Source organism: Rutidosis leptorrhynchoides, chromosome 5 (assembly GCF_046630445.1).
Source record: "Rutidosis leptorrhynchoides isolate AG116_Rl617_1_P2 chromosome 5, CSIRO_AGI_Rlap_v1, whole genome shotgun sequence".
Taxonomy (NCBI): Eukaryota; Viridiplantae; Streptophyta; class Magnoliopsida; order Asterales; family Asteraceae; genus Rutidosis; species Rutidosis leptorrhynchoides.
This window is the reverse complement of record NC_092337.1, coordinates 45,216,543-45,288,631: the sequence shown is the minus strand read 5'-3', so window position 1 is coordinate 45,288,631 and position 72,089 is coordinate 45,216,543. Positions and strand designations below refer to the sequence as shown.

General features: G+C 33.2%; 3 protein-coding genes across 4 annotated transcripts; 2 read left to right on the top strand and 1 right to left on the bottom strand.

Annotated features, from left to right (window-relative positions):
• Positions 1-58,559: 58,559 nt before the first annotated feature.
• Positions 58,560-63,846, top strand: LOC139847550 (probable boron transporter 2). The gene is made up of 12 exons (XM_071837230.1): positions 58,560-58,665; positions 58,750-58,832; positions 58,926-59,118; positions 59,386-59,524; positions 59,984-60,149; positions 60,231-60,397; positions 60,711-60,884; positions 60,982-61,077; positions 61,937-62,074; positions 62,156-62,475; positions 62,791-63,061; positions 63,403-63,846. Exons 1-12 carry the CDS (start codon positions 58,562-58,564, stop codon positions 63,709-63,711), a joined length of 2,160 nt encoding a protein of 719 aa, XP_071693331.1. The 5' UTR covers positions 58,560-58,561; the 3' UTR covers positions 63,712-63,846.
• A 2,314-nt stretch (positions 63,847-66,160) lies between these two features.
• On the top strand, positions 66,161-68,170 carry LOC139848578 (transcription factor MYB98-like). Its single transcript, XM_071838304.1, has 3 exons — positions 66,161-66,672; positions 67,074-67,200; positions 67,574-68,170. Exons 1-3 carry the CDS (start codon positions 66,161-66,163, stop codon positions 68,168-68,170), a joined length of 1,236 nt encoding a protein of 411 aa, XP_071694405.1.
• A 99-nt stretch (positions 68,171-68,269) lies between these two features.
• Positions 68,270-71,606, bottom strand: LOC139846949 (phosphoenolpyruvate/phosphate translocator 1, chloroplastic-like). Of its 2 annotated transcripts, none has more exons than XM_071836531.1 (9): positions 71,135-71,606; positions 69,984-70,106; positions 69,754-69,906; positions 69,570-69,655; positions 69,369-69,453; positions 69,147-69,272; positions 68,993-69,064; positions 68,773-68,902; positions 68,270-68,594 (listed from the first exon to the last, which is right to left on the bottom strand). In XM_071836531.1, exons 1-9 carry the CDS (start codon positions 71,528-71,530, stop codon positions 68,524-68,526), a joined length of 1,242 nt encoding a protein of 413 aa, XP_071692632.1. In that variant the 5' UTR covers positions 71,531-71,606; the 3' UTR covers positions 68,270-68,523. The 2 variants fall into 2 exon arrangements, with proteins under 2 accessions (XP_071692632.1, XP_071692633.1); XM_071836532.1 differs by having other exon boundaries at positions 69,369-69,438.
• Positions 71,607-72,089: the final 483 nt, after the last annotated feature.

Below are 72,089 nucleotides of genomic sequence, written 5' to 3'. Positions count from 1 at the left end.
AGTTGACTAGGTCAACTAGTCCACCCCAATCACCACCATTCAATCACCTCCATCTCTCTCTCTTTCTCTCTAGCAAGAACACACACACAAACACCCAATTCAATCATTCATCATCTAAATTCGATCTAGGAGGCTTACAACAAAACAAATTACATATTTGGAATCCTCTCTTCATCCTCTACAATTTGATACCAACTTCATCTCGTTTGGGTAACATTTCTAAAACTCTAGATTTCTCTAAATTCGTGTTTTTGACTTGAAATGGTGTTAGTTAGTGTCTATGGCTCGTGTATAACATGAATATATGTTTTGTTTGCTCGATTCGTTGTTTTGAGTAACTAGTTTGAACATTTGAAATGGGTGTGCTAAATCTTTGATTTTGGATGAGTTAATGTTGTTAAATTGTTAAAGTTCATGTTTTAATTGTGTTACTAGTATCACTAGCTTCGTTTTGATGCGTAGGTTGATTAAGGAAACTTCAAAAACATGAATATTGATTTTTGCGGATTTTGGTTAGGGTTTGATAGACTTAAAACGAGCTTTTGATGTTTCGAATGCCATGAAATGTTATTAGTAAGTGTTTAGTTGTAATGTATGCTTCATTACCTTCAAAACGGCATATCGTATGTGTAAATTGGATTCCCGAATCATAAAATACGTTTTACGAACTTGAAACTTTGAAAATAAACCTTTCTTGATCAATTGACGAGTTTTCGGTTATTGTAAATGATGTTTTTGTTTGATGATATGTGGTTAGTTGTATTGCTCGTCAAAATACCTTTCCGAGAATATAAGATACATGTTTTGGTTGTTTGCGGATCATAAATGGTGAATGTTTGATGTTTGGTTCGTGCATACTTTGAAAAACTGACCAGAAAAGTGTCTGCCCAGATGGTGGCGCGGCGCGCCCCATCCCCGCGCGGCGCGCGGATTGGCCTGGCCAGATTCTGCCTTGTTTGGCGCATTTCACGCGAAATGTTTGACTAGCTACCGACCTCCGATTCACATGAAACTTGTTTTAATATACTTGTATATGAATATTTAGCATAGAAAAATAGTTCGGGACCCGACCCGAACGCGTTGACTTTTTCGTTGACTTTGACCAAGTTTGACTTTTAGTCAAACTTAACCAAACTTTTATACAATCACTCTAGCATGCTTTTATACTTGTTTCTTGTATGAAACTTGACAACGTGATTCACATGCTATACTTTTCGAGTCGTAACGAGCCATAGGACTAATTGAACACATTTCACCCGACCTTGTATCGTAACCGGTTAATTGACACAACTTACTTGTTTAGGTCAAGGCTAAGCAACTTTCATGCATACGTTACTTTGTGAAGTACATTTATACTCGTGCACTCGAGGTGAGATCATAGTCCCACCTTTTCAACAACTTTTTATACTTTTAAATTGTGGGCTGAGAAACATATACTTTGTTACATTTTGTACTACTTACTTTTATACTTTGAACACAAGTACAAGGAAAACAAACATTCCACAGCGAGTTAGAACAAAAATCCTCAATTCGATTATCATTAGTTACACTTGCAGGGTGTAAGCGAGAACTTATATTGTGTGGCCATACGGGTTTGACAAACCCTCATTACGGACGGTTCGCTACCGTCTACGGATGAAATATATTTTCGAGAAACAGTGTATGTTCTAACACTATTGTGATGGGGTTCTATGGAAGGAAACGTTAAGTCTTGATAATTGGGTGCTCGCGAACAATACTTTTGGAATGCAAACGATTTTGATAATCAACTATGGGAATACTAAATCTTGTGGTTCAAAAATAACGTTTACAAATACATCTATGATTTCACCAACGTTTTTCGTTGACAGTTTTCTATATGTTTCTCAGGTTCATACTCGGCTACTTGATACATGCTTCCGCACACTTTGATTTCTTGCTTGAGGTCAAGCATACATGCATACGCTAGTGATAGCACTTTTGGATTAAACCTTAAAGCATACATACTTACGCTATTTATAGCAACTGTGATTTTCAACTTATATTATGTCGCAAGTTATTTCATTTATACTTTACAATTTTTGTAATCTTAAACTTGTTGTCGAACGGTTTTGTAAACTAAACTTGCAAGTCTTGTACCTTTCAAATGAATGCGACATAATTTTGGTCAAACGAGTCTCATATAGGGACTACGACCACGCAACGGGACCTAAGTTAACGGCGCCGTCAATAACGGTTTTGGTCGGGACGTTACAAGTGGTATCAGAGCGTTGGTTGTAGGGAACTAGGATGTGCATTAGTGTGTCTAACAGAGTCGTTAGGACGCATTAGTGAGTCTAGACTACAACCGGATAGTTAGCATTTGCATTCTGACATACATTGCTATAGATAGCACTTACTTGACTACTTGTGCATTATACTTGAATCATTCTTAGGCAAACTTTTTAATGGTACCCAACCTTCATCATATGAACTCGTATTCCGCCACTTTTTGGTAACACACGTAAATTCATGATTCGTACACGTATGGATGACGACGACTTCATTAGTCACACTTGTTTGGGAACTCTGTCTCCCGGATTGTTATTTGCCACCGTTTCAACTTACTATCGGTTTCCCACTGGTGTTTCTTACTATCTACTTTTTGGTGTTACTACCATCACTACTCTAGGTGAGTATCGTCATCAACATTTATCGCTATGGTTGCGTATTACTTGTTATCATGACTCGTTACTCTTTTCATACCTGAATACCTTATTGTCTGACTCGAACCACATTGACGTGAACAATCATTTATACACTTCCCTCGGGGAACGCTTCTTTATAGTTGCACTAATTCTTTCGATTCAATACGAGTCACGCTAGAGACGTCGTTACACTTTGTTTATTTTAAACTTCACGATTACACGAACTTGAATCTATAGAGTGATGTGGGAATGGAGGTATGAGTTAGCGTAATATAACGACACTCGATCAACGTGGTTATATTACGGTAAGACATACCAAAGTTCTAGTGACGCGTGATGGTGGTTAGACTCGATCAACCTAAACACCACCATGTGCCATGTACATGACTTCATCCTTTCATGTTTGGACATCTGAAAACTCCGAAAGTACTGACAACAACCATACCGGGGACACACCTTCGAATATTGTCGAACCATATTTATGTTTCCGAATGAATGACGAATTCTTTCAACTTCAAACATACGTTATACATGAATACTATCTCGTCCTCGCACAGTCTTATTGATTAACTACAATTTACTCGTTATGCTCACACCGAGGTGGAAACTTCTCTCGTATTACACTCGTACTTCCGTATAAGGAAATCATTATTCTAAATTCTCAATGGAGAGAGACTCTTCACGTTATACTAGTATTCGCCGCGAGGGTGGATAGTCCTAACAATCGTTTTCAAAACCCGATAAGAACTTGCCCCGACGAACGTATTTGGAAACCGATAAATCTTCCGCGACGCGAATTTTCTTGAGAAACTTGTCCTAACAAACTTGTTCAAATATACCTTACGGAATGTACCTTGTTTCGGATCGAGATCCTCGTTTCATTTCTAGACTTCGGAGTGCCTCACAAAAAGCCTCGGGACCACGTTTAAACATGGGTACCGCGTATCATCCACAAACCGACGGACCAAGCAAACATATGATTCAAACCTTGGAAACCGTAATACGAATTTGTATTACCAACTTCAAATTTACTTGATAAAAGTATTTTCCTTTAACCGAATCCTCGTACTACAATGATTTTCATTCGAGTTTTAACGTCACTCCTTTTGAAACCACATGTGACCGGAAACGTCATTCTCCTTTGTCGAACCAAGTAAACGATGATCAATTCACCGGGGCCGAGGTTATTCATGAGCAACCGAGAAAATTTATTCATATTCAGGTAAAACCCTACGCGACTCGTAATCACCAAGAGCTACGCCGATGTTAGACGTAAACATTTCAAATTCCACGTGGGAAACCACGTCACGTTAAGAGTCGCACCTTGGGAAGGTGCAATCCGTTTCGGGAAAACGTAGGAAGCTAAATCCGCGATATTTTGATCCTTTAAATTCTTGGGGTGTTTTGGACCCGTCGCTAGCCGTTTAGACTTTTCCGACTCATTTTGGGTCTCCGTTATCCTACATTCGATGTATCAACTCAAGGACGTGTTTTGCGAAACGAGAACTTGTTATCTTCTTTGATGAACTCACTATCGACGATAAACCTCACTTCCTAGGAGGACCGGAAACCATAAAATCATGGAACCAAACCTTAAAACAACATACGACCCCGACCTTCAGGTTCGTTGAAATACCCTAGAACGTACTTCTCCCTCACTCGTAGAATTGGCAACACAAGATCTCGAGGAAGATTCAACAACTACTACTTCCAACTAAATTTCGGGACGAAATTTCTTTTAAGGTGTAGGTAATGTAACATCCCGCCTTTTTCCGTTAAATTTATTTTTAACACCGTCTTTTTTTTTTAATAATACCTTTCGTTATTTAAATTCGTAGTTTCCGTTGACTAACGTTCATAATAATTCCGTCATTTAATTATAACATCTCTCGTTAACTTGCGTTTTAAAAATATTCGATCGGTTAAATCCCGCACCCGCTTCTAAACTCGAGGGACTAAAATTGACACGGGGCAAACTAGTTGACTAGGTCAACTAGTCCACCCCAATCACCACCATTCAATCACCTCCATCTCTCTCTCTTTCTCTCTAGCAAGAACACACACACAAACACCCAATTCAATCATTCATCATCTAAATTCGATCTAGGAGGCTTACAACAAAACAAATTACATATTTGGAATCCTCTCTTCATCCTCTACAATTTGATACCAACTTCATCTCGTTTGGGTAACATTTCTAAAACTCTAGATTTCTCTAAATTCGTGTTTTTGACTTGAAATGGTGTTAGTTAGTGTCTATGGCTCGTGTATAACATGAATATATGTTTTGTTTGCTCGATTCGTTGTTTTGAGTAACTAGTTTGAACATTTGAAATGGGTGTGCTAAATCTTTGATTTTGGATGAGTTAATGTTGTTAAATTGTTAAAGTTCATGTTTTAATTGTGTTACTAGTATCACTAGCTTCGTTTTGATGCGTAGGTTGATTAAGGAAACTTCAAAAACATGAATATTGATTTTTGCGGATTTTGGTTAGGGTTTGATAGACTTAAAACGAGCTTTTGATGTTTCGAATGCCATGAAATGTTATTAGTAAGTGTTTAGTTGTAATGTATGCTTCATTACCTTCAAAACGGCATATCGTATGTGTAAATTGGATTCCCGAATCATAAAATACGTTTTACGAACTTGAAACTTTGAAAATAAACCTTTCTTGATCAATTGACGAGTTTTCGGTTATTGTAAATGATGTTTTTGTTTGATGATATGTGGTTAGTTGTATTGCTCGTCAAAATACCTTTCCGAGAATATAAGATACATGTTTTGGTTGTTTGCGGATCATAAATGGTGAATGTTTGATGTTTGGTTCGTGCATACTTTGAAAAACTGACCAGAAAAGTGTCTGCCCAGATGGTGGCGCGGCGCGCCCCATCCCCGCGCGGCGCGCGGATTGGCCTGGCCAGATTCTGCCTTGTTTGGCGCATTTCACGCGAAATGTTTGACTAGCTACCGACCTCCGATTCACATGAAACTTGTTTTAATATACTTGTATATGAATATTTAGCATAGAAAAATAGTTCGGGACCCGACCCGAACGCGTTGACTTTTTCGTTGACTTTGACCAAGTTTGACTTTTAGTCAAACTTAACCAAACTTTTATACAATCACTCTAGCATGCTTTTATACTTGTTTCTTGTATGAAACTTGACAACGTGATTCACATGCTATACTTTTCGAGTCGTAACGAGCCATAGGACTAATTGAACACATTTCACCCGACCTTGTATCGTAACCGGTTAATTGACACAACTTACTTGTTTAGGTCAAGGCTAAGCAACTTTCATGCATACGTTACTTTGTGAAGTACATTTATACTCGTGCACTCGAGGTGAGATCATAGTCCCACCTTTTCAACAACTTTTTATACTTTTAAATTGTGGGCTGAGAAACATATACTTTGTTACATTTTGTACTACTTACTTTTATACTTTGAACACAAGTACAAGGAAAACAAACATTCCACAGCGAGTTAGAACAAAAATCCTCAATTCGATTATCATTAGTTACACTTGCAGGGTGTAAGCGAGAACTTATATTGTGTGGCCATACGGGTTTGACAAACCCTCATTACGGACGGTTCGCTACCGTCTACGGATGAAATATATTTTCGAGAAACAGTGTATGTTCTAACACTATTGTGATGGGGTTCTATGGAAGGAAACGTTAAGTCTTGATAATTGGGTGCTCGCGAACAATACTTTTGGAATGCAAACGATTTTGATAATCAACTATGGGAATACTAAATCTTGTGGTTCAAAAATAACGTTTACAAATACATCTATGATTTCACCAACGTTTTTCGTTGACAGTTTTCTATATGTTTCTCAGGTTCATACTCGGCTACTTGATACATGCTTCCGCACACTTTGATTTCTTGCTTGAGGTCAAGCATACATGCATACGCTAGTGATAGCACTTTTGGATTAAACCTTAAAGCATACATACTTACGCTATTTATAGCAACTGTGATTTTCAACTTATATTATGTCGCAAGTTATTTCATTTATACTTTACAATTTTTGTAATCTTAAACTTGTTGTCGAACGGTTTTGTAAACTAAACTTGCAAGTCTTGTACCTTTCAAATGAATGCGACATAATTTTGGTCAAACGAGTCTCATATAGGGACTACGACCACGCAACGGGACCTAAGTTAACGGCGCCGTCAATAACGGTTTTGGTCGGGACGTTACAAAGTTAACGTCGGTTACCAGGTGTTCAATCCATAAGAATGATATTTTTGTCTCTATGCATGGGACGCTTATTTATGAGAACTGGAAATGAAAACCTTGTGGTCTATTAAAATGATGGAAATAATTATTTATGTTAAACTAATGAACTCACCAACCTTTTGGATGACACTTTAAAGCATGTTTATTCTCAGGTACGAAAGAAATCTTCCGCTGTGCATTTGCTCATATTTGAGATATTACTTGGAGTCATTCATGACATATTTCAAAAGACGCTGCATTCGAGTCGTCGAGTTCATCAAGATTATTATTAGGTCAATTATAGTTGGATGTATTATGAAATGGCATGCATGTCGTCAACTTTTGATGTAAAGAAAGTTTGTCTTTCGAAAAACGAATGCAATGTTTGTAAAATGTATCATATAGAGGTCATGAACCTCGCGATGAAATCAACTATTGTGAATCGTTTATAATCGATATGGACTTCGTCCAGATGGATTAGGACGGGTTATTAAATATTTGTTGCTGTTTTTAAAAGTTGGTTTAGGCCTTCCCCCGCTAGGATAAAGAGGAACGGAGAGTGGGTCTCCTCGCCTTACGCCTCTTTTGGGAAAGAATTGCTCGGTGGGTGATCCATTTATCAAAACCGAGATCGAGGTAGAATTTAAACACGAGAGGATCCAGTTAGCCCATTTGTTCCAAAGCCCATAAATTTCATGATAGACCCAAGAAAATCCCAATCTAGACAATCAAAGGTTTTTTCAAAGTCAACTTTAAAAATAAAACTTTTTTAGTTTCTAGATTTGAGATCGTCTATGTTTTCAAGTGCAATTAATATGCCATCTAAAATATATCTATTAGAAATAAAGGCACTTTGCTCATCACCTATCAGTCTCGGTATTATCTTTCTGATTCTGTTTGCAAGGATTTTTGAAAGGATTTTGTAATAACTCCCGATGAGACTAATAGGCCTATAATTAGAAAAGTTTAGAGGATCCTTGACCTTTAGAATGAGAGTGATGAAGGAGGCATTACAGCCGTTGGAGATGTGACCTGATTCCCAAAACCAATTGATTGCATGTAAGAGATCATCCCTGATTATATCCCAGAATTTTGAATAGAACAAAATATTGAAACCATCCGGGCCTGGTGCTTTGTTTTTGCCGCATCCTTTGATAGCATCAATAACTTCTGATTCTGTGAATTTGGATTCTAAAGCTTCCACCATGTGTGGTTCAAGTGATGCTCCTTCCCAGTGATTAAGCATCCATGATTCAGTTGTGCTTCTCTTGAAAAGTCCCTGAAAAAAATTAAAAGCTTCAGATTTAATAAAAGAAGGGTTAGTGGTCCAAACTCCACCGACATTGACACCAAGAATATTATTTTTCTGGTTCCTCCGACGAATGTAGGAATGGAAGAATTTGCTGTTTTCATCCCCTTCTAGGGCCCATTTAAATCTTGCCTTTTGCCTAAGCATCTCGATTTGTGTTTTCTATTTTTGCAACATACACTCACGATCTTTTAACCAATTCTCATGTTATTCTTCACTTAGATCTATATTCTCAGCTTTTCTTTCCCAATCATTCACGGTGTTAGTTAACTCCTCTATTTCTGCTTTAAGTTTGCCTTCTGAGGTCGAATACCATTTTCTAAGTTCTTGTTTGACATTTTTCAATTTATCTTGAAAAATACAATCAGGCCTATTACTGTTAACCTTCAAGTTCCAGGCTGATTTGATGATGTCATACGAATGTTTCAGCCATTCATCAAAGACTTTAACTGGTTTAGGGCCAAAATTAACGTTCCCGTCTTTTAGAATTAATGGGCAATGATCAGTATGCTTGTAACACCCCGTTTTCCCCGTATATATGTTCTATAGATGTATCGCGTATGTACGACTAGTGTATGAAGAGTTTGAGACACGTTCGCTGTTGAAGTTCAAGTACGCAAGAAATGGTCAGAAACCCGTAGTGGGTCACGGCGCGACCTGGGGAGCCGCTGCGCTGCGTTTCATGTAAATCAGGATTAGATGGCATGAAAAATTGATCCCAGACTCAGTGTATTCTCGCGGCGCGAGGAAGGAGGGTCGCGACGCGACCATGCTGGCAAGCTGATTCCGGATTTCGCAATTTTAAGGGTGTTTAGGGGCATTTTGGTCTTTTTACGTGTGTGCCAGATTGGGATCTTAAATCCCATCCACTCATCTCATTTTATTCATTTCTTTTTCCTTTTCTTTCTCATTTTCCTCTCAAACTTCAAAACCCCATTTGATTCAAAGGGATTTTTGGAAAGGAAGATTCGTGATTCGATCGAAAGCGTAAGAGGCAACTTTTTTCTCCTCGTTCTTAGCTACAAGGTGATACTAGCGGTAAGCTCTAACTCCGAATTTTATTTTCGTGTTCATCATTCAAATTTAGGGCTTTTGATTGTATGTTCATAATGAAACCCCATTAGTTGTTAATTGAAGATTAACACCAAGATTCGGGTTTATTGTTGATGTTGGCAGGTTTTGGGTTTGGTGAGCAAGTGTAAGCTTGTAAGACTTGCAAATGAGTGTAATCACTAGTATTTAGTGATTATTGAGGTGTTGGAAGCCTCTAGGGTTCATGTGGTTGACTAATTTTGAATAGAGTCAAAATTAGGGTTTGGTGATGATTGTGACCCTCGATTTAATAAGGTTTATAAACTTAAAATGAAGTAAGTTGAAGTATAAACCCGAGTTAAATTATGTTTTGGTGTCAAAACTTGTAAATGGTGAGATTTTGGCTATTAAGGGTCAAAACGAGTTTTGGGATGTAAGCGAGTTAAAATGCGTTCGATTGCTAAAGTTGGTACTTTTAGGTATTTCGGGAATGCGTGAATTGGTCTTGTTGGTTTCAGACCTTCGTGTAGCGTTAAAGTGTAAAGGGGCATGAATTGCACTTGTTGTTCATTTGGGCAGGTCAAGAGTCCAAATGAGTTTGTATTGATGTTTATGAGATAAATGGAATGGGTACGTTCCATTGGCGGGTTGCGGGATTGGATTGCACTTCATCGAGGCGTTTAAGGTGAGTGTAAATTTACTATGCACATGTGTATGTGTAAAATGGGTGCGTGTGTGTAGAGTGACCCTTGCTTAGGTTTACTCTATGTTAGTGTGGGTGAATGGACTCCTCTTGTGCTTTGGGTCCATGTGATACGCTTATGCGTTTTGGGTTTTACCCTTGGTGTGGTGATTTGGGCTAGCATTTTGGATAACCCTTTTGGCGATGGGTTGCTAGCATTTGTTGTTGAGGAAATGAATCTCGGTTAGCGCGGATTCATGATGACTCGGGTAGTTCGGTCATCTTGGTGATGAGGTGGTGAATTTCGGGTTGTGCAAATTCACTAAGGCTCGGGTAGTTCGGCCAACCTCGGTTGTTGAAGTGGTGAAGGAGGTGAATCTCGGGTAGTGCGAATTCACTAAGGTCCCGGTAGTTCGGCCAACCTTCATGTGGTTTGGGTTAAGGGGTTAACCTTATTTGTTGTTGTTGATTATATTTATTGTATACGTGTATATACTTATCGTTGTGTTGTAGCATCTTGTGGCATTAGCTTGGTGATTACGTAGCGTGTAGCTACTTTGTGTATGTGCTCTTTTGTAGTTTGTTTACCATGCGGAGCCGGTATGTGTTTATCTTGATGCTTGGTGATGCGTAGCCATTTTATGCATATGTGTGTGTATAGTATCTTTACATTCACTAAGCATTAGCTTACCCTCTCGTTGTTGCTATTTTTTATAGTTTCACATGATGGCGGCTCGGGTAAGCATGAGGATTAGAGATCTTGGCTAGGTTGCTCTAGAAGATCTCTTTCTTAGACTCGATTAGGATTGGGTAGCATAGTCCCAATCACCATGCTCGATTTTGTTGGAAATTAAAATAGTCGGGTTGTGTTCGCCCTTTCAAATATTTAAACTATGTATTAAATGTTTTAAAAGTTTATTGGACTTATTATTTGTGTTAAAGATGTTTCGGAAACATAATTGGGACCAAAATATTAATGTATTAAAGAAAAAAATTTACGGGCCGGTTTAAATACGGGTTAGGTTGTTACAAGTGGTATTAGAGCATGGTTTAAGGGATTTAGGCAACTTGAGATAGGTGCCTAGACTTAGACTTTTGTGTGTGCTTATTTATTGCGAGACTTGTAGGTGAACGGGTCGGACGGGGACTTGGTTAGTGCCTTAGCGTGTAGGTGAACTAACTAGGATTGTGACTCGTGTTGTGACGTTATTTTCTCGCGTGTGTTTATATCGTGTAGAATTTTCATTGTGTTGGTTTATATCATCGAGCGAGGCGGTCATTGTACTAATAAGTTGATACGGCGTGTGTGCGTAATAAGGACTTGCAAACCTTATTACGGGTGCAAATCGTGTCTAGCAAGTGATGTACCACGAGTGTTTAGCAAGATGGGGCGGTGTTGTGCGTGTTGTTTTATACGTTCGTGGACTAATCGTTTTGCATTCTTTAGAATGACGACGCGAAACAAGATCGAGATGAATAACGATGCGTTTAACACTAGAGTTGCGGCTTGCGGAGCAAATGGGTGCGTTTCGAGAAGAAATGGATAGGAAGTATTCCGAATTTCAAAGTAGGGCTGAAATGGAGCGTTGTCATAAGAGCTTCATGAGGACTAAACCCCCGATGTATGATGGGAAACCGGATCCTTTGGTAAGCACAACTTGAATCTCGGATGTCGAAGGGTGTTTTCGTACTATTGATTGCCCTCCCGATAAGAGGACAAGACTCGCTACTAGCTTGTTGCGGGGTAGGGCGAAGGATTGGTTGGATGGTAAGATTGATCTTGTCGGTAGTGAACCGTTTATGGCGTTATCGTGGGACGAATTTAAGAAGGAATTCTTCGAGGAATTCCGGACTGGAGCCGATTTGATGGAATTGCGTGATGAGTTACGAAATTTGCGACAAGGATCTATGGACTTGAATACTCTCAAGACGACCTTTATGGCGAAGGCTCATTTTTGCTCGGAGTATATGGGAAATGATCGTATGTTGATGGAAGATTTCTATCGAACCCTGAATGATGACTTGAAGAATAAAATTAGCAGGGGTCAAGCGAAGTCATTTGAGGATTTATTCACGGTGGCTAGGGGTTTCGAATGGTATTCGCGATCAAAGATATGCGAGCCTTCAAGTAAGAGAAGGGTTGATTCGTACGGCGCCACAAGTAAGAAAAATAAGGGTGCAAGTGCGAGTACGTGTAATGTGGGTAAAGGCACGATGGATTCTCGTGCACCTAGATGTTTCAATTGTGTTGTTAGGGGCCACAAGTTATGGGAGTGCACAATGCCTAGAAGTGATGACGGGATGTGCTACTATTGTCATAAGGAGGGACATCGCAAGCCGGATTGTCCCGAGTTGGCGGCGGCGAATGCCGCAAGGAGACGTTAAGGTATGTTTCGTTTTAATAAATATGTCCATTGAATATTTACTTATGTGTCGATGCGTTCAGGTTGTTGGATGTATTGTGTTGTGCATATTATTGTTATGGGTGACGTTCCTAATGGAATTACCCTATGGTGACGTTTGATTGTCGAATGAAGGGCGTAAGACTTGGTGCAACCAAGCATTCCTTAGTGTTTGGAAAATATTTCTACCAAGCCATGAGAATGGGCTTTGGTGTTCGGTTATGAGCGCGTGTTCGCTTTTGTGTTGAAGAAGGTAAACCGTGAGGTTCGTCGGGTGGAATCGAACCCTTGAGATCGAGTGTTTTGGATCTCGATTAATGTTGGTAATGGAGTCTATGGAGCGTAAAGATAGGTGCCTCTTTCATGCCTACTAGCGTGGTGTTTGACTCCGATAGTATTGCGGTTACATTGTACTTAGGGTACCGGAGAGAAACCCTTCGGTACATGAGTGACTAGGTGGAAAATTTGACAAACTATAGCAATTAGATGTTTGCGAGAGTAGAGTTTGTGTAATTGTGGTACACTTTTCGATTGAAGTGTTTAAGGATTGGTTAAAATCCTTCGTGTGCTCAAGATTGGAGCAAGATGTGGTGATGGGTCGTGTGAACCAGATTGTAGAAAGGTTTACCTTTCGGTAGCATGGTACGGTTGTACAAGGTGCGTGTTGTGTTGGTTTTGTGTCGTTGTTTAAATAAAGCCAACGGGTGACGGTGTGCGTCAATTTCTAGTGTACGAAATGAATTCATGAGAATTCGAGTGTTATGACCGATGGAGAGATTGGTCACGTATGTCGGAGAGTGGTAATTATCGCTGATGATGTTGCCACGATGATGCGGTTATGGAACGTATTTCCAAGTGGGGGAGTTACACTCCCGCACGTGGAGGTTTTAGTGTGATATGTCGGATAATGCTCATAGTAGATCTGGAATTAGTGTCGAGACCAAGATTTGGTCGATCTGTGGTAGAGTACAATTTTGGTTAAATTGTACTTATGGTTTCGGATTTGAAATACCACCGAGGTTATAACAATCCGAAAATTTTTGACAAAATTTAAACCTAACTTATATGTAATTCCGACGATTCACGAACTATTACTTGTAAATAATTATGTAATAATATTAATTTATTTTATTAATATTATTATTATCACTCATCATTATCATCTACAATTATCATTACTTTCATTATTAATATTGATATTAAATATTACTAGTGTTATCTTTATTATTATTGAACATTATCATTTCTAATATCATTACTAACATTATTAGTAATACCATTATATTTAAAATTATTATTATTATAATGAGTGTTATCTTTATAATACACCTTATTAATTTTATCATTAATATTATTATTATTGCTATTACTAAAAATTATCATTTTTTATTATTATTATTATTATCATTATTCTTATTAAAAGCATATTAGCATCATTATTAATATTGTTATCTTAGAATTTATTATTATTATCATTAATGTTATTATTACTATTTGTATTATTATTAACTAATATTAATGATTATTATTATCTTTATTATTATTAATTATTATTATCATATTTAAAATTATTATTATTAATATATTTAATAATAATATCACTTAAAATAAAAATAAAATAAAATAAAGAAGTCAAAAAGCAGTTACTGAGCTGTTTATATTTTTTAATGGATTCAGATCTGCTTTTTATTTTTTTTTTATCATGAATCAGCAAAAAAAATTTTTTTTTTTCTCTTCCACGATCTGTTTTTTTTTTTCTTCTTTGATCTGCTTTTGCTTTATATTTTTTTATTCACTACTGGTTTTGATTTTGTTTTTAATCACCACAATCATGATACAAAATTCGTACTCTGAATCACAGTTGAATCACAGATACATTATTTTTATAAATAAAATAAAAAAACCGTCCTTCTCTCTGCTTTTGTTCATATTTTCTCAAAGCTAGAATTCGAAATCTATTTCAAAATGTAATAATGCAGTGTTGTTAGGATTATTATACTTAAACTTTCTGCAAAAATATTAGCTTTCAATTCTTGTTATCAAATCCTAATTTTTGAGTCAAAGATTATTTCTTAAAAAGTCAAACGATTGTTTTTGATCAAATTCGAGTTCAATTTTAAGTTTCAGGTCCAATTGATGATCCAGAACGTTTATAGTAGTGATTTTAAACTTAATTCATGTTGTAAACTTTGGCTAAAACACTCTAAAAATTAAAAATCAATTTTATTTTTTTTTAAACATCGACGAGCAGCCAGGAGCCTGTTTCATTTTTTTTTATTATTTTTTCTTCTCAATTAATCATAAACACTTGTTTAAGTGTTGATATTAAATCCTAAAATGCAATAATTAATGGTTAGAGGGATTTGATCCCTGGTTGGGTCGATCTAGTTCTTGAAGATGAAGAAGGTAATAGAACAGAAAAAGAAGCGTTATATTTATTTTTTAATGGGTTAAAATCAGAAAAGCAAGGATGGTGGAATGGTTTGAGAGTGTTTGTGGGTAAACGGGAGGTCACGGGTTCGAGCCATGGCCACGGCATAAATTTTTTTGAAGCCTTTTTAAGGTAGTTTTTCAATTCTAATATTAATATTATGATTATTATTATTAGGAGTATTATTATTATTATTGTTATTATTATCATTCATTTATTATTAATATAATTATTAACATAAGTATTAGTTATTATTATTATCATTTATTATGCAAATACTAAACTTCATATTATAATTATCATTATCATTAATATGATTATTATTATCATTACCATTTATTATTATTTTCATAATTATAATTATCATTATGATTATTATTATTATAAGCATTATTATTATTTCATTATTATTATCGTTATTAATACGTTTCATATTTTTAAATCTATCGATGTATCTAATATTATCACTAAGAATATTATTAGTAGTATCATTATTATAAAAATTAACATTTTTATTAAAACTGTCATTTCTAAGTATTTTTATTACTACTACTACTATGATTATTATTATGGATATTACAAAAATTATAAATATCATTGCAATTGATAACGTATAACATTTTAATTATTTCTATTATTAGTATTATAAGAACTTTTATTTTTACTATTATTATTATTATTTTTAAACATTATTATGATTAATATCATTTTTACTACTAGTATTATTATTATTGTTATTACAAAACAATACAACTCATTATTCGTTATCTTTATTAATATCATTTTATCAAACAAATACTTATATATGGAATATATATATATATATATATATATATATATATATACAGAAATATATAACAATGGAAATAATATATATAAACTTATTCGATTACGAGTATATGTGTTAATATATATACTTGATATAGGTTCGTGAATCTGAAGACAACTCTGCACTTGTTCAAGTGCCATCATACACATATTTATTACGAAATATCGTATCGTGAGTTTTCATAGCTCCCTTTTTATATATGTTTTTGGGCTGAGAATACATGCACAACTTTTATAACTATTTTATGTTTAGACACAAGTACTCAAATTTTTATGCTATATACATGCTTTGTCATGCTAAATCCTTGCCGTAATATCGTTAATTGCTGAGGTATAAGATGCAAGCTTAGTTATTGTGAGTAGCGCTACTGAGAGTGACATCTCTAGTCAGTTGACCGTTGGTCTTTGACTACATAATAATGATTTAATGACACGAATAACAAGTGTCACGGGTAACTTTTGTTTAGTCGCGATATTACAAATTCAGCATTACTTTTAGATTGGTATTTCTATATCAATCAACACTTTATATTGATATTTCTATATCAACTTTATTAAATCTTGTGATCTAACACTATTATTGAAATCATATTTATGAAAAACCTATGAACTCACCAACCTTTTAGTTGATACTATTTAGCATGTTTATTCTCAGGTTTTACATAATGCTTTCGCTGTGTATTTGCTAATTGAAAGCAACATTTCAACGAGTCATTCATGGATAATTTGAAGGACTTGCATTTGCTAATTTGATGATGATTGCTTGCTATGCTTGGAGTCTTCAGTACATATCATATCAATTAAAGACATTTAATGCGTTATTTATTAAATACAATGTAATCTATTTATCTTCCGCTGCAAAACTCAATAAAACGTCTCATATAGAGTCGTTCTCGTTTATACAACTATGATTTGATATAATTAGTCACAAATACCCCAGGCCCTATTTGGGGGTGTGACAGATTGGTATCAGAGCCAGGTTTGTTGTAGAGAACCAGGATTGCATTTTAAGTGTGCTTTATACAATTAGGTACCTTAGCAATGTAGGACTACAACTTTCCTTGACTATAGTGCCTTTAATTGTTGCCTTTAATTATTAAATGCTACACTATACTTTAGAAACTTTACTTATCTTAGAATGTCGAGCCAATCTAAGAACTCTGCTAATTCCCCTAAGTATTATCCAATTATGCCACTGCATATAAATGCGACACTATGATTTCTGAAATTCTTGACATTCCTAAGTCATCTATCATGCTCTGTGTATTACATATGTATTACATGAAATATTATCCACGCATTTTGAAACTCCTATATTTGTTACTATTCATACTCAAACGTATATAACTCCCTGTTATATCACGTACCTATATGCCTTATGCCTTTATGCATCGGTTTGCGAACCAAAAAATGTCATTGAGTTATTGAGAATCTCAAAGACATTATAATCACTACTCATATTCAATACTTTTAAATCTTTGATTTCTCGTTATTTTTGATCATTGATTTTTTTTTTTTGACGGATGGTGTCTACGAAACTCTAGAATGGAAAGGTTTGGATTACCGATTTAAAGGATCCTATAGCTAAAGCCCCTAGACCTGAATAGGCCATTGCGAATTGAAAATCTTTAATCGAAAGATTATCTAATTACATACTTACCATTTTTAATCTAGACACGTCATACTGCAATTATTGCATAAATGGAGTATAGACAAATCATATCTTATCATATCTGTCCCAATAGATATTGTCTAACACTTCTCTTAAATTTTCTCCGTAAATTACGGAAATCTTTTTGCTATATACACATATTTAAGGAGACGAATATAATATTCAATATCCAACACCCATTTCATAACAAACCCTAATTCAAATCACATAATATGGATTTCTCAACTGATTCCTCGAGCTCCAATGGCAGCGTAACCGGAACAAACGAACCAATCAGCCATCATCTATTTTGGATGAATTGAGGATGGGTTCGTAGTAAACTTAATCAATGGAGACAAGAAGAAGGTAATCCCTTCCACCAACAAAATTCACCTCTTGGTGAAAAACCTGAAGTACTTACCGGCGAACCCGTTCGGAACACTATTTTCACCCTCATTTCCAGGATATCCAGTCACGAATATATAATATCTAAAATTCTAGATCTTATTCATCCACTTGTCCAAACCGCCAATCATCCCGGAATAATAGAAGAAGTCAACGAGCTTCGCGCTCGAGTGGTGGCTCTGGAGAATATGGTGCGAAACCTACGAACACCAGCAGCATAACCAGTACCACCAGCATCACCACCAACAGCATCAGCTTCACCACCAACAACATCCGTATCCCACGCCTCAACATCACACTCAGTACCTCGGATATCAACATCATACGCCCATAGATACCGAAGAATATTAGTTAAAGATGTATTGACTCATTCTTCCTGGAAAAAAAAATTATATATGTATACTTTATATATATATATATATATATATATATATATATATATATATATATATATATATATGGTTTGGAATAATAATAAATCTATTCGTACTAAGCTATTACGTGTGAATCTTAACTAGTATGTACTACTTGGTTAATTCATATCACTAATATGCCATGATGTACATCCTTCGTTAATAATTTAACAATCGTTAATCACAGCTTAAGCACAATAAACTTCATTTCATAATAAACCAAGTGTATTATTCAAATACATGTTTGATTTTACACTTCCATTTTTGAAGTACTCGAAACTTTTTAGAAAACATCATTCATGTCTTGTGAATTTCACAAGAATTCCATGAGCACCAAACTTCATATACCGAAGTATATCAACAATAATGGACGATGAAGTATTGATTCATACTTCATTAGTGAAATATTCCGCGACAATTATGAAATCTCTAAGGTTTTGGAGATTATTCTCGTTTCAACCGCAAATCAAATGAGTTTAATATTTTATTAACTCATTAAATCTATATTATATCTGAAGAATACATATATGAACGTATATTTTCTCCTTTGTACAAACTGTTAATTGTGAAAATATTTTAACGGGTAGGTAAAACCCGAGAGATATTCATATCTCATATAAATATGTTACATTGTACATTTTTCCATTCTGATTCAGCAGTAATTAACTATACTACTTACATTCACATGATATATGTATACGTTCACTAAGGAACAAATATTTTCATACAAATTCAATTACATATTTTGATTTTGACATATCGAAATTTAAGTAAAGCTTTAGCAAATGTTATCTTCCTAAAGATCACTAAATTCATGAATTATATTCATTCGTATTCTATGATGAATTATCACATCAAACCACCAAACTTACCATTCCTTACTTTTGAAAATCACAACATTTCTTCGTCAACCGTTAGATCTATTGATGGATGCACCCTACGCTTAAACACTTCAAATTCAAAACTCTTGTAAACATCCTTTGAATCTTGACGATCACAATCAGTGTTTAATCATCTAAAAATGAAATTTCTTGAAACCATCTCGGATTGATAACCGATGATTCAAATATGGCTGCATTAAATGCAGAGAAAACAGAAAAATTGTAGATGGTCTTAAGGGCCAACAGTTTGATAATAAAGAATGGTACGTTGAAAAAGCTCAAAAGAAAATTTGGAACTAAAAAACGGATTGAGCTAACCATGGAGGAGACCAAGGACAAATACAAGGACCAAACTCTATATTCAAAGAATCCAGGTAATTCTGGATCCGGTGAAATCTTTAGAGAATATCTTGCTCCGAAGTCATGTTAAAAGTTTGCGGAAAATTTTTCTTCATCAACTTTCGAACTTAAAAATTCCAAAATATCATCATAAATATCCTCTATATTTCTGAAGATATCTTCATAACAATTCTTGTTCGCAATTAATTATCTCTTTGCGATATCTTTATCACATCATAAAGGAAACTGTTTTAGTTTCCATATTCTGTAAAATTCAAGTTTAAATTGTAAATGTTTTGAAGAGGTGTTGAGAATTGAAGCATGAGTTAGTATAATATAATGACGTCAGGCCAAAGTGATTATATTACAGTAAGTCATGCTAAATTTTTAATGGAAGATGATGATTCATAGACTTTATAATCATCATTTGCCATATTACACGACTCTTACATTCTATTTAATCTTTGAACATATCAAGAAAATATATTCTTGATAGTTCTATCCTCAGTAATTCTGGTAATTTACGAAATCAAATCGTGATATTACACTTAGAACAGTAGGTCCATTCGAAACTCCATACCTACAAATTCTGGACCATTACTCGCTTAACTTAGAGTCGAGAGGAGAATAAAAAGGCAAAGAGCTCTGACATATAAGGGAAAATACAAAGCCCGATAACAACAGGAAATTACAAACCATGTATATCAATGCGTATAGCAACATAAAGACACGGGAGAATTAAAAATACTATAACCCCAAGAGCATAGTAGAAGGTAAACAGATTCCTCTGGTGGTAAAACAAAAAGAAGAATGACTGCATATATGGTCAATATAATAACAAGTATCAATACGGGATTGAGCATATTAACAAATCTTTTGGAAGTATGAATTGAAGAAAGAAAGTATAGAAGTGGTGAAGATAATGAAACGAAAGAAGCTAATTTATAGCAAAATTCCAAACACAGCAATCGAGGCAATTCACCGCATTTAATCAAAGAAAATCTCAAATTCCTTAATTACCGGAGAATCAAATATTATAAAGATTATGAAGATTTCTTTAATCCCTTGAATTTCGAAAATCAATTGTAACTACGTCAAAAGTTAAGGCGAACATTTAATTTCCTCATTTCAATCTTTTACGATAGCTTCGTTTATACTCTTCCTATAACCGAATCATTTTATCAATATTATTTAATAGAGATAAAACTTTATTTTTCAACTTATATTCATCATTAAAATATTCTTGATGTCAACAATGACAATCTATATCAAATTGCATGACTGTAATTTTCATGAACTACTCTCTGTTTTGTTTGCCCTAATATTGTGGCATAAACGCTCAAGGTTTTAAATGAGCTCAATACTATTCATAACACATTTCATGTATCTAATTTACTAAAATGACTTGTACAACATCATCATTTTGAATGATCTCCGCATTAATAATAAAATGCACTTCATCGAAGAACCTGTAGAATTTATGGTTCGTATGATTTAACTTTTGAAATAAAACAATATTCTATCCGCTGGAATTCACGAAAGGCCCCGAACATACCTGGGAACATGAAGACCAAACAAAACATAAATATCCTCGTCTATGTACGAACAACGCCAATTGATGGTATGACGATCGCTCCAAATCCATATGGACGAACACGTCATTCATTAATTTCATTGCGAGGTATTTGACCTCTATATGATATGTTTTGTAAATATTGCATTCTTTTGAAAAGGCACACCATAAATGAATATTTAAATCAAAGGTTTTCGACATCTGATGATTTCTACATATAGATAATCACCGTAAATAATAGTTTACAATAGTAATTCCGTTGACAATACAGTCAAAATAAGATACATGGTGATGATTTGGTGAATGCAACGTTTCCTTGATAAATATGCCATGTAAGACTCCATGCACATAGTTTGTCTAACATATAAGCAAACAGCGGAAGACTTCTAGGGAACCTGAGAATAAACATGCTAACAAGTGTCAACACAAAGGTTGGTGAGTTCATAGTTTTAGTGTTTCGCATAATCTGTATAGAAAGGTGGATCACAAGATTTCAGTTGTTTCATCCGAAATGTTTATCAAAATATTCTACAAAATTGAGCACCCTGGTAACTAAACTTAACGTATATATAATTTATACCCTTTGTATAATCATCTTAATAATACACGCAAACCAACGTGTACGCTTCTCAAATAGCATACGTCCGTTAAAAGGCTAGCGCTCTAGCTCAGACGGGGATATCAAGCCCTATGGATCCATATATAACTACTCGCGCCCACCAGTTCTTATAACCGGCAGTTACTAGTTACCAAAGCTAAGGGATTTTCGGTTCAAACTCGGTGTAGAATTTAGTATGTACTTGTATCCATTATGTTTAAAATAAAGTGCATGTATTCTCAGCCCAAAATATAGATTGCAAAAGCAATTAAAAAAGGAGCAAATGAAACTCACCTTAGCAGCACATAAGGTCATTCATCAAAAAGTGACCGTAACTCGGAATGCAAGATTAACCGTAGATCTCAACCTAGAGAACATATGTTGGTCAATACATGTCTAATAAACTAGGTTGGGTTATAGTGTATCACAATCCTAATGCTCGAGATCGACATACAAAAGTTATCAAAAGTCATTTCAAAAAGCCAATTTTGACAATTGTTCAACAAAACGAGACGTGCCTTATATAAGGATTCATTTACTTGGCTAGTAGTATTTTATCAATCTCATAAACAGGTTGTTTAAATATTAATTGCAGATTCATAAGCAATTCCAATTAACATCAATTATAATTCAGTTGACCATATCTTTTGATTCGTTCATCGAAATTACGCGATTTCTAAATGAAAAGTTATTGATTTTTCGCCAGCTTTTCGAAAACATGTATATCATATACCTTTTAGCAGTAATATATGTATTTAATTCGTGATTCATTATAAACTGTTTAACGACGAAATTTAGCATACAAGCATGTATAAATATATACTCGAGTACTAGACATGTATACACTATTAATATATAAAAGATAAGATATGAATGCTCACGTATCAATATTGAGATTCAATATTGCAGGAAAGTACGTAAACGCAACAGAGATGATAAATACTAGGTTTGACTTGCGAACAATACCCATGAACATTACCCATAACCTCCATAGCTATAACCCATAATTTTCTTAGTTCTATCCCGTTTGAAGCTTGTTTTGAAAGTGACACGCTCATGACCTCGTCGTAATATTTTATGTATAATATTACTAAAAATATTAAGATTAATAATAATAATAATCTTAATAATAATAATAATAATAATAATAATAATAATACTAATAATAATAATAATAATAATAATAATAATAATAATAATAAATAAATAAATAAATACTTAGGAGTAATATGTGTAAAAAACATGCGCAAGAAACCTGGTATTTATAGCCATAATTCCTGATTCTGATGCCCATGCGATCGCATGGGTTTTATGCCTATTTCTCATGCGATCGCATGGCCATCAGATCCAGCTCACATATTTTTTGTTTTCTTGTTTGTCGATATAATTAAATATAATATATATAATTTATATAATTTAAATAATTAATTATATATTATATTAAATTCATGTGCATAGTTGACTTGAAATTTTTATTCCGTTGACTCGTACGTTGTCACTCGACTTATGTCCCGGTTCCAATTTCTCGAACGCATTTTCGTACGCTTAGAAAACTCGCAATTTACATTTTGTGACTCGTACTTTTGTCAAAATATAGTCTTAAATTATCAATAAACTATATCATTCAAAGTGTATCTTAAACTTTCGAGTGTTTTGGTCATTTACTTCTATAAATCATTGTCTCGCTATTTGTTAATATATATATATATATATATATATATATATATATATATATATATATATATATATATATATATATATATATATATATATATATATATAATAACAAATCGTTTTATGACGAAGTTAATATATATTTTCAACATTTATAAACACGTTTTAAATATACGTCATAAGTTATTCATACAATTAATATTCTAACTTATCATATATATTCAAATAAATATTTAAACCAATAAGTTTAATGTACGGTATCAAAAAAATTAATACATTGTTACATTTTCAAGTTATAGTATATATATATATATATGTATCTATATACATATAATTGTTAGCGAATCGTCGAGAATAACCGAAAGGTATTTGAATATATGAAAATAGTTCAAAAATTTTGAGATTCAGTTTTACAGACTTTGTTTATCGTGTCGAAAATGTTACTCATACAAAGATTAAGTTTAAATTTGGTCAGAAATTTTCGGGTCATCACAGTACCTACCCGTTAAAGAAATTTCGTCCCGAAATTTGAGTGAGGTCGTCATGACTAACAATAAAAATTTTTTCATGCCGTATATGTGTTGATAAATAGAGTTTTATCACCGTTGAATAATATGGATAAAACAATCCGATTATTCGAAGCGTATGAGAGAAGTTATCGTAAAAGAGTGAAAAGGAGAATAGAGATTCGTCTTAACTCTTGACGTATTAACGATTGATTTCCGTAATTTGAGGAATAGAAAATCTTCATAATCTAAATAAGATTTGATTCTTCGAAATTTAAGGAAATTAAGATTTCTTTTGATTAAATGCGTAATTTGCCTCGATTGCTATGTTTGATATTTCGCTATAAATTTACCTCTTCCGTTTCATTATTTTCATCACTCTTACATCTTCTTCCTCATTTCCTATTTTCAAAAGATTGTAAAAATACTTTATCCAGTTCTGATTCTTGATATACTCCTAACTTTCATATCTGTCATTCTTCTTTTTCATCTACCACCGGAGGAAGTTATTTTCTTCTACCATTACCTTGGGGTTATAGTGTTTTTCATTCTCCCGTGTCTTTATATTGCTATACGCATTGATATACACGGTTTGTAATTTCTGGGTGGTTGTTGGGTTTTATATCTTCCCTTATATTTCGATGTCTCTGCTTCTGTCTTTCCATAATCATTGACATCCACAGTTAATACTCTCTCCAATTTACTGTGATTTATATATACTCCCATTGATATTTTGAAGCTTCATGCTTTTGTTTTATCTTCCCGACTTTAAATCAAGCTAATAATGGTCCAGAATTCGTACGTATGAATTTCAGAATGAACATAATTAATGTTCTAAAAAAACGGTAATAGCACAATCTGACTTGTCAAATTACCAGAATACCTCGAAAAAGACCGAATCATTAAGAAAATATTTTCTTGATAGTTTAGAGGTTAAATAGAATGAAAGAGTTATGTAACATGGTTTATAATGAGGGTATGATCTGTGAACCTTTATCACGTTCCATTAGAAACTCAGCATGACTTACTGTAATATAATCACGTTGATCAAGTGTCATTATATTATACTAACTCATGCTTCAGTTCCCAACACCACTTCAAAAATATTCATATTTTAAACTCGAAGGTTTCAGAATTTAGAAACTAAAATAGTTTCTTTTATGATGTTACACAGATATCGCAAGGAGAAAATTGATTTCCGATGAGAATGATTATGGAATTATCTCCATAAATATGGAGGATATTTATAATGAAAGATACGATGATATCTTAGAATTTCTAATATCAGAGGATGATGAAGAATATTGTCCGCAAGGGTTTAGATTCAGAAGCAAGGTATTCGTTAATGGCTTCAGCATATACTGAATAATTTGGATTCTTTGAATGCAGGTTTAGTCTTTGTGATTTATCCACAGCTTCCTTCATACTCTGCTCAATCCGTTTTCCAGTTCCAAACCTTCTCTTTTTCTGAGCTTTGCCAACACACTATTCTTTATCATCAAACTTTTGTTGTTAAGGTCGTTTACAGTTTTTGCTGCTTCATCAGCATTCAAAGTTATCATAACCGAATCGTTGCTTATCAATCCGAGGTGTTTTCAAAAGTTTGAAGGGTTTGCATGAAGATTGTAATTGTCAAGATACATATGATGTTCTAGAATTTTGAACGATACAATTTTTTTTTTCTTTTTTTTCTGAGTTTATGAATAGAAGTGATGTTCTAGCATAGTTTTGAAGTCAAAGTATAGCATTTGAAAGATGTAAGAATCTAAGAGTGATGTTTTCTGTTAAATCTTGGCTTGGATTCTGATTTTTCAAAATCAGAATATGTAATTGAATTTGTATGGAAACGATTGTATATCGCTGTGAGCATAGTTAATAATTTTTGAATCAAAGTTGAAGAATGTACAGTATAACATATTAATTGTGAACTTATATATTTCCCGAGTATTACCTACCCGTTAAAGATTTCACAATTAATACTTTGTACAAAAGAATTTTTTTATTACCGTCTTTATGAAAACATATGTATGTATATTTTTTTCAGATGTAATACAGATTTGATGAGTTAATATCATATTAAGCTCATTTGATTTTTGAATTGAATGAATAATCTCTAAAACATTAAGGATTACATAAACTTCGCGGAGTATTTCACTAATGAAATCAATACTTCATTATTTATTCTTATTCCTTGGTGAAGGATGTTAATGCTCGTGGAATTCTTATGAACTTCATAAGATATAAATGATGTTTTCTAGAAAGTTTCGAGTACATCGAAGATAAAAGTGTAAAATCAAACATGTAATTGATTAATACACTAAGTTCATTATGAAATGGAATTCATTGAGTTGAAACAGATATTTGTAGTTAACGATGGTTAAGTTGTTAACGAAGGATGTACATCATAGCATATTAGTAATATGAATTAACCGAGTAGTATCTACCCCTTAAAATTCACACGTAATAGCTTAGTACGAAAAGATTCATGATGGTTTTAAAATTTATATATATAAGATATACATATAAATTCTTTAGATGAATTGAGTTATTACTTCATAACTCATTGATACAATATACTCGTTGTTGACTCGTAATGATGTCCACGGTGCTTTCTTGAACTGACGGAGCTTGTGATGTTAGAGGTGCGGCTGATTCTGACGATGTTGACAGCACTGCCTGTGCTGGTGAGGCTAAGGGTACTGTTGATGTTGTTGGTAAAACAAGTCTAGCTTGTATCTTACACCATTCGGATAAGGGTTTCTACTCTATCTGATTTAGGGTTAAGGCTAGAATAGATAATCTCTAAACTTTAGAAATTACATAATCACCGTAGAATGTTTCTCCGATGAAGTTATGAATCCATACTTCATCGTTTATCGTTGCTGGTACTTCTTGGTACCTATGGTGCGTATGATGTTGATATCCGAGGTACAAATTGTGATGTTGAGGCGTATGATGCGGATGTGGTTGTTGGTGGTGGTAATGATCCTGTTGGTGTGGATGATGGTGGTACAAGTTATGCTGCGGGTGCTGCTGCTGGTGTTCGTAACCCTTGCACCATATTCTCCAAAGCCACTACCCGAGCACGAAGCTCGTTGACTTTTTCTATTATACCGGGATGATCGGTGGTTCGGACGATCGGATAAATAAGATTTATAATATGGGATAGTATATAATCATGATGAGATACTCTGGAAATGAGAGAGAAAATAGTATTACGAATAGGTTCGCCGGTAAGTGCTTCAGGTTCTTCGCCAAGAGGTGAATGTGGTGGATGGAAGGGATCACCTTCTTCTTGTCGCCAATGATTAAGTAGGCTACGAACCCATCCCCAATTCATCCAGAATAGGTGATGGCTGATTGGTTGATCCATTCCGGTTACACTTTCTTCAGAGTTCAGGTGAATATCCATATCGAAATAGCTGTCGGAATTTAAGGAATTTGAACTAGATACGGAATCCATCTTGTATAATTAGAGAGATAATTTTTGATATGAAATAGATTATAGAATTTGACTGGTACTCTTCAATACATAATTTACATATGTATATATAATACCAAAATCCCATAAATTACGGAGAAATTTTCGGAAGATGGCAGTCAAAGTTTACTGTAATAGATATGCCAAGATATAAATTTTGTCTATACACTATCTATGCAATCAATGCAATAAGACGCGTTTAGACTTCAGATGATAGACAGGTAATTTCTGACAAGAAATGATAAGCAAAACTTTTGACATGCAGACACAGTCGAAGTCCAGACTAACTAATGCATCCTAACAACTATCAGTTAGACACACTTATGCAAGACCTGGTTCACTAGGACCAATGCTCTGATACCAACTATGACGATCGCTCCAAATCCATATGGACGAACACATCATTCATCGATTTCATTGCGAGGTATTTGACCTCTATATGATATGTTTTGTAAATATTGCATTCTTTTGAAAAGGCACACCATAAATGAATATTTAAATCAAAGGTTTTCAACATCTGATGATTTCTACATATAGACAATCACCGTAAATAATAGTTTACAATAGTAATTCCGTTGACAATGCAGTCAAAATAAGATACATGGTGATGATTTGGTGAATGCAACGTTTCCTTGATAAATATGCCATGTAAGACTCCATGCACATAGCTTGTCTAACATATAAGCAAACAGTGGAAGACTTCTAGGGAACCTGAGAATAAACATGCTAACAAGTGTCAACACAAAGGTTGGTGAGTTCATAGTTTTAGTGTTTCGCATAATCTGTATATAAAGGTGGATCACAAGATTTCAGTTGTTTCATCCGAAATGTTTATCAAAATATTCTACGAAATTGAGCACCCTGGTAACTAAACTTAACGTATATATAATTTATACCCTTTGTATAATCATCTTAATAATACACGCAAACCAACGTGTACGCTTCTCAAATAGCATACGTCCGTTAAAAGGCTAGTGCTCTAGCTCAGACGGGGATATCAAGCCCTATGGATCCATATATAACTACTCGCACCCACCAGTTCTTATAACCGGCAGTTACTAGTTACCAAAGCTAAGGGATTTTTGGTTCAAACTCGGTGTAGAATTTAGTTTGTACTTGTATCCATTATGTTTAAAATAAAGTGCATGTATTCTCAGCCCAAAATATAGATTGCAAAAGAAATTAAAAAAGGAGCAAATGAAACTCACCTTAGCAGCACATAAGGTCATTCATCAAAAAGTGACCGTAACTCGGAATGCAAGATTAACCGTAGATCTCAACCTAGAGAACATATGTTGGTCAATACATGTCTAATAAACTAGGTTGGGTTATAGTGTATCACAATCCTAATGCTCGAGATCGACATATAAAAGTTATCAAAAGTCATTTCAAAAAGCCAATTTTGACAATTGTTCAACAAAACGAGACGTGCCTTATATAAGGATTCATTTACTTGGCTAGTAGTATTTTATCAATCTCATAAACAGGTTGTTTAAATATTAATTGCAGATTCATAAGTAATTCCAATTAACGTCAATTATAATTCAGTTGACCATATCTTTTGATTCGTTCATCGAAATTACGCGATTTCTAAATGAAAAGTTATTGATTTTTCGCCAGCTTTCCGAAAACATGTATATCATATACCTTTTAGCAGTAATATATGTATTTAATTCGTGATTCATTATAAATTGTTTAACGACGAAATTTAGCATACAAGCATGTATAAATATATACTCGAGTACTAGACATGTATACACTATTAATATGTAAAGGATAAGATATGAATGCTCACGTATCAATATTGAGATTCAATATTGCATGAAAGTACGTAGACGCAACAGAGATGATAAATACTAGGTTTGACTTGCGAACAATACCCATGAACATTACCCATAACCTCCATAGCTATAACCCATAATTTCCTTAGTTCTATCCCGTTTGAAGCTTGTTTTGAAAGTGACACGCTCATGACCTCGTCGTAATATTTTATGTATAATATTACTAAAAATATTAAGATTAATAATAATAATAATCTTAATAATATAATAATAATAATAATAATAATAATAATAATAATAATAATAATAATAATAAATAAATACTTAGGAGTAATATGTGTAAAAAACATGCGCAAGAAACCTGGTATTTATAGCCATAATTCCTGATTCTGATGCCCATGCGATCGCATGGGTTTTATGCCTATTTCTCATGCGATCGCATGGCCGTCAGATCCAGCTCACATATTTTTTGTTTTCTTGTTTGTCGACATAATTAAATATAATATATATAATATATATAATTTAAATAATTAATTATATATTATATTAAATTCATGTGCATAGTTGACTTGAAATTTTCGTTCCGATGACTCGTACGTTGTCACTCGACTTATGTCCCGGTTTCGGTTTCTCGAACGCATTTTCGTACGCTTAGAAAACTCGTAATTTACGTTTTGTGACTCGTACTTTTGTCAAAATATAGTCTTAAATTATCAATAAACTATATCATTCAAAGTGTATCTTAAACTTTCGAGTGTTTTGGTCATTTACTTCTATAAATCATTGTCTCGCTATTTGTTAATATATATATATAATAACAAATCGTTTTATGACCAAGTTAATATATATTTTCAACATTTATAAACACGTTTTAAATATATGTCATAAGTTTTTCATACAATTAATATTCCAACTTATCATATATATTCAAATAAATATTTAAACCAATAAGTTTAATGTACGGTATCAAAAAAATTAATACATTGTTACATTTTCAAGTTATAGTATATATATATGTATCTATATACATATAATTGTTCGCAAATCGTCGAGAACAACCGAAAGGTATTTGAATATATGAAAATAGTTCAAAAATTTTGAGATTCAGTTTTACAGACTTTGTTTATCGTGTTGAATATGTTACTCATACAAAGATTAAGTTTAAATTTGGTCAGAAATTTTCGGGTCATCACAGATGGCAACAACTAAATTTCGGGACGAAATTTCTTTTAACGGGTAGGTACTATAACAACCCGGAAATTTTTGACAAAATTTAAACCTAACATATATGTAATTCCGACGATTCACGAACTATTACTTGTAAATAATTATGTAATAATATTATTTTGTTTTATTAATATTATTATTATCACTCATCATTATCATCTACAATTATCATTACTTTCATTATTAATATTGATATTAAATATTACTAGTGTTATCTTTATTATTATTGAATATTATCATTTCTAATATCATTACTAACATTATTAGTAATACCATTATTATTAAAATTATTATTATTATAATGAGTGTTATCATTATAATACACCTTATTAATTTTTATCATTAATATTATTATTATTGCTATTACTAAAAATTATCATTTTTTTATTATTATTATCATTATTCTTATTAAAAGTATATTAGCATCATTATTAATATTGTTATCTTATAATTTATTATTATTATCATTAATGTTATTATTACTATTTGTATTATTATTAACTAATATTAATGATTATTATTATCTTTATTATCATATTTAAAATTATTATTATTAATATATTTAATAATAATATAACTTAAAATAAAAATAAAATAAAGAAGTTAAAAAGCAGTTACTGAGCTGTTTATATTTTTTAATGGATTCAGATCTGCTTTTTATTTTTTTTATTTATCATGAATCAGCAAAAAAAAATTATTTTTTTTTCTCTTCCACGATCTGTTTTTTTTTTCTTCTTCTTTGATATGCTTTTGCTTTATATTTTTTAATTCACTACTGGTTTTGATTTTGTTTTTAATCACCACAATCATGATATAAAATTCGTACTCTGAATCACAATTGAATCACAGATACATTATTTTTATAAAAAAAAACCGTCCTTCACTCTGCTTTTGTTCATATTTTCTCAAAGCTAGAATTCGAAATCTATTTCAAAATGTAATAATGCAGTGTTGTTAGGATTATTATACTTAAACTTTCTGCAAAATATTAGCTTTCAATTCTTGTTATCAAATCCTAATTTTTGAGTCAAAGATTATTTCTTAAAAAGTCAAACGATTGTTTTTGATCAAATTCGAGTTCGATTTTAAGTTTCAGGTCCAATTGATGATCCAGAACGTTTATAGTAGTGATTTTAAACTTAATTCATGTTGTAAACTTGGGCTAAAACACTCTAAAAATCAAAAATCAAATTTTTTTTTTTTAAACATCGACGAGCAGCCAGGAGCCTGTTTCATTTTTTTTTTATTTTTTTTCTTCTCAATTAATCATAAACACTTGTTTAAGTGTTGATATTAAATCCTAAAATGCAATATATAATGGTTAGAGGGATTTGATCCCTGGTTGGGTCGATCTAGTTCTTGAAGATGAAGAAGGTAATAGAACATAAAAAGAAGCGTTATATTTATCTTTTAATGGGTTAAAATCAGAAAAGCAAGGATGGTGGAATGGTTTGAGAGTGTTTGTGGGTAAACGGGAGGTCACGGGTTCGAGTCATGGCCACGGCATAAATTTTTTTGAAGCCTTTTTAAGGTAGTTTTTCAATTCTAATATTAATATTATGATTATTATTATTAAGAGTATTATTTTTATTATTGTTGTTATTATTATTATCATTCATTTATTATTAATATAATTATTAACGTAAATATTAGTTATTATTATTATCATTTATTATGCAAATACTAAACTTCATATTATAATTATCATTATCATTAATATGATTATTATTATCATTACCATTTATTATTATTTTCATAATTATAATTATCATTATGATTATTATTATTATTATTATAAGCATTATTATTATTTCATTATTATTATCGTTATTAATACGTATTATATTTTTAAATCTATCTATGTATCTAATATTATCACTAAGAATATTATTAGTAGTATCATTATTATAAAAATTAACATTTTTATTAAAACTATCATTTCTAAGTATTTTTATTACTACTACTACTACGATTATTATTATGGATATTACAAAAATTATAAATATCATTACTATTGATAACATATAACATTTTAATTATTTCTATTATTAGTATTATAAGAGCTTTTATTTTTACTATTATTATTATTATTATTTTTAAACATTATTATGATTAATATCATTTTTACTACTAGTATTATTATTATTGTTATTACAAAACAATACAACTCATTATTCGTTATCTTTATTAATATCATTTTATCAAACAAATACTTATATATGGAATATATATATATATATATATATATATATAAGTATATATATACAGAAATATATAACAATTGAAATAATATATATAAACTTATTCGATTACGAGTATATGTGTTAATATATATACTTGATATAGGTTCGTGAATCCGAAGACAACTCTGCACTTGTTCAAGTGCCATCATACACATATTTATTACGAAATATCGTATCGTGAGTTTTCATAGCTCCCTTTTTATATATATTTTTGGACTGAGAATACATGCACAACTTTTATAACTATTTTACGTTTAGACACAAGTACTCAAATTTTTATGCTATATACATGCTTTGTCATGCTAAATCCTTGCCGTAATATCGTTAATTGCTGAGGTATAAGATGCAAGCTTAGTTATTGTGAGTAGCGCTACTGAGAGTGACGTCTCTAGTCAGTTGACCGTTGGTCTTTGACTACATAATAATGATTTAATGACACGAATAACAAGTGTCACGGGGTAACTTTTGTTTAGTCGCGATATTACAAATTCAGCATTACTTTTAGATTGGTATTTCTATATCAATCAACACTTTATATCGATATTTCTATATCAACTTTATTAAATCTTGTGATCTAACACTATTATTGAAATCATATTTATGATAAACCTATGAACTCACCAACCTTTTGGTTGACACTATTTAGCATGTTTATTCTCAAGTTTTACATAATGCTTTCGCTGTGTATTTGCTAATTGAAAGAAACATTTCAACGAGTCATTCATGGATAATTTGAAGGACTTTCATTTGCTAATTTGATGATGATTGCTTGCTATGCTTGGAGTTTTCAGTACATATCATATCAATTAAAGACATTTAATGTGTTATTTATTAAATACAATGTAATCTATTTATCTTCCGCTGCAAAACTCAATAAAATGTCTCATATAGAGTCGTTCACGTTTATACAACTATGATTTGATATAATTAGTCACAAATACCCCAGGCCCTATTTGGGGGTGTGACAGATGTGGTAATGTGGTAAATCTCGTTGAGAGATAACGATCGTATTTGACGAGCGAGGAAAAATCAATTGGTTTAGGGATGTGCGTGTCGGACTCTCTTCTGGAGAATTATTGGGTTGTACCAATGTGTGATATAGGTGATTCTTGCTCGATTGTGATAGCGATGTTCGCGTGTGCGTATGATTCGTGTGCGGAAATTTCAGGCAGTGTGGAATGATTCTAAGTATGCGTATATACTTTTGTTTGTGGTGGATGGTTAGTGTATTCCGTTAGGATTCACTATGGTGTAGCTGTGCGCGATGTTACACTACTCGTTGATTGAGGCCAAAAGAGCGTATGTGATTGGTGGGTTATGGCCGTTGAATCGGTCCGCTAACTTTACCTTGGGAGTAGTGTTGTACCGGCATGGTATAACGTTATCGGATTGGGAGTACCATTCATGTGTTGTGTTGTGGGACGTGAATATAGGGTTGTTTGTATTTACAATATTTCGGGTAGTACGATTGTCCTTGTTGGTTGGACTCAGAGTTTAAGGTAGTGAATGCCGGATAGTTCGGATTCACTAAGGCTCAGGTTGCACGGCCATCCTCGGTTATACTATGTGGTGGAGGTAGTGAATATCGGTTTGCGCGTATTCACGATGACTCGGGTTGTGCGGTCATTTCGTCGTGGGAAATATGGATTGGGTTGGTGAATTTCGGGTTGTTGCGAATTCATTAAGGTTCGGGTTGTTTCGACCATCCTCCATATGTGTTTAGGCTTGGGTTATTTCGGTCATGTTGATGTGGTTAGTATTGTGAACTATTGGTTGTTTTATACACCAATGGTGGGGTCGTGAGGACCATGTTGTGTGATTAGTGATGCGATAGCCGTGTTTCGTTCACATGTTGTTACGGGTGTGACAATAGTCGATTTTGTACACCTTGGGATCTGCGTTGCTATAGTCATTTTGGGCGCTATCGGTTTATCCGTTTGCTTATGATGTTACAGTAGTTGCTTAATAGACGTGTTTGCGCACTACAAGGGTTGTTAAGTGGTAAGTGTTATCCGTTAGGATTCGCTTTCATTTCGGTCTTCATCGATTTGGGTGTTGACTTTATTGTGGTATGTGGTTGTTACTAGCGATGTACTTGGTATGGTACGCTAGGAGTTGATATCTCGGTACGAGATTGGTTGAGTTTTTCCCGATGCGAGGGATTGAGCAAGTTCTTGTGCTCGGATTTGTGGATTTTAATAAATCGCGGGTGACGATTTAGTTGTTAATGGTGACTCTTTGAGAAGAATTGCCTATAGGAGTCGGGAGAATACGTGGCGGTTTCGCGTATTCTATGTGATCGTTATAGACTTCGGATGTTGTGTGTTGCACGGCTCAGAATGCGTGCAAGTGTGGATTTAGTTGATGGATTAATCTTCGGGTTAATGAGTAATGTGGTGGAAGCCGGATTGAAACATTTGTTCGAGAACCATATCGTGTAGGTTCGGATCGGTTAAGTGATTAGGATCACGAGGACGTGATCGAATCTAAGTAGGGGAGAGTTGTAACACCCCGTTTTCCCCATATATGTTCTATAGATGTATCGCGTATGTACGACTAGTATATGAAGGGTTTGAGACACGTTCGCGTGTTGAAGTTCAAGTACGCAAGAAATGGTTTGAAACCCGTATTGGGTCGCGGCGCGACCTGGGGAGCCGCGGCGCGGCGTTTCATGTAAATCAGGATCAGATGGCATGAAAAATTGATCCCAGACTCAGCGTATTCTCGCGGCGCGAGGAAGGAGGGTCGCGGCGCGACCATGCTGGCAAGCTGATTCCGAATTTCGCAATTTTAAGGGTGTTTAGGGGCATTTTGGTCTTTTCGCGTGTGTGCCAGATTGGGGTCTTAAATCCCATCCACTCATCTCATTTTATTCATTTCTTTTTCCTTTTCTTTCTCATTTTCCTCTCAAACTTCATAACCCCATTTGATTCAAAGGGATTTTTGGAAAGGAGATTCGTGATTCGATCGAAAGCGTAAGAGGCAACTTTGTTCTCCTCGTTCTTAGCTACAAGGTGATACTAGCGGTAAGCTCTAACTCCGAATTTCATTTTCGTGTTCATCATTCAAATTTAGGGCTTTTGATTGTATGTTCATATTGAAACCCCATTAGTTGTTAATTGAATATTAACACCAAGATTGGGTTTATTATTGATGTTGGCGGGTTTTGGATTTGGTGAGCAAGGTTAAGCTTGTAAGACTTGCAAATGAGTGTAATCACTAGTATTTAGTGATTATTGAGGTGTTGGAAGCCTCTAGGGTTCATGTGGTTGACTAATTTTGAATATAGTCAAAATTAGGGTTTGGTGATGATTGTGACCCGATTGTTGATTTAATAAGGTTTATAAAGTTAAAATGAAGTAAGTTGAAGTATAAACCCAAGTTAAATTATGTTTTGGTGTCAAAACTTGTAAATGCTGAGATTTTGCCTATTAAGGGTCAAAACGAGTTTTGGGCAACAAGCGAGTTAAAATGCGTTCGATTGCTAAAGTTGGTACTTTTAGGTATTTCATAAACGCGGGAATTGGTCTTGTTGGTTTCGGACCTTCATGTAGCGTTAAAGTGCAAAGGGGCGTGAATTGCACTTGTTGTTCATTTGGGTGGGCCAAGAGTCCAAATGAGTTTGTATTGATGTTTATGTGATAAATGGAATAGGTACGTTCCATTGGCGAGTTGCGGGATTGGATTGCACTTCATCGAGGCGTTTAATGTGAGTGTAAATTTACTATGCACATGTGTATGTGTAAAATGGGTGCGTATGTGTAGAGTGACCCTTGCTTGGGTTTACTCTATGTTGGTGTGGGTGAATGGACTCCTCTTGTGCTTCGGGTCCATGTGATACGCTTATGCGTTTTGGGTTTTACCCTTGGTGTGGTGATTTGGGCTAGCGTTTTGGATAACCCTTTTGGCGATGGGTTGCTAGCATTTGTTGTTGAGGAAATGAATCTCGGTTAGCGCGGATTCATGATGACTCGGGTAGTTCGGCCATCTTGGTGATGAGGTGGTGAATTTCGGGTTGTGCAAATTCACTAAGGCTCGGGTAGTTCGGCCAACCTCGGTTGTTGAAGTGGTGAAGGAGGTGAATCTCGGGTAGTGCGAATTCGCTAAGGTCCGAGTAGTTTGGCCAACCTTCATGTGGTTTGGGTTAAGGGGTTAACCTTATTTGTTGTTGTTGATTATATTTATCGTATACGTGTATATACTTATCGTTGTGTTGTAGCATCTTGTGGCGTTAGCTTGGTGATTACGTAGCTTGTAGCTACTTTGTGTATGTGCTCTTTTGTAGTTTGTTTATCATGCGGAGCCGGTATGTGTTTATTTTGATGCTTGGTGATGCGTAGCCATTTTATGCATATGTATGTGTATAGTATCTTTACATTCACTAAGCATTAGCTTACCCTCTCGTTGTTGCTATTTTTTATAGGTTCGCATGATGGCGGCTCGGGTAAGCATGGGGATTAGAGATCTTGGCTAGGTTGCTCTAGAAGATCTTGTTCTTGGACTCGATTAGGATTGGGTAGCATAGTCCCAATCACCATGCTCGATTTTGTTGGAAATTAAAATAGTCGGGTCGTGTTCGCCCTTTCGGATATTTAAACTACGTATTAAATGTTTTAAAAGTTTATTGGACTTATTATTTGTGTTAAAGATGTTTCGGAAACATAATTGGGACCTAAATATTAATGTATTAAAGAAAAAATTTTACGGGCCGGTTTAAATGCGGGTTGTGTTGTTACAATGCTTCTTGTCGAGAACCATGACATTAATATTAGGCCACTGCTGAATTAAATTCTCCGAGACAAGAAATCTATCAAGTTTGCTGAATTTTCTGCCGTTGTCGCTGATGCGCGTATAAGTTCTACCTCCTAATGGTAGATCAATCAACGAATTGTCTCTGATGAAATCGTTGAATAATTTGGCTCTTTTTCACAAAAATCTGTATTCTTTCTTTCGGATTCGAATCTCACTTCATTAAAATCCCCGAAAATAGCCCACATAGCTCCATCATACTTGAGTATATCCGAGAGGTCATGCCACATTTTCTTTTTGTCTATATCATCCTGTGGTCCGTACGTATTCACTAAAATGAGCTCGGTACCTACACCTTTCCAAAATCATTTTATCGCAATAAAGGAGTCTCATTCAACAACACGGTTAGCAGTAAATAAATAAGGATCCCAAAACGTAAGAAGCCCACCCGAATTGCCATTTGATTTTTTAAAAGCATATTTGAAATCACTGTTACCCCAAATCCTTTCCACCCACTGTTCTGATATACTATCAGATTTCGTTTCATGTAGGCTAATTACATTCAGTTTTTGATTATAGCAAACTTTTTTGAACGAATTAAATTTATTTTTATCTTTTATCCCTAGTCCTCTAATGTTAAGTGATAAAATCATCATAATTAACAATTTAAAAACACGAATTAAATTGAAAAAGATACAGAGGGTACCTCAAACTTTTGCAGTTGCAACTTTCCTCGACAGGCCTAGGATTTCGCCAATCTCATCACAATTCAAGGAACTTTCAGATAAGGAGTATGTACTTATACCTTTGCATCGGATGGAACTAGATTTTGATTTGCTCTTCGAAATCAATTGCCTCCTGTTTGGATTTCTCGCTTGAGATTTAGCTTTAAGGATCTTAGATGAGTGATTCCATCTCCTAATATATGACCAGGTGGATTCAGATGGCTTTTTACTTAGGGTTTTTCTTTTGGAGGTTTTTTTGTCTCTTAATTGTTTAGACGATCGATCAGGAACATCTGGAGGTGAACATCTGTTATGATCTGATGCTGGGTCCGAATTGAAGCAGGTATTTGCTAGGCCAAGTAATTCGTTTAAGGGGTCTAATGGTCTTGGGGGGGTTAGGTGTTTCAGGGATAGGCCCATAAGTGGACTTAGCGTTCTCGGATTGGGCTTGGGCTTGGGCTTGGTGATTTGGGTTACTAATATTGGGTGATGGACCCGGAATTTCTTTGGAGCATTCATTTAATAAGTTGGGGGAAGTCGATGATGGTTGCCGGCTATCTAGGTTATCTAGGTTAACTCTGTGACTTGGGTAATTGTTCACCGAACCTGAATCGTCGCTGCCTTCTTCAATGTTATCACGATTACCAACCTTCTCCTGTTCCTTGAGTGTCGAATTTTGATTCTCTTCATTTAATTTCATTGTGCCGTTAGGATTGGGGATAGAACCGTCGCAATTAATATCATAAAAATCTGCTGACGTGGCAAAGACTTTTGATTCTTTGTCTTCTTTGTCTTCTCCGGTGAATATCGGGTTATCATTTTCCGGTAACTAGGCTTCAACTTCTTTTTCCGATTCCTCATGTGTTGAATCATTGTCAAGATCATTATTGCAATTGGAATCGGACAGATCATTGCTAGAGTCAGCTTCCTCCATGTCAATTTCAACGATTCCCGCAACATCCTCTATCACTTGTACATAGAAAATGCTCACATCTTCTACTTTGGCTTCCACAATATTATTTATCATTTCATCGCTCCATAGTTTGACCAGAACCTTCCCGGCGACCAGATATTGGTTGACGTTAAAACTACAGTTATGCATATCGTGTATTGTTCCATACCAGCCTGTTTGGGGGGCCGCTTTTAATTTTAGAACAAAGTTTGGGGATTTTTTTTTTTGGAAAAATGAAAAAAAGGTGAAAAAAAAAGAAAAAGGTGAAAGGACGAAAGTGTCCCTGGTTACTATTCACGATTTTTGTCTATTAGATAGTATATAAATAAGAACGACATGTGTTAATAATTTAAGTCATAAATATATATATTTTTATATTAATTTCTACTCTTTCAAAACTGGTAACATAACTACCTATAATTGACGTATGTACAAGGTTAATTTTATAGCTTCAATCAGTGTTGTAAAAAACCCGATTACTCGTCGATTAATTCTCGATTAATCATTTTTAAGATCAATCTGTTCCGATTTCTAAAAACCCGTTTAATTAAACGGTCAACGTCAATTGATTGGTCAAAATCGGATTTGGTAATCAAAGTCGGTCAAAATAAAAAATGTTTAACATTTTAACATGAATTTAAACAAGAACTTTATAATTTTTGATTAAAATTAATAATTTTAGACAATTATGTTAAAGTTTATTTTTAAATTTATGATTTTTTCAATATTTACACATATATTTTTTAAAAATTTAATATTTTAATGTATAAAGTACAATCTGATTAATCCCCGATTAATCCCCGAATTACCGATTAATCCTTCTAAAGTCCCAACCGATTAATCCCCGGATAGCGAATTTTGCAACCTTGGCTTCAATTATTCATTTAATTATTCAGCACATAAACAAACAACAATTATTTACTTATGTAGACAAACAATTAGTTTTATGTTGAACCGGCGATTATAAAAAATTCCTTTCTGTCGTTTAGTTTGTCAATTTGCCAACGTTCTCCAGTTACTATTATGTTTAAACGAACGAGGAAAAGCTCACACATTGATGCGAAAAATGATTTCATTCTATACCTTAAACAACTTTTAGTAGGTTGTAATTATAAAACGTGCATCGACCATATATACTAACCTCAAAAGTAAACAAAAAGTGTAAAAAAAATGTTTAAAGATGTTATAGAAGCGTGGTATGCATGTTGCTGGTTTATTCATTATTTTTTCATTAGATGAAAATATATCTTGTAAGTTTGTTTTAGCTTCAAAATAAAGTCGTTAAATTTGGTTTTCATCATTTCAACAATAGCACTCTAATATGAACCCTTTTTTTTTTTTTTTTTTTTGAAAAGAAAGCAAAACTTTTTTTATGAACATAGGAATACAAAACCAGACGAACAACGAGACTATTTACATATAGCCTCGAGATACACTCGGCTTGGTTTTTAGTTTTAGTTTATGTATGTATTCTCTAATATGAACCCTAAAACCAAACAAAAAGTAAAAAAGAGAAAAAAGTTATTGTTCTCTTACTCATGCCTACTAGCTAGTATAATATATTTAAAAATGTTACGATAGCGTGATACAGGTTTATTCATTATTTTTTTATTAGTTGAAAATTATATTTTGTAAGTTTGTTTTAGCCTCGTAAGAAAATCAATTAATTTGGTTTTCCACATTTTCAACAATAACACTCTAATATGGTTTCAAAAGAAAATTAAATAAACTAAAAAATATATTGTTCACACACTCGTGGCTAATAGCATAAACTAGTTATCGAACCCTCGCTTCGCGCCGGGGGTTCGGTTTTCAATGTATTTTATTGTATTTAGTAAAATTATTTTGTGGCTAACGATGATGTCGTTGAAGCGCAACTCGAGTCGAACTAAAAGGTATAACCCGTGAGAGATTTAAATGTTATTTTAAATTAACAATATATGTGCATCTCCGCGTTTCGCTATGGAATTGTCGACTTTTAAAAATTTAACGCAAAATCAACGTGTATGAAAAGTACCCCTATTTAGCGTTTTTTAAAAAGCGTCCATTTTGCATATAGCTAGTGAATTGTGTTCCTAAAATTATTTCGAGTTTAACGATGGTGTCGGAAAAATTTAACTCGTTGCGAGCGAGAAGATATGACCCGTTGAATATTTGGGTGGAGTTTATTTAAGATTTTTTATGAAAATGGTTATTTGACATTTTACCCCCTGTTTGGGGGGTCGATTTAAATTTTTCAAAAAAGTGTGGGGGGGGCTTTATTGGTAAAATGAAATTTAGTTAAAGTAAAAATAAAAAAAAGGTGAAAAGTTGAAAATACCCCTGGTTACTATTCATAACTTTTGTCTATTATTTAATACTAGTTATTGAACCCTCGCTTTGCGTCGGGGGTTCGATTTTTAATGTATTTTATTGCGTTTAGTAAAATTATTTTGTGGCTAACGATGATGTCATTGAAGCGCAACTCGAGTCGAACTAAAAGGTATAACCCGTGAGAGATTTAAATGTTATTTTAAATTAACAATATATGTGCATCTCCGCGTTTCGCTATGGAATTGTCGACTTTTAAAATTTTAACGCAAAATCAACGTGTATGAAAAGTACCCCAAATATTTAGCGTTTTTTAAAAAGCGTCCGTTTTGCGTATAGCTAGTGACATTGTGTTCCTAAAATTATTTCGAGTTTAACGATGGTGTCGGAAAAATTTAACTCGTTGCGAGCGAGAAGATATGACCCGTTGAATATTTGGGTGAAATTTATTTAAGATTTTTTATGAAAATGGTTATTTGACACTTTACCCCCCTGTTTGGGGGGTCGATTTGAATTTTTAAAAAAAGTGTGGGGTTCTTTGTTGGTAAAATGAAATTTAGTTAAAATAAAAAAAAAAGGTGAAAAGTCGAAAATGCCTCTGATACTATTCATAACTTTTGTCTATTAGTTAATATGTAAACTATTTGTGGAGCTCTCGCTTAGCGCCGGGGGCTCCGTTTTGAATGCGAGTTAAAAAAAAAGTGTTGATCTATTTTGTAAAAAAAAAAAAATCGACATCTAACATTGAAGGGTTGTTCCTTTGTGAAAGTTGCTTCTTTTAGCGTTCGGGTTTTTTTTTTAAAAAGTTAGTTGATCTATTTTGTAAAAAAGAATATTTTTCGACATCTTTTGGTAGCATTGAAGGGTTGTTCCTTTTATAAAAGTTGTTTTTTATCGTTTGAGACAAAAAAAAAAATAGCACAGTAGTAGCGTGGTGAGTGTTATTATTCAATATTTTTAGTGTTAGTGATTGGATAAATAATATTTTAGAATATAGGTATAAAATGGGGGGTTCGATTTGTATTATAATGAAAGTTAGGGGGTTGGGTGTGTGAAAAATGAAATATTAAATAGTACTATAAAATGGGGGGTTCGATTTGTATTTTAATGAAAGTTAGGGGGTTGGGTGTGTGAAAATGAAATATTAAATAGTACTATTCATAACAAATAAGACAAATTTTGTCTATTAGTTATAGTAGATACTAGTTGTGGAGCCCTCGCTTCTCGCCGGGGGCTCCGTTTTGAATGCGAGTTAAAAAAAAATGTTGATCAATTTTGTAAAAAAAATAAAAAATTTCGACATCTAACATTGAAGGGTTGTTCCTTTGTGAAAGTTGCTTCTTTTAGCGTTCGGGGGTTTTTTTTTTAAAAAAGTTACTTGATCTATTTTGTAAAAAGGAATATTTTTCGACATCTTTTGGTATTATTGAAGGGTTGTTCCTTTTATGAAAGTTGTTTTTTTATCGTTTGAGACAAAAAAAAAGTAGCACAGTAGTAGCGTGGTGAGTGTTATTATTCAATATTTTTATTGTTAGTGATAGGATAAATAATATTTTAGAATATAGGTATAAAATGGGGGTTCGATTTGTATTTTAATGAAAGTTAGGGGGTTGGTGTGAAAAATGAAATATTAAATAGTACTATAAAATGGGGGGTTCGATTTGTATTTTAATAAAAGTTAGGGGGTTTGGTGTGTGAAAAATGAAATATTAAATAGTACTATTTATAACTAATAAGACAAATTTTGTCTATTAGTTATATTAGTAAAGTAATAGTAATGCATAATATAGGAATTTTCAACTGAGTGGCCACCGAGTTGTCCAATTAAGCACACTACCCGAATTTAATTCATGGCTACGCCAAATTATTCAAAAAGGGAGTGTGACTAGAGGGTGCACATAATGTGCAATTCATCCGGTACCAGATTTCGCGTTCGAGACCCGAGATTTTACCTTTTATGGGGGAGCCAGTGTGCTCGTTTATAGAAGAGTTTTATCGCTTACTTTTTTATTTGAAAAGCCGAGAGAGAGAGAGAGAGAGAGAGAGAGAGAGAGAGAGAGAGAGAGAGAGAGAGAGAGAGAGAGAGAGAGAGAGAGAGAGAGAGAGAGAGAGACCTTTTATTGTTGATATAAATTATTAATTATTACACAAAGTAATACATTTAGGCGGCGTATTTTTTTAGTTTATGTTTTCACCTATAAACTATTGGTTTTTAAGGCGTTGGATTATAGATGAAAATTGATCCGAGATAGACTAAGTGATGTGATATTCATATTTATTTTCACTTAGTTTCAATTGGTTCATACACATCTATATTCAATAGATTAAGCTTTTCAAGATATGCATCAGATATTTAAAAACATTACTTTTGTATTTAATTTTAATATGTAATAAAAACAAAAAGAGCTACTAATAGATACGGAGTAATAGAAAAAGTTACCTAGATGAATGTGTAATCTATATTATTAATAAAATATAATTTGTTATAAATAATAATATCATAGATTTTGATAATTATAAAAGTGTAATTTTTTTATAAAATACAAATTTTTTTATTGTAACCTATCGTCAGTTGTAAATTCGATATATAATTGAAAATAAAATTTGGTTATGTGTGATAGATGTATGGATTTTGATTTAAATAACAAATATGAGATATATATATATATATATATATATATATATATATATATATATATATATATATATATATATATATATATATATATATATATATATATGGTGAGGATCCGTGGAGAACTCATGGTAGTAGAGAACTCATGGAACTCGTGCAGATTCAATAAATCTGCGTGCAGATTCACATAATTTTATTTTATTTTTTGCAGATTTTTTTTTCTGTTCAGATTTTTTTTTTGCAGATTCAGTCAATCTGCGTGCTGATTCACGATTTTTTCCAGTTTTTTTTTTTTACAGATCGAATTTTTTTCAGTTTTTTTATGCAGATTGAGTCAATCTGCGTTTTTTTTTTCGCAGTTTTTTTTTTTTGCAGATCGCCTTTTTTCTGTGCAGATTTGACTTTTTTTTTGTGCAGATTGACGTTTTTTTGCAGTTTTTTTTTTTTTTTTTTTTTTTTTTTTGCAAATTCACTTTTTTTTCTGTGCAGATTCGCTGTTTTTTTTTTGCAGTTTTTTTTCCCAGATTGTATTTTTTTTTTCATAGATTGAAGCTCAATCTCCACATATGAGTTCTATGGGTTCTCTACATACTCTAGTTCTCTAGGGATCCTTTCACTATATATATATATATATATATATATATATATATATAATACTAATTTTAATAATAATTATAACTGAATATATGTATATGTATAAAACTTCTAATTTTAAACTAATTTTAATAATAATATATGTATTCACATTATTATATATTTTTCACAATGCATATATGGCCAAGAACACTTTAATAGCTTATGTTATAGTACGTAGTAAGTTTTAGGACAACTAATGTATATGTATATATCATATTTGTATATTTGTGTATGTATATATGTATTTCGGTCGATAATAGATATATAGACTTAAATGAATTTCATCAACATACGATCCGTTAATCATCCACATCCACATCCACATTCAAATCTACTATTCATTCATAAAGAACGTTCATAGGTTCTTAATTCACATCCTTCAATAAGCGGGATAAAGGATTTTATCATTGAATCGAGTAACCATTGTCATTTCTAGTTTGTATATATCACCTTTAAATTCACGAATGGCTTTTTTTTTTTTTTTTTTTTGGCAAAAACAGGAATCTTAATTATTAAGATTCGTTGACCTAAAATGATACAAGACCAACGTCCGATTGAAAATTTCAACGATCTTTTAAACTACTATTGATTTAGACCCTTTATACTACTAACTAGGAAGTGGTCAGTTAGCCCACTTCGTTGGGCCGGAAAATTTGAATCGAAAAAATAAAGTTTCGTAAAAAAAAAAAAAACTAAACACTGTAGCGTGGTACTATTCATTCGCAGGCTGTTATATATATTGTTAATGTTAATGAAAACCACTACAACCAAACAACCATTGAAAAAACCTAAACAAACTATTACAACCAAACCAATTGAACAAATCACACCAAATGAACATACCAGTGTATTACACACTAATCGAGACACGTGACCATCTAACATCACCATTGCCGAATTCAAACCGCAACGAAAACACCAAAATAAGCGACGAATGCCCTGTGCAAATCAAATCTAAAATACCAAACTCAAAATCACCTAACCATATTTAGAAACAACAAATCTCATCACAGAATGTACATTGAACATCAAGTACCATGAGCCAAGTTTACAGACCGAAAACCAACCACCGCCACCGAAAATTGCCAAGGATGTACAGATGCCAGAAGCATCCTCGAAAACTCGAAGTCACAACCATCCGAAGAGTATAATAATTATATTTTTAGACATAAAGGCGGTGCTACCAAGGCAATCGCCGTCGCCGAGAAATCCAACCAGAAAAAGAAGGAACCGAGAATAGGAGAAAATCGAGAGTCTAAAACAGAGAATGGTCAAGAACAGCCTATCACCATCAAACCGAACTAAATACTATTCGTATTGAATAAAATCAAAGAAGTTAACTCAGACGACCATGAGTCACCGATTGAGCTCCAGCAACAGGTACTTCGACGAGAAAACGAACTCTCCCAAATAAGTGTAACAAGCAACTACAAGCCTAAAATTCACCATGAAATAGTTGATGATGGAGACGTTGACGGAGATGATATTTTGATAGAAAAAATATTGATGGAGATGAAAATGTATAGTGTCGAGTGATTAAAGTAGAAAAGAAAGATGAATATGAAAATAAAATAAGTTTAAAGTGAATCATAATTATTACAGCTTTTCTATTAGAACATATGAATTCATATATTTTCATCACAAATATATACATTTTTTTATAAATATATACGTATTAAGAAAATTTATTATCTTAAGAATATAGTAGTATCAAATTAGATTGTCATTTTTGTTCAAAAGCAAATTCACACATCCTAAACGAATTATTTTATTTCATGAATACATACAATTTTTCACTCGTGTACTTGAACTCACAATCTCTAATTGAAGAGATTACCTCGATATCACTTGAACATTGGCTCGTAGGTATTTGTTTTCAGAAGACTATTCAATTTACTATCTTAAGAATTGTAGTATCAAATTAGATAATTAATCATTAAAATCATATGATTATCTTTAGATCAACCTAGATTTGACAAACAAGACTCAAAACTTAAAAAATAAGTCCATTGAATTTGCTTGAAAATTCAAATGGTTCCAAGCACGTAATGAGAAAATAAAAGAAGAGATTCGTTTCAAAAACTCATCAAAATTCAAATTCTTAGAAAAGGTTAATGGGTCCTAGACTTGAACCAATTGGGTCCTACTAAAATTAAATCGAGACGCATTTTTCGAGGAGAGATTTTGACGTTCGAATTTGACGCGCGTTTTCGAGGCAGGTTTTCAACGCGCCTTTTTTGACGTGCGTTTTCGAGGCGGGTTTTCGGGGCCCGTTTTCGACGCCAAGCTCAATTTTGATGCGCGAATTTGGCGCGCGTTTTTGATTCGCATTACTGTCACAAGCTTTTCGCGCGCGTTTTCGTGGCACATTCTTGAGGTGCGTTTTTCGGGCGCGTTTTAGTCAAGCGTTTTCGGTGCGCGTTTTCGACGCGTACTTTTCGACACGCGTGCTTTCGTTGCTCGTTTTTGGGCGCGTTTTCGGGGCGTTTTTTCGGAGTATATAATAAGGAGTAATAATTATTTAACCAGAAATCTAGACACAAAGTTATGGTAGTATACTAGTATATACTTTTTTAATCCGACACGAATTTAGTCTACCGATTATTTTATTTTCTCTTGTCTAGAAAGAAAGTGATGGAAATAAAAATAGAGTAAAAATATGCTAGTTGTTATAATAATAATAATAATATAGATATGGATAGTCAATTTTGGTGTATACATATAGTCAATTTTGGTACACAAAGTATGTATTTTTATATTGAGATTTTAGGCTATAAATACTCATGAATGCAAGCATTAAACTTGCACCATTTCTCACACTTACAAAGTGTTTCTTTCTTTCTCTCCATTATCATCTTTGTTCTTACACTTCATTATTAGTATTATAACATCAAGAATCAAACCACTAAAGGTAGTTATAAGCCTACTGAATTATAACATCAAGAATCAAACCACTAAAGGTAGTTATAAGCCTACTGAATTATAACACGTTATCAGCACGATAATCTTAATACTAAATATGGTTGGCTCTGCCACCAAAATGATATATGGTCGGTTATACCACCAAAATGATATATGGTCGGTTATACCACCAAAATGATATATGGTCGGTTATACCACCAGAATGATATAGGTCGGTTATACCACCTGAAAAAATATATGGTCGACACTGTCGCCAAATTTTCATTTATGTTTACTAATATTTATATTTTTGTTATATAACATTTATTTATGATTGCTTACACATGGTCGACACTGTCACCTACTTATCATTTATGTTATATTAAATTTATGTTTAATGTTTATATACTTATGAATATAAATTGACTCTAATTTATCATGATGTTTGTTTTAATTTTTGATAATAGAAAATGTCGAATCTGGAAAAGCTTAAATTTACTCCTTTAGAATCAACTGGAAACAACTACATGCCATGGGTTATAAAAGTAAAAATGCATCTTAAATCAATGGGCATTCTTGAAACCATAAATGAAAACAACACTTGTTCTGAAAAAGAACAAGCTACGGCATGTTGCTTTATTCATCAACATATTGATGAATGCTTACAAAATAATTATGTGACTGTAGAAGATCCCCATGTTTTATGGGAAGGTCTCAAAAGCAGATTCAATAATCAAAGAGAAATTTTACTTCCAGCTGCAATGGAACAATGGAGAACATTAAGGTTCCAAGACTTTAAGAAAGTAAATGAATACAGCTCAGCTCTGTATAATACATGTTCACAACTTAAATTCTGTGGACATGAAATTAGTGATGCAGACATGATGGAGAAAACTTTCTCCACAATGAATGCTGCAAACATCACAGTGCAAAGAAATTTGAGAATGCTAAAGTTCAAAACATATCCTGAACTTAATTCATATCTCTTAGTTGCAGAGCAAAATGATGAGCTATTAATGAAAAATCAGCAATCCCGTCCTACTGGTACACTTGCAATCCCTGAAGCAAATACTGCAAATAATTATAAACAGGGACAAGGACGCGGGCAAGGTCGTGGTTATAATAACCATCACCATTATCATGCCAAAAGCCATAACTATGGTAGAAACCATCCTTATGGTAATGGTAATGGGCGTGGACGTGGTCGTGGTCGTGGCCGTGGTGGTCAAAGAAATAGTAATCCACGAAAATATAAATATCAACCACAAAACAAGCCCATTAAACAAGATGTTGAAGAAAATTCTTCTAAAAATTCTGAAGAATCTTGCTACAGATGTGGTAGAATGGGCCACTGGGCTAATACTTGCCGAACATCTAAACATCTTGTTAAGATGTATCAGGATTCGCTGAAAGGTAAAGAAAAGGAAGTAAATTTTGTGGATAATATTGATCCAACAGTCACTGAGAAACCATCTGATTTATATGAAGATTTCTTGAATGTTTAAGTTGTGTGTCTTTTGAAAAATAAACGATTTAATATCGTCTGTCTTTGTCATTATGTTTGCTAAATGTTTCAGTACTATCTATTTGCGTTTAAAATATTGTGTAATATTAATGTACTCACTATTTATTTCTTATATATGAAGTTCAATATGAATTTTGCTGGAATACAACATCAATCAAGTGGTGGAGATCTCTGTATAGCAGACAGTGGAACTACACACACTATACTTAAATCCGAGAAATATTTTATTGATCTAAAACCAACGGAAGGAACTATACATACAATATCAGGACCTGCTAACTTGATAAAAGGTATAGGAAAGGCAAATTTCATACTACCAAATGGTACAAAATTTTTAATAAATGATGCCTTATTTTCTCCCAAGTCAAGCAGAAATTTATTGAGTTTCTCCGACATATACCTTAACGGGTATGATTATCAGTCAGTGACAACAGAAAATGAGAAATATTTAAGTATCACTGACAAGAGTCATGTGGTTGAAAAACTGCCAAGACTTAGTTCTGGATTACATTATACACATATAAATGTACCAGAAATACATATAGTAGTTAACGAAAAATATATTGATCCTGGTGTATTCAGTTTATGGCATAACAGATTAGGCCATCCAGGATCAACAATGATGAAAAGGATTATTGAATGTACTCATGGACATCCACTAAAGGATAGAAAAATCCATCATGATACAATGGTTCCATGTACATCTTGCTCTCTTGGAAAATTGATAACTAGACCCTCACCACTTAAGGTTGAGAAAGAATCACCAATGTTTCTTGAAAGAATTCAAGGTGATATATGTGGACCAATTCATCCACCATGTGGACCATTTAGATATTTCATGGTTCTAATAGACGCATCTAGCAGATGGTCTCATGTTTGTCTGTTATCAAGCCGTAATGTGGCATTTGCAAAATTTCTTGCCCAAATTATTAAATTGAGAGCTCATTTTCCTGATTACACCATTAAAAGGGTGAGACTTGATAATGCTGGTGAATTTACATCTCAAGCATTTAATGACTATTGCATGTCTATAGGAATTGTTGTTGAACATTCTGTTGCTCATGTGCATACACAAAATGGTTTAGCCGAGTCATTGATTAAACGTTTACAGTTAATCGCTAGACCATTGATAATGAGAACAAAACTCCCTGTATCTATATGGGGTCATGCAATTTTACATGCTGCTGCATTGATTCGCATCAGACCAAGTGCAAGTCATAAATATTCCCCCCTACAACTTGCTTTTGGTCAAGAGCCAAATATTTCCCATCTTAGAACATTTGGTTGTGCAGTGTATGTTCCAATTGCGACACCACAACGTACAAAAATGGGTCCTCAAAGGAGGTTGGGAATATATGTTGGATATGAAACATCTTCAATATTAAGGTATATTGAACCTATGACAGGTGACGTTTTTACAGCACGTTTTGCTGATTGTCATTTTAATGAAACATTGTTCCCTAAATTAGGGGGAGAAATGAAAAATAAAGAAAATGATGTTTCATGGTGTGAACCTCAATTAAAGTATCTTGATCCTCGCACAAAAGAATGCGAGACAGAAGTTCAAAAGATAATGCATATACAAGAACTTGCAAATCAATTGCCTGATGCATTTACAGATACAAAAACGGTGACAAAATCATATATACCAGCAGTAAATACTCCAGCTCGAATTGAAATTCCAAAAGCTGGCAATAACGTCACTCATGAATCTTTGCCACGTCAGAAACGTGGAAGACCAATCGGTTCAAAGGATAAAAATCCTCGAAAAAGAAAATCAGCTGATAATGAAGTAAAAGAAAGTGTTCAAGAAGAACCACAAATCAGTACTCCTACTGCAGAGGAGATTGATGATGTCAATACAGAAATTGCAATCAATTATGCATATTAAAAAATATTATGGAACCGAAATGAAATGAAAAATCTTGATGAGAAATTTTCATTTAATGTTGCATATGACATCATGAATAATGATGATGATCCAGAACCAACATCTATGGTTGAATGTCAAAATAGACATGATTGGGCTCAATGGAAAGAAGCAATACGAGCTGAATTAGAATCACTCAATAAAAGAAAAGTTTTCGGATCCATCATTCTCACTCCTAAAGATGTGAAACCTGTAGGATACAGATGGATTTTTGTCCGAAAAAGAAATGAGAAAAATGAAGTTACAAGGTATAAAGCTAGACTTGTAGCTCAAGGTTTTTCTCAAAGACCGGGAATTGATTATGAAGAAACTTATTCTCCTGTTATGGATGCAATTACTTTTAGGTACTTAATCAGTCTGGCAGTTTCTAAAAATTTAGAAATGCATCTCATGGATGTTGTGACTGCTTATCTATATGGATCACTTGATAGTGATATATATATGAAGATACCTGAAGGATTTAAGGTACCAGAAGCATCAAATGCAAAACCCAAAGAAATGTATTCGATTAAATTACAAAGATCTTTATATGGGTTAAAACAATCGGGACGTATGTGGTATAACCGATTAAGTGATTACTTGATAAGCAAAGGGTATACAAATAATCTTACTTGCCCTTGTGTTTTCATTAAGAAAACAACATCCGGATATGTGATCATAGCTGTTTATGTTGATGATCTTAACATCATAGGTACAAATAAAGAGATCCATGAAGCCATTCAACTTCTAAAGAAAGAATTTGAAATGAAAGATCTCGGAAAAACCAAGTATTGCCTTGGTTTACAAATTGAGCATATGCCTAATGGTTTACTTGTACATCAAACAACATATACTGAAAAGATTTTGAAACGTTTCAATATGGACAAGGCAAAACCATTAAGTACTCCTATGGTTGTTAGATCACTCAATGTTGAAGCTGATCCATTTCGTCCATGTGAAGATCAAGAAGACATTCTTGGACCAGAAGTACCATATCTTAGTGCAATTGGAGCTCTTATGTATCTTACAAATTGTACAAGACCTGACATTTCTTTTGCAGTTAATTTGTTGGCAAGGTTCAGCTCTGCTCCTACCAAAAGACACTGGAATGAGATCAAACACATATTTCGATACCTTCGAGGAACTACTGATTTAGGATTATTTTATTCTAACGAATCAAAACAAGATTTGGTTGGTTATGCAGATGCAGGTTATTTATCTGATCCACATAAAGCTAAATCTCAAACTGGATATGTATTCCTAAATGGAGGTACTGCAATATCATGGCGTTCTCAAAAACAAACACTTGTTGCTACATCGTCAAATCATGCCGAAGTGATTGCATTACATGAAGCTACTCGAGAATGTTTTTGGTTGAGATCAATGACACAACTCATTACTGATTCTTGTGGACTAGAACGCGATAAAAGTCCAACAACTATCTATGAAGATAATGCAGCTTGCATAGCACAGATGAAAGAAGGGTATATCAAAAGTGACCGAACAAAACACATACCACCTAGATTCTTCTCATACACTCAAAATCTCATTAAGGACAACCAGATTGAAATGAGATATGTGCAATCTAGCAAAAACTCTGCTGATCTTTTCACGAAAGCACTTCCAACTGCTATTTTCAGAACACACGTTCATAACATTGGCATGAGACATGTTCAAAAGATGTAACAGCTGAAGCGATGTCTACTTGAGGGGGAGTCAACTCCATGCTGCACTCTTTTTCCCTTAGCTAAAGTTTTTTCCCACTGGGTTTTCTTTAGCAAGGTTTTTAACGAGGCAGTAATTTATAGTTGATCTTCAACAAAATAAAATTGCTATCCAAGGGGGAGTGTTATAATAATAATAATAATATAGATATGGATAGTCAATTTTGGTGTATACATATAGTCAATTTTGGTACACAAAGTATGTATTTTTATATTGAGATTTTAGGCTATAAATACTCATGAATGCAAGCATTAAACTTGCACCATTTCTCACACTTACAAAGTGTTTCTTTCTTTCTCTCCATTATCATCTTTGTTCTTACACTTCATTATTAGTATTATAACATCAAGAATCAAACCACTAAAGGTAGTTATAAGCCTACTGAATTATAACATCAAGAATCAAACCACTAAAGGTAGTTATAAGCCTACTGAATTATAACACTAGTAAAGTAGTAAGTGCACAATATAAATAGCAACAATTGCTGTTTATTGCCTTATTGCTAATTTGGGTATATTAACTTATATAAGCCAACTCTAACAAGAACCGTTTATTGGACAAATCACACATGGGTATTGCGTCTTATGTTGAAAATATACACAATTATCGCAATATTCGTTTTTATAGGTTTTGCTAATTCGTAACATTGGATGAGAATAAGATAAGTGTGATGAATTCAAAATTTCCTATCAATGGAAGATACCGAATATTGGTCATGCCATCTTTTTTAAATCTATGGCTGCATAAAGAGATCGAGGTTGAAAAACCTATTTTTAAAAGATGATAAAACAAGTTATTTTTATTACTCCGTATGCTGTTAATATTAATTTTATTTTTATTTTTATTTTTTTGAGCCAAACTCGCAAATTTGTATTTCTTAAAATTAATGTTTTTAATCAGCAAATTTTTATGATTTGATATGTAATTTAATTTATTAACGTTTTTTATTTAAAAGTATATTATTAAATGACAAAAAAGGAATGAACACATCCCTACATTTAACCATATTATATAAATAGTAGAAGGATTAAACGAGAACTTTTATGAATTGAGAACCCTGAGAATTAAGGAAGGACGAACAAAAAAACTGAAATTCGAACAAAAAAATATTCGGACGAACAAAAATTTGAAGGGCGAACCAAATTTCAGCTGCATGTTCTACGATTTTGTAGAACAACATGTAGAACAGTTAATTTTTGTTCGAATACCCTTTTTTTGTTCGCTCGCGTTTTTTTGCTCGAATTCGAACGAAAATGCCCCAATTCGAACGAATTTTAGTTCTACAATTTTTGTAGAACCAAACAGAAATGTAGAACATGCATCTAAATTTTTGTTCGACTCACGTTTTTTTGTTCGCCTGCGTGTTTTTTTTTCGAATTCCCTTGTTTTTGTTCGCCCGCCAAGTTTTTTGTTCGAATTTTCTTGTTTTTGCTCGCCCACCACTTTTTTTGCTCGAATTTCAGTGTTTTTGGAGTTCTCAGGGTTCTCTCCCATTTTGAGTTCTCAATATTTTTGGTATGCTTAAATGTAGCCCTTAGGGCTACGTTTATCATTTTCGATATATATATATAACTCAAAATTATCAATAAATATTGACATCAAATTTAAATAAGTAAAATTAATTTAAAAAAATACTATAGTTTTTATAGTTTACAATTAAACTGAAGTCATAATTTAAATATAGTAAACTTAAACGTAACTTTAAAAAATTAATTTAATAGTTAGAACTCGGAATTCTTTTTTGATGATTTTCACATTTCTATATGCCACAAATCAAGATCAAGACAACATGTATTTAATAAAGTTAAATTTTATATATATATATATATATATATATATATATATATATATATATATATATATATATATATATATATATATATATATATATATTACAAATTATCATTTACATTTAATACCCATTAATTTAATCTAACTATTACAGATTATCATATCATTTATAATTTCAAGTTTCAGGCCAAAAAAATATGTATGTATTAATTATAAATTTTTATATTTAAAAAACTTTACCAGTTTGTTATATAACATTGACATACATTAAAATACCCTTTCAATTTTCAATATTTACTTGTAACAAATATGGAGTAGTTAATTTAATATATTGAGTTGACATATGCTCCCTGTATGTGTTTAATTGGTTAACGATGGTTTATCTTCGAATTGGGTTTCAACCATGAACCGTGATATTTTGCTGCAAAAGACTCCGAATGGTTTTGGTGAGGGTGTAGTCGAAGGTGATGTGGCGGTTACGAGTACAACAGTTGATGTTGAAGATGCAAGGGTTATCGCTAATCGTGGTGATTTGGAGGATGATACAGGTCATGTTAATTGTGGTGCTAAGGTTGTTAAATCGAATATTGTAGGGGTTCAGACTATTGTTGAATGTACCGCAAATAATAGTGGTAGAGATGCAGTTGGTTTGGTTAATGAAGGTGAAGATACGGGTGAGTGTTTAGTCATTAGTGGTATACAAATGAAGACTGGTCGTCAGGTTTGCATAGATCATGGTAACTTTTATGCTAATGCAGGTAAGGTTGGTGGTGTTTTTAAAGCTAAATATGACCCATATAGTGCACACTACAAAGAAATCGATGCCGCTCTTGAAAGTCATGGTTTTGTTAACAAAAAAAAGGAAATTAAACGAGGTGGTTACGATTGAGCCGTGGCCAGTTTTAGATTAGCAAGTCAAGAGGGTTCCAAATGGTCATGGTGAGATAGCATCGTCTTCCGGCTTTGTTGTTGGTAATGGTTCGGGTCTAAAAAATCGCAAAAATAGGATCAGTCTTTAAAAGAAAGTCCGAATACCCGTGGTTAAAGAGTTTCGTCAAGGGGTGGATTAAAAAATTCGAGTCATGGAAATGGGAAAAAAGGTAAGAATGCTTTGTATCACTTGCGGGATAATGATGAAGACGTAGAGTTTGGTGATGCGGTTCAAAGCTTATTTTTGTGAGAAATCGGATGATGTCCCTCCCGTTGGTGAGGGCAATATTGTTTTTTTTAGGGGTTAGCGAGACAAGGTTTGATCCCTCCTTCCTCGGGCACGCTCATTTGGGATTTCTCGACGAGAGTGTTGACGTATACTTTTAACTCGGGCAACGACCACAAAGTGGATGGTGTGGCTTCAACAACGGGTTCTAAATCTCACAAGGGTAAAATGGTGGTAGAGTAAGTTGGTTTTTGGTCGCCGGTTTCCTTGTATTGGTTGGTTGTATGTTTTTGTTGCCAGTTTTTATTTTGTTAGTATTGTATTGATCCTTTTTAGTTTTTAGGTAATTAGCGTTTCGACTCAAGTTTAGGTTGGTTAGATTGAAGGGATTTTAGTTGCGTTTTTTTGGTTTGCTTGAGCCGATCTGCTTATTGCTTTTATCCTTGTTTAGTCTTTTCTTTTTCAAGAAAAGGACTCGTTTATAGTATTTGTATTTTTACAAAAAAAAAAAAAAAAAAAAAAAAAAAACTAGTTTCATTTCATTACTCATTAAAAAAAAGACAAAATTGCATGGGGGTCCCTGTGGTATGTTCGAAATAACAAGCGGAGTTCAAAAGAATTTTTTCACCTTGGGGGTCACTCTGGTTTGCAATAGTTTCACGGGGGTCCAATTGTCTAACGTCCGTGTAATTCTAACGGTTGAGTGATGCACATGACTTGCACATGAGGGTAATCTCGTCTTTTTAAATCCTTTTACCCCTTTTAGGTGTTACCTGTCATTTTTTATATTTCTTCATCTTCTTCCCTTTAAATTAAACATATATAATTATAATGGTACAAACTCATATCTTTTGACACCATTTATTTTATTAACTTATCTTCTTGATCATCTTCAAATGCAAAGCACAAACTTATTAAATTCATATCTACAAATACAGTTTCAAGTGTACAAACCCATATTAAAATTTACAATTTAATAAGCAAATACCCAAATCGTGAAAAAGAGGATTTAAATTGTAGATCTGAAATTATAGATCTGAAATCGTGAAGAATATGACTGAAATCTCATATTTGAAATCTGTTGGTCGATTCAAGAAGATGACAGCGGTGATGTTGATTCATGAAGAAGATGACTGGAATAGTAGAAAAATCGATGGCTGAAATCGTAGATGACAACAAGCTCACTTTTTCAAATCGGAGTTTCGACAACAAGTTTAGATTTGAAGAACAAGATCAGTGGTCGGAATTCCATTGTAGAAACTAATCCCACTTGATGAAATTCAACTTGCTTTTTTTAAATAAATAAAAAGGAAAAGGAAAATAAAAGAGAATAGGGGTTGGTGTGTTGTGTGGAATGACTGAGACGATGGTGATGAAGAAAGGGGTGTTCAAATCGACAAAAAAGGAAGAAAAAAAAAAAAAAAAGGGTGTTCTTGATTTAAATTTGTTTGTTACTTCATACCCTTGTATTCATTTCTTGTTTGTTCATCTTCTAAGAGTAACAACCAGAGACTCTTGTTTATTTTTTGTTGGTGGATGGATTTCATTTTGATTTTAGTTGTTTACGGCTAATGTACCGATCAGGTGGTAATGAAAGTAGGTGTAAAACTAGATGTTTTTTATTTTTAATATGTACATTTATATCCTGATTATATTATATTTATATTTTATATTTTATATTTTTTATATCTATATTTATATTTATATTTATATGTGGTTGAAAAAAATGATTAGGAGAAGAAGAAATTGAAAATGACATTTTTACCCTCATGTGTACAGCACGTGAGGGAACTTAACGAAATTTTTAACGTCTGTTAGGCAATTGGACCAAACTATTGCAAACCGCAGTGATTTTTCAAGGTGAAAAAATTCTTTTAAACTCCGTTTGTTATTTCGAACATACCACGAGACCCCATGCAATTTTGTCTTAAAAAAAGCTACTACTAGTTTTTAACTGGAAATCTACCACTCAATTTCCTAACTTTTTATACTCTCGCTATCTCTTTCTTTAAATAATAAATAAATACGTGTTGGGGGTGTTAATTTTTTTGTTTAAACACCAAACCAACAAGTGTTTGTGTATATTCATCTCATTACATACCTTTTTCACCTCATACACTCATTCATATACATACAAATAGATACGATTATTCATACATACACACACATTATATCTCGTTCTCTCTCACTCATTCACTTGCTCACACCACAAATTCCCCCAAAAACACTTCCTTGCCCCAAACGAATTGCTCTCTCTTCTTTTGTTCCTACAATTCTTGATTTCATTTTGGTGCATTACAAAATTCATGTAAACACAGCTTTTTCTGTTTTTATGATTGTAATGTAAAAGAAAAACAATCATTGCCCTTTTCAATCATTCCATCTTTCAGCTAATGCTTATTTGAATCAATGGTTTTTGTATCTTTAGTCATGAACACTCGCTAATTTCATATAAATATTCAATCTTTTTAGTTTTTGGAGGTACCCATTTACTTGAATTTGTTCTGAAATAATGGGTTTCCGTTAAAGTTTCAAGCTTTTTAGTTTTTTTACCTTCCAGTTTTCATTTGAGTTCAATACATATTCATCATTACATGTAAATCAATCATGTAATTTTGACTGCTTACCAACTGTTTGATGAAATTCCCCTGTTTTAAATCCTGTAAGCAAGTCTAGTGAGGTGAGTGATCTCATTACATGGAGAGCTCTTTGTTACTTCGTTAATTTATTATTGTATCTAATCCAATATATCATTTAATGATGATGAAGTCGTTTCGTTAAATAATTTTAAAAAACTTACATATGGAGTTTAAGTAGGAAATAAAAAGTGAACATCTTGTTCTAGTTCACATTCATTTCTTGATTCTTTGATTATAATCATTATCAATTATATAATCTGATTGATTCTTTAGTGATCCCCTGAGATGTAATGATCATCAACTGCATACATTACAATTTCATGAGTTTCATGGGGATCATATATGTCATAATAAAAACAAATGACTCAACATAAATAATTTTAATTATCACCATTTTAGTGATATAGCAAAATTGGTTAACTCTCTGCCCAATTCTATGCGTATATATCGTATGCACGTCTGAATCGCTTGTTTTTCGCCTCTCAAGCCTTTTCATACACTTCAGTTGTTGTTATAATATTTTCTTGAACACTTTAAAAGACTATATAACCAAAATTATGGAAGAAACTTTCGTTCCGTTTCGTGGAATCAGTAATGATCTCAAAGGAAGATTATTATGCTATAAACAAGATTGGACTGGTGGCATCCGCGCGGGTATCAGGTTCGTAATAATGAAAGATACCATTATTTTTTTTAAAAAATAGTTTAATTATGCTTTTCATAACATGAATGCTGTTTTTGGTAGGATTTTGGCTCCAACGACGTATATATTCTTTGCTTCTGCGATTCCAGTTATATCTTTTGGGGAGCAACTAGAAAGAGATACTGGTTCGAATCTATAAAGTGCTTAAGATGCTCTTTTTTTTTTATTGGTATAAAAATATAGACTAAAATATCAAATTTTTATGGTTTTTGATATAGAGGGAAGTCTAACTGCGGTGCAGACTCTAGCCTCAACGGCGTTATGTGGCATCATACACTCGATAATTGGCGGTCAGCCGCTTCTTATATTAGGTGTTGCTGAACCAACCGTGTTAATGTACACTTTTATGTTCAAGTTTGCAAAAGATCAAAAGGACTTAGGGAAGCCTCTATTTTTGGCTTGGACTGGATGGTAAATTTGCCAAACTTTTGGCTTAAAAGCAGATGTGACAAATGGATGTGTCAATTTGGGTGGGTTGGGGTTGGCATGAAACACCTTTTTTTTGGTTTTGAATACTATCTTTTGGATTTCTTTGGACCGTTTTGTTTTTAGCTATTTATTATGACCTGATACCAATTCATGAATAAATGGGTCAGAATTGTCACCTCTGCAAAAAGTTGGTTAATTTCTGAAATGGTATAGATTTTAAGTTAGTTATTTTTGTGTTAATGTGAACAGGGTTTGTGTGTGGACGTCGTTTCTGCTGGTGTTGTTGTCTATATTGGGTGCCTGCTCTATCATCAATAGGTTCACACGTGTAGCGGGTGAATTGTTCGGTCTTCTTATTGCAATGCTTTTCATGCAGCAAGCTATTAAAGTGAGTTAGATTACCTCAATGTTCAACTTAATAGAAACTCGGTAAACTATTTGAATTTAGTTTACCATAATAATTTTGCAACAATTATTTCATTCACCTTTTAGTTTTCTCATGATAAATATTAGTATGTTTTTAGTAGTTACAACTTAAAAGTTAAGTGTTGGGATTGTTTACCTTTGAGTTGACCTAGCTTCAAGACACCAACATAACAATTTGTTCGACTCAATGGTAAACAATCTCAACAACTGGTATCTGGTATCAGAGCTCCAGTTATGGCCCAATGTAGAATTTCATAAATATAAAGAAGCCAATGCTTGTATATAAGTTCATGGGCTACTCTCTTTATCGCCGTTCGGTTTTAGTGTGAAACCTCATTAAGCCTACTGGGCTATGGATGAGTTAGGCTGAAAAAGGTCATGACTTTAGGGTCCTAAGGTATTCTAAATTGCCATTTCGTAGGGAGTCGTAGAGGAGTTTGGTATACCAAAAAGTCAAAATCCCAACGAGCCTGCGTTTCAACCTTCATGGCGTTTTGGAAATGGTATGTTCGCACTGGTTTTGTCCTTTGGACTTCTACTCACTTCTTTAAGAAGCCGTAAAGCAAGGTCGTGGCGTTATGGAACAGGTTAGTATCTTACCCTTGAGAATTTACAGTAAAAAATCTGTTGACTTTTTAGGTTTGTTGACTTTTGGTTCTTGTTTTAAGGGTGGCTAAGGGGATTTATTGCTGATTATGGTGTCCCTCTTATGGTGGTTGTTTGGACCGGTATCTCATACATACCAACTAAAAGTGTTCCACAAGGCATACCGAGACGACTTTACAGTCCAAATCCATGGTCACCTGGTGCTTATACTAATTGGACCGTTGCAAAGGTCATTTTCATGCTTATATCTTGCACGGATTAAAAAAAAAAAAAAAAAAAAGTTTGTTTCCTTTCTTTTCTTTTTTTGTTTCTGTAACATTATATGTGGCTATTTCAATCATTTGAATCTCTATGAGGGTCAACTTAGGTTATACTATCTATCTAACGGGTCAGATGGGCTAACCAACCCAACCCATTTCGACCCGTACTAAAAAGCTACCTGCTTTGCATGAGCTCATTTTGACCCGTTACTCAACCTGCCCATTTTCCCACCTCTGTTTGGTATCATTTTTGTTTCCACACTCATTATATTTGTCTTGCAGGATATGTTGAACGTCCCACTTGTATATATTATTGGAGCCGTTGTTCCGGCCACCATGATCGCAGTTCTTTACTATTTTGATCATAGTGTTGCATCTCAACTTGCACAACAAAGCGAGTTTAATTTGAAAAAACCGCCTTCATATCATTACGACCTTCTTCTTTTAGGTTTTTTGGTGAGTGATCGTTCAAGATTATTTACTCATATTTCTTCTTTTAGTATATTTATTTAATTAATTTCTAATTTATTTAGTTTTTTTTTTGTGTGAACAGACCTTACTATGTGGATTGATTGGCATTCCTCCTGCAAATGGAGTTATTCCACAATCTCCTATGCATACAAAGAGCTTAGCCACCCTTAAACATCAGGTATATATACTTCTTCCTTTTGAACTAAAAAATATATATATAAAAAAAAAAAGAATTTCATAAAAAATTAGACAAATTAACAATGACGTAAGCAGTTAATGCGCATGCAAGTGTATGTAATATATACAAATTATTTGCTCCACCTATGGCCCATCCTTCTCCTCTTAAACATTAGTTTATATGACCATTACATCTAAACAACTTGCTAATAAAAAATTAGGATTGGACCGCCTTTGTCCCCCAAAAGAGTCAACTTTGATCTTAATGATTAAAAAATAGAAACTTTTTATAATTTTTGTCGTAATCTCTTTATTCTTGTTCTCTTTACAAAACTCAGTTTTTCCTACAAAGATTTTTTGTAATGTTGAAGTTATAATAAATAGTTCAAATTGACACACAAAAGTCAAAATGACTGTTTTTTTTGGGTTGGATCTAGTTTACATTATCTTGATTGTTTGGTTTCATCTCCAACTGCTCCATTTATCAAATACCCTAAACTGTGATCTTATCCTAATAGACAGCTAATGTAGTAACTTATCCTAATTAAACTGGTTAACATACATGAATTGTGTAAAAAATTATTTTGTGTAATTGTAGATTCTACCCGACATAAATTGTGAACCATTGTTTATTTAAGTAGATTTTTCTAACGACAGCCCTTAGGACGTCATTAATGTGCATTAATGTGCATAAATAACGTTTAACAACGTTATTATTCACTTTTTAAAGGTGGTTATTGAATTGTGCCAGTCTTTTTGTATGTTAAAGACAACCCTAACTTAAGAAAATTCCTATTTAAGTTTATCTTTGTGTGGTTTATTTTGACTAAAGAAAACAACTTTTTCTTTTCTTTGTACAGCTTCTGCGGAATAAGCTTGTATCAACAGCTCGAAGAAGTATACATCAAAATTCGAACTTGGGTGAACTATACCGAAACATGCAACAAGCATACACTGAAATGCAAACTCCACTTGTTTATCAGAATCCATCAACTCTGGTAATTAAAAATTCACTCATTATAAGTTTATAACTTTCATTCTGCACTGTTTTATTAATTAAAAAAATGTTTTTCGAACAGGGATTAAAAGAGCTAAAAGAATCAACTATACAACAAGCAGCCATTAGTGGCTACACTGATGCACCTGTTGATGAAACTGTATTTGATGTGAATAAAGACGTTGATGATTTATTAAACGTTGAAGTTAAGGAACAACGTTTAAGTAATTTGCTACAAGCTATAATGGTTGGTGGTTGTGTTGCTGCTATGCCGGTTCTTAAAAAGATCCCGACTTCAGTTCTTTGGGGTTATTTTGCGTTTATGGCTATCGAAAGCTTGCCCGGTAATCAATTTTGGGAACGAATATTATTACTTTTCACGGCCCCAAGTCGAAGATACAAGTACATTTTCTTATCTCCAAATCAATCATTTTTTTTACCCGTTTTAAATTTAAACCTACAAACAGTGTTGCAGAACTCGAAATTACTCGAAAAATCGGTCAAACTTGGTCAAAGTCGGTCAAGTCAAACTTGGTCAAATAGGTCAAAGCCAAACTTGGTCAAACTTGGTCAAACCGGTCAAAGTCAAACTTGGTCAAAGTCGGTCAAAGTCAAAACTTGGTCAACATCCGACTACTCAAGTAGCGAGTTGTGCAACCTTACCTACGAACTAATTTATGTGTTGTATAATTATGTTACTATCATTTGAATCATTAGGGTGTTGGAAGAAAATCATGCTACATTTGTAGAAACTGTGCCTTTCAAGACGGTTGCGTTTTTCACACTGTTTCAAACCGTTTACTTGCTCGCTTGTTTTGGCATAACGTGGATCCCGATCGCTAGTGTTCTTTTCCCACTCTTGATCATGTTACTTGTTCCCGCAAGACAATATTTGCTCCCGAAACTTTTTAAAGGTGCTCATCTTCAAGATTTGGATGCTGCTGAATACGAAGAAGCCCCAGCCACAACCTACAATATTGCCTTTGGTGTAAGTCAAATTTCGTTACCAAAAACATGTACTCCTCCATCCCACTATAAGTGTCCACTATTGACTTTTCAAAGTCTTTCTTTGTCAACTTTGACTGTAAATATTTTTATTTGTGTTATATAAAACTTGATGAAAATTATATTATTGAAAACACATTTATAACTCAATTTATTCATATAATTTTCATCAAAAGTTATATAATAAAAATATTTACGGTCAAAGTTGACATAGAAAGACCTTGAAAAGTCAATAGTGGACACTTATAGTGGGACGACGGTAGTAGTAAATTTGTAAATTCGTAGCCATTACTCATTGTTTGGTTTACTATGCATACATTTTAGGAAGAGGATGTTCATTCGAGAACATTATCCCAAATCGATAGTGGAGAAGTGTTTGATGAAATTATAACAAGAAGCCGAGGAGAGGTTCGACATAGTAACAGTCCGAAAATAACAAGTTCAACACAAACTACAAGAGAAATGCAGGGTTCGTATAGTCCACGTTTGTCAGAGCGAAATTATAGTCCACGTTTGCACGAGGTAAGGATCGATAGGAGCCCGAGATCAGGTGGAAAGGGGCTAGAAATTAAGCAAACTCCAAGTCCTCGTCCATCTAATCTTGGTGAAACTAGTAAAGGTTCTTCCTCATGAATTGAATGGCGCTTGAGAGGTTTCTTCTAAATTTGTAAAATTTGAAGTGTGATATTTTAAGTGTTTGATGGTTATTTTGTAATGTTTGTAAGGTTGTTATGTTCTCATTTTTATTGTATGTGTAATGTGTAATGTGTAATGTGTAATGATATGGGCAGAAAACAAGTCATCATCAAATTTCTCTAGTAATTGGTAGATATAAAGAACTCAAATTTCCTAAAGAACAAAATTTTATTTTCTAGGAATGCATCAAACATTTGGAAATTTGACTTGTAAAATATAGAATACGCAATTAGGTCCACGCAATAAATCTCAGATAGAAATTGTTATAACAAAATACATTTTTTTTAAATAATTGCTAAAATACACCACTCGTTCTCACTTTTTCTCCATTTTTTCTGAGAACTCAAATACTAGACAATTTACCATAAGCGACCCCGTGCACTGGCTTCCCACATACTAGCTCGCGCTATGAATAAGCGTGAACTCATGAAACTCATCGAGTTATCTAGTGTGAATTTGTGCGAGTTTGTGTGAATTTGTGCGAGTTTGTGTGAATTTTTGCGAACTTCGCACAAATACGTTCAATTTCACACTGGTTTACTCGGTCGGTTCCACGAGTTTGCACTCGCTTGTGGGCGAGTTTGTGCAAACAAGTTATGTATTTTGACAATCTTTTAATAAGTATATTTTGTTATAACACTTTTTGAAAAAATATATTTTAATCAATTTCCTCGAATTTAATCTCTATTTTATAACCTAATTAAGGTACTACACATTAATTGATCAAAGATTTACATTACAAGATACAAGTAAAATTAACCATGGGGTGGTGGCGGCATGGTAAGACCCTGACCTTCCAATGTGGAGGTTAAGAGTTCGATTCCTGTCATTTACAAAATTATTTTCTTTCATGGCCACGGAAGTTCGTCTATAATATACCCAGGTTAAAAGAAAAAAAAAGATACATGTAAAATATGCTTCATCACTCAACCTCACAAATATCATAAATTTCTTGTAAATTTACAAATTACAAATTTTATATGTTTACAAATTGGTAAATTTCCTAAAACTGACATTTATTTTTTTTAGAACGGCAACTTACACATAACACTTATTAATCCACTAAATGCTCACAACGGGGCTTGAACCTTCAACTTTGGTTGAAAGGCTCCTCGAATACCATTAGGCTATAAGCCTTTAGTTAAAACAAACATGTATTGTCCGTATCCACATGTAAAACTAAATAATATTTACATCTTAGTTTTTAAACTTTGAAGATATTTATTCTCATATCATAATCTATAGATTATTTAACGTATATTATTATATATAGTTATTATTAACGGTTTTATTAATATGTGCCGATATGACATACGTTAAGATGTATAAAATCAAGTCAAATTTTATTTAAATATTTGCATTTGCATTTGCATTTTTCAATTAATATTCATTAATTCAAATCTAATATTTACTAATTTTTGTGTAGGCATATGATACTTAAGTAACTAACGAACTCATTTTATACATTTTAACGTGTGTCATAGAGTTACACATTAGCAAAACTTTTTATTAAGTACTGTAGTTATTATAATTATATAAATATAAATGTGTTGTTAATCACTTAATTGTTTATCAAAAGCTTTTTCCCTACTTAAAAACATGATGTGGTTTTAGGAAGCAATGTAATTTATGCCCCAAATTCCTTCATAGTATCTCTCAGTTTTTTTTTTTTTTTTTTTTTTTTTTTTTTTTTTTTTTTTTTTTTTTTTTAATAATTAATATCCACAAATAGAAAGAATTCACCACGGACAGTAATAAAGAAAAGTTGATATGCATATTTAATTAAATTGAATCGTCAATTGTAACTCTAAACTCATTTAATACATGTAAATTAAAAGACAGTTAATTCAATATTTTTAAGTTGACTATTTTGTAGACTTAATTTTTATCTCATTTAATCTAAAGAGGGCAAAGGACATTTTGGTAAATTTATTTTCTGTTGACATGTTCACAACATACAATGTTAAGCTTAATATTACAAATCTGTAAATCAGGATTATTTACTTTTGCTTACTTTGTCAAAATTGGGCTCTTCCAACAACTCAAGATTCTTCTATACTAATTTAAAAGGTATTGAAGTCATATAGGACACTTCAGTTTTCCAATTAATTACATAAAATGCATCAATAAATCGATGATACCATGTTCATATATGGCATTTGGTCTTCAATAAAAGGTTTATAGTTCTTTTGACCAATTTTAATGTTCGGTCATAAACAAATCCTAACCATTGGATTACTTTAAAAATCATTAATTGCTTCCCCTTGATTAATTGCTTAACCATTAAATGACAACAAAAACTAAATAAATAGCAATAGCAATTTTAAGATAAAAGAGACAAGACTCCATCACTCTTATAAGCTTTGTGTTCTTTAGAATCCTTTCAATGGATCTTACTTCTAAATATCACTTGTTATCCGAATTCGAACATGAATTTGAATTCATAAATGAGTTTCCAATGGACACAACAGGAGTCTTTCAAGATTTACACCAACTAGACAATCTTTCACACACAAGTTCATCTTTTGACCCGGATTACACCACTCATGTTGGAGGATACGACCCATTTGGCCCATTGTCATATGGGTTGGGCACGAATGATGTTGATTTATATGAGTTTAAGCCTACTTTTCAACATGTGAATGATGGTGGAATAGTGGTGAATTCATACAACCAGAACAAAAGTTTATTGGGTTGGAACCAAGCGGAATTTTCAACCCGTTTAAGTCAACTTGTGGAATGCCCGATTCAAAATCCAAAGCCGATGAGTTACTTTGTGCCGGATGAAGGATCATGTATTACTGCTGATAATGGAATCAAGAAAGGTAATAGAAAGCCATGCAAAGGGAAAAATAATGCAAATTCAGCTAAAGGTCAATGGACAAAAGAAGAAGATAGGTAATATACTAGTCTCTTTATTTCACATAACTATAATCTCACAATATAACAAATGGATTCAAAAAAAACATTTAGTAGTGCCTTGTTCATACACTTGTAACTTTCATAATACAATACCGCAACCTTAAGTGTCTTCAGATCTTTGTTAATTGTTAGTGTCTAATGGCTTTAAATTCAGCTTTCCAAGTCTTTCCTAGAAAAAAAAATCTTAACAAAAATTTTGTATGTCAATTTATCGAGACAATGTTGCTTAAAGAAGACGTAAAAAACCATCACACCGAAAAGATGAAAACTTTGTTAATCAGCAGAATTTTTTTTTTTTTTTTTCTTCATTCATGATTTGTTTTCGTATACATGCATAATACATACACTATTGTGATTAAATGTGAGCAAACATACAGGATTTTGAAAGAAATGGTGGAGAGATATGGAGTGAGAAAATGGTCATATATTGCCCAGATGTTGAAAGGAAGAATTGGCAAGCAGTGCAGGGAAAGATGGCACAATCATCTTAGGCCTGACATCAAGGTTAATTTGCTTTTTATATTTAGTGACAACAAAAATTTTATATGTGTTTATATAAATATAAATACAGTAAATATACATAAATATTTAACATATGTTTTCATTTTATGTTATGCTTTTGGAATAAACAGTTTATACTGATAGTCTTAAAGCCAGTTATTTAAGTCTAATTGTAACCTACTTCCTTAGAATGTGTTTTACATGACAAGAGTAAGAAATAAATTATAGTAGGATTCTGAAATATTGAAAATAAATTATGGGGTTAGACTATATAAACTGAAAGTTAACATATATGTTTAGTTTCTCTGCAATTTTTATAAGCACTCATTTGACCATTTGTTATATTAATTTATATATTGAAAAAAATGATTCGCAGAAGGATTTCTGGACGGAGGAAGAAGATCGGATACTGATTGCAGCTCATGCGGAAGTGGGAAACAAATGGTCGGAAATAGCAAAGAAACTCCCTGGAAGAACCGAAAACTCAACAAAAAACCATTGGAACGCAACAAAAAGAAGGCAATACACAAGGCGAAAATGCCGATCAAAATGGCCAAAACCAAGTCCTATTCTTCAAAACTATATTAAGAGCTTGAATCTACCAAGGGGAAGAATGAATTCGAACCGTAATAATGATCACACATTGGCAGTGGCTAAACCATCAGATTCAGTTGCGGACCAAGGAAATTTTGATTTTAACGCGGTACTGAAATTTGCTATGGACTCAACAAGTAGCAACAATCACGCTATTGGTGGAGTTAAACCATCTTATTCGGTGGCGGATTTTGATTTTAACGAGGTGACAGAATTTGCCATGGATGAAAAGTTGTTGCTTGAATGGGATGATAATGTTGACTCATTGTTTGATGATTTGCCTTCAAATAACGAAGTTGGTGAAGCAGATTCGTATTTGCAGGGCGAAGTGAAGAAAGAGATGGATCTTATGGAGATGATTTCACAAGTTAACCTTTAGATACTAATAATGAGATTATAAGAAAAACTCTGGGTACCTTAAAAAAGGGAATAAATGAGTATCTAAAAAAAGAGAGAATAAAGACTTAATTTTTATACGTTATAATAGAAATAAATGATAAATGATGAATGATGAATGCACATGGTGGTTTGGAAATGGTAGTTTGTTAAGCTTGTAGGCAATCTAAATTCAAGAGCAAATAATGAGCGAGTACACAGCATCCGTACGAGTAAAGTCCCGAAACCCAAAAAAGAACAACCAGTAAATTTGAACAATGCGAATTGTAAAGATTTGTCTAAAATACACAAACTATTACCCAAAATCTCCGTTTAAGCATGTGATTTAGAACAGCTTCAAGCCTTCTTGGGCTTTAATCGCTTCACCTGTGAGTAAAGGAATACTCCAGCAAGGGCCACTCCAGTCCCTGAAAGTTGATATGTATTAAAAATTGTGTATTTATGCATTGGACAACTTTTGACTTGTTTTACCCATTTTACCCGTGAGAGGTGTAACCAAATCGGCTGATTTGCTTATAAATGGGTTGAACTGTGACCTTTAAAAACATACAAAGTGATGACAAACTGTTCGACTTGAAACTTTACCTATGGAGTTGATAGGTGAAACAGGTGTTCTGAAGAACAAAACGGAGGTCACAATCACCACCACACGTTTCACGCAGTTGCCAACAGAGTGTGTAACTGGAGATACCCTTTGCAAAATCATATATGAAACCTGCACAACGAATAGATACACAACACTATATCAGCATTGATATTTAAAAGAGAAAACGCTCTCATTTCATCATATAATGCATAAAGTTACCTGCTGATAAGCATGGAAGCAGATAGCAGCAATAATAGACCTAATGTACACTTCTTTAACATTCAATCCCTGTAAAGATCAATCAGCAAAAAAAAATTATTGCCAAAAATCTTTAAAAAAAAAATGTTAAAACAATTTAATGATTATAAGAGTTACTCACAGCAGCTGTAAGGTATGCAGGGGTCACCCTCACTCCTTCAGTGAAGAGAGTAACAGGGGCCAACAAGAAAAATGACATAATTGTTATAATTGAGAAGAGTGTAATGTTGTCCAATGATTCCTGTATAAATATAAATATAAAACGTTACTAACCAAGCACCGATTTCTAAGGTAATAAACAAGTGCGTTTAGATAGAAGTAGAATGCTCAAAGGTACCTCTTTCTTAACCATAAATTTCTTGCTGAGGACATTACGCGATTGGTTTGACAAATTGGATGCCATTGCACTCCAAAATCCAGCCCTGTTTACATATGCAATTAGAAAAAGCACATTTCCAAAGTTGGAAGTAAAACTTAAAACATATAATAATGCAAACGACAAGGTATGAAGTAAAAAGTATATGTTTCCGGGGCCCACCAATTGAATGAAGCTTCAGTCATTGAAGCAAGCGCCACTCCACCAGCAATCGGTAAAAGGGATGTAACCACCCACGGTGTTGGCATCTGTAGATTACAATGATTAGCAATAAAGTGTACTTAAAAAAATAAAATTATTAACACAAAACACCAAGAGTATATATAATTTAGATATAAAAATATACCTCTCCTAGAAACATAGCAGATAGTACAACCGAGAAAAAAGGCTCCATAGCTTTGATTGTGTGAGTAAACGACACGGCAACTTTTCCAAGACTCATGTTCGTGAAAAGATTCCCTAAAGTGTGCACCATAGCCAACGGTAAAATTGCTAGAAGCTGAAATTCAACAACTAATTAGTATAAAAAATGAGGCTGTACAAAGTAACAGAATTTCTTCATAACATGACAAATACCTGCGCGCCACTAATCTTCGGTCGTTTGTGAATATTTAGCGTCCACATAAAAAACACAAGAACACTCCCCACAGCAAACTGAACTGTAGTCACAGTTATTGGATTTGGAAACACTTTCAAAACCTACAACATCATAATCACCAAATTTCACAGTTACTTTTCAAGTAAAAACTAAAATAACCTAAGAAAAGAAAAAAAATTCACATTCTGTTATATCAAAACTTCAATTCATCTATTTCCTCAATGTATTTTTTTGCTTCATAGTTCATACGTTAACATATCTATATTTTTTTGCATATGTGCAACTTCAAAAGTTTCAGTAGTAAATATCAAGCTTTCAATTACTACTAAACTATTCTAAGTATCAGATGACGTCATCATCAGGTAGACATTAGTGGCAGACTGGCAGCCATATAAGTTATCACACAATTGGGTGCGTTTGATAAAACTGAATGATTTAGCGTTAAATGGTTCATAATTTGAATGATTCAAAGGTTCTGAATGAAGTTGATCCTAAATGAAAATAAATGTTTGATAATCATTGAGCGTATAATGCGAATGATGTAAAAATTACCATATTAACCCTTGACATGAATAAAAAATAACAATATAGTTGTTTAATAAATGTTCTTGACATAATTTAAAAAGCATATTACAAAAACATTTGGTGCTTACTGGTTAAGAGATACTTCCGGCTCTTAATGGTTCAGCACTGAAACTGAATACTAAAACCATTCAACACCATTTGTCATTCAGAAGTCAGAAACAAATGCGCTGAATGTTGAATAACATTCAACGCTAAACCATTCAATTAAGAGGTAAACAAACGCACACTTAGTGTCACGTCACCGGTTTACAAGTTAACTAGTCATCATATACATTAATACTTGCAATAACAATAACTGAAGGTTTAATGAAATTCTTAAAGTTGGAAAAATAAAATTGAGAAAAAATAAATACATCTTAAGATTATTAACCTTATACAATTCACAATACTATACATGAACATAATCAGGCACTTAGCAGTTAGCACAAGTTGTTTCCCCTGTATGATTTACAAATGATTGTATGTAACATGTATATAAGCCTATACAACTATATGTAAATACATATATACACAAAAAATGAAATGAAAAAGAGCATAAACCTACCTGTTTGTTATAGATATTAAAGTAGATATTAAACAGGTACCAAAGTCCAAACAGAGATCCAAGCATAAGCGTCTCCCACAGTTTCGACTTCGCAACCACCGCCGCATCACCGCCGTCGACGCTATCAGCCGACGCCGCTTTAACCTCGAGACCATCGGACTCACGTATCGGAATCGGCGTAGGAGTTGAAATCCAATCGCCTAATTTCCTAGGTGTTGAAGAAGAAGAACAACATAAAAAAGGCAATCTACGAGTAGATACAGCACCATTGATTGCAACGGAGCCAAAATTGATAGAAGGTTTTAATGGAACAGGTAGATAGGTAGGGTTTAATCTGTGATTACGAGGTTTGAGATTTGGAATTGAATTGGTGAGATTGAATGAAGCTGTCTGCATTTTTTGAATTTTTGTGAGATCTGGAGATTGAAGGAGTTGGGGGGTTGGTGAAAATGGGAGTGTTTGGAAGCTCCGCCAATGCTTGAAATGGTGTATACGAAGGAGAACAGTGGGAAGGTTTTAAAGTGTGAGTTCCTATTTTATTATTTTAATTTTAATTAATGATTAATGATTAATATTAAATATTAATAAATTAATAAATAATAATAATACATAATTCATTTTTTCATTTTTTTATAATTTTGTCTTTGTTTTTTTATTGGAATATTCTTGGGATATCAGATTTGCCAACTATCTGCTATGCTTTTAAGGGTCTTTCATTGTTGAGAAAAAAAATACATATTTGTAATGGGAATATGTATAATCGTTTTTGACAAATGTTAGAATTTTTCGAATCACATATATAAGGGTTGTCATTAACACGCTTAAAATGATTGTACAACTTGATAATCACTATTTTCGAATGTAACATATAGTCGCTATGTACAAGGATGATGCGTATTATTGACATTTTTAAGAAATTTCTCTAATATTAATATACATTTATGTCAGCTTTATC

Bases quoted from the DNA above. Each gene is read 5' to 3' on its own strand.
- LOC139847550 (XM_071837230.1), top strand. From the start codon at position 58,562: ATGGAAGAAACTTTCGTTCCGTTTCGTGGAATCAGTAATGATCTCAAA. The intron at 60,398-60,710 runs GTCATTTTCATG...TTTGTCTTGCAG, and splicing joins CTAATTGGACCGTTGCAAAG to GATATGTTGAACGTCCCACT. The intron at 63,062-63,402 runs GTAAGTCAAATT...CATACATTTTAG, and splicing joins CCTACAATATTGCCTTTGGT to GAAGAGGATGTTCATTCGAG.
- LOC139848578 (XM_071838304.1), top strand. From the start codon at position 66,161: ATGGATCTTACTTCTAAATATCACTTGTTATCCGAATTCGAACATGAA. The intron at 66,673-67,073 runs GTAATATACTAG...GCAAACATACAG, and splicing joins TGGACAAAAGAAGAAGATAG to GATTTTGAAAGAAATGGTGG. The intron at 67,201-67,573 runs GTTAATTTGCTT...AATGATTCGCAG, and splicing joins ATCTTAGGCCTGACATCAAG to AAGGATTTCTGGACGGAGGA.
- LOC139846949 (XM_071836531.1), bottom strand. From the start codon at position 71,530: ATGCAGACAGCTTCATTCAATCTCACCAATTCAATTCCAAATCTCAAA. The intron at 69,907-69,983 runs GTATTTGTCATG...GTTGAATTTCAG, and splicing joins CGAAGATTAGTGGCGCGCAG to CTTCTAGCAATTTTACCGTT. The intron at 69,656-69,753 runs GTATATTTTTAT...TGTAATCTACAG, and splicing joins CTGCTATGTTTCTAGGAGAG to ATGCCAACACCGTGGGTGGT.